Source organism: Prinia subflava, chromosome 1, assembly GCF_021018805.1.
Source record: "Prinia subflava isolate CZ2003 ecotype Zambia chromosome 1, Cam_Psub_1.2, whole genome shotgun sequence".
In the NCBI taxonomy this organism is placed as follows: Eukaryota; Metazoa; Chordata; class Aves; order Passeriformes; family Cisticolidae; genus Prinia; species Prinia subflava.
In genome coordinates this window covers 105,912,634-105,983,890 of record NC_086247.1, presented here as the reverse complement: position 1 = coordinate 105,983,890, position 71,257 = coordinate 105,912,634, and the positions used below count along the sequence as shown (strand labels likewise).

Sequence of the window (71,257 nt, the reverse complement as noted above, 5' to 3'; positions counted from 1 at the left end):
TTTAAAGTCTCACAGAGCAATCTCCAGGTGGTAGCCAAATCTGCAGCCACCTTGTCCCCTTTAGATACCACATCCCATAGTCCCTCCCCAACTTCCTTTCATGCTCTAACATTAAAGGCAGTACTTGCATCAGTCTCAAAAGTCTTGTGACTTTGAATTTTGATCCAATGATACAAAAGTTAATGATGTTTTAGTATAGCTACCTCTTACAAATCTTCCTCAAACTTAGTTTGTCTTAACATCTTGCAGGTGGGGCAGGTCACTTGTGTACCTACTGTAATTTTGTACCTTCCTCTGCAGAAGTTGGTTGAAAATCCAGATAAAATGGCCTTTTGAGAGTTCCCTGGGCAGAAGATCGAGTCTTAAACATATCTATTTTGCTGTTAACACCTAGAAGAACTGCCCATAGGCTCGGATTCCTGAAGCTGAATCTGACACATCTGTGAGAGACATAAAATCAGATTGGTGTTTTGTGAGGAAAACTCTGCTTGTTTTACCAGAAGATGAAACTCTCTGACTCTCTGCGCTCAGCTTGACTGGAACCTGCCTTTTTTTTTTCCCCTCGGTATTTTAAAAGGTGTTTTTACACTGGTGTTTATACTTACAGAAGAATCTCTTTCAGCTACGATGGTTTGCATTTTTCCATGGTGCCTGTGAATTGTTTGAGAAAACTTAGTAAGTGAAGAATCATTAATTCCTGAGTGCTAAAACATGATACAGCAGAAATCTTAGGTTTAGATTTCATTTTAATTTAGGAGGAAAATGCACTGACAGCTTGCACAGGGTTCCTGATGGATGAAATAACATGATGTTCTGTACATTTTGTTAAGCACTGAATTATGTACAGATTCTTTTTCATACAGATATGAAGCCTTATTGTTAAACTACAACTACTTTGGAATGAGGGTAAAAGTCAAGCATTTGATTTCAGACAGTTACATGGAGCAGGTGTTTCTAATCAAGAGAATACTTTGATATATGTAAATGTGAAGATAGTTTTTGTTATTAGAAAATTGTATTGCTTCCTCATGAACTGAGACCAATTCACAAGACGGCCATTCATATGTAAAATTACTAAGTTAGAAATTAATCATTTTGTTTCTATTTGATAAACTTTGTTCATTTACGGCAACAGGTTCTCACTCTTTTCACTGTGTCCAAAGGATGGAAAATGCTACAGCATTATGATACAACCCATTGTTGACTGATGAAGGATGAAGCTGGTACAGGACTTTCTTAGTGATATTGAGGGTGAAATACATCCTTGGAAAATGGATACATTTTTCATGATTTCAGTTTGTCTCCTCTGATTAGAGTTAGTGATTTCTCTACTTTTAGCAGCCTTCTATCTTTGACTCATTAATAGCAATGAGTCTTGCTTTTGCTAATGCAGCTGTGTTTCTTCAATGTGCCTGTCTCCAGTCTGAGGGGATGCCCAGTGGATATTACAAATGGGGAAAATGCACTGATTGTATTACTGCTGTGTGCTTCGGGTTGAGCTTGTGATCTTAAACCAGCATTGCTTTATTCTGTTCTCTATTCATCATCCAGGGATAATTGCTTTGCTTCTAATTGATTTATGATAAAGTCCTGTGTTTCTCTAAATAACCAATATTTTCATGTCCTGTTACTTGAGTTCTTTCTCCAGATTTTCTCTACAATATGAAGAGAATCATGATTGCTAGGCTGTGCTCCCTTGTAATAGCTTTTGTAGTGCTCACACTAATCTCTAAAGCAACTGGATTCCTGAAGCATCCTAATTGCCATCTCTGGAGGTGAAGTAGAGCTTGTTGTTCTGTTATGCCGTGCTAACATTTGAGTGTGTTAACATGACACTCCTGTGGGTCCTGAGAAATGTCCTTCTCCAACGTTCAGCCGCACATTCCAGCGCTGGCCAGAAGTCACCTCACGCTGTGTGCTCAGCCCCCTCTGCCTCCACCGTTCACACTGCCCACGCTCTGCCCTTCACACACTGCTTCTGTGTGTTCTGAGAGGGCTACCTAGCCTCACACACTGTTTTGGCGCTGTGGTTCTTCATATGTGGAAAAGGGAACACAGCCACAACTGAGCCTTGCCTTGCTTCTGCTGAGCTGCTCTGGGAGTTCAGAATGGTGTCTGGTCTAGCTGGTCCGTCTGTCTGTCTCTCGCAATGTGTTGAACAGTTTTCTACTGTGGTACTAAAATGTGGCTTAACCAGGGAATGGCTCAGAGGGTTGGGTAGGAGGGTTGGTAGGCGGGGAGGGAGCTGCACATGGTTTTTATCGTGCATGTCTTTTGAGCACTGCTAAGTTTGGTTACTGAATAGGAGAACCTATGCAATCATGATATCTTTGGTGTAATATTTAACTCTGGGTGTTTTCCAACCAGCTTTTCAGATGCAAGGCTCTTAAATTCTGTAGTTATTTTGCAGTGATCACAGCTGCATTGTACAACAGGTTAATACAGCCACAGAAGTATTTCTACTAAGAAGAGAGAAGTTTGCCTAAGTCCTTCATTTTTAAGACTGAGCTATATTGCTTCTTTCCCAAGTCACTGATCTATCACCAGAGTGGCAGTTTTACAGCCATATTTGTTAGGAAATTTGCTTACTGCACTGTCTACAAATATTCAAAAACTGCTATGCTATGCAGCTGAGGACATACATTTTTAAAGAACCTAATCACATGCACAAGATAAATGTCACAGATGTACAGTAGTGGATCCAATAAACTACCACTTTCCATACTGTGGATATCAAAAGTCAGAGAAACAGTAATTAACGTGTCCCTCCCCTTCCCACCCCAACAATCTGTATTCCTGTAGCATTAGCCAGATGGACCCATTACTGAGAAGTAATGGGGACACCTTTTTGTGGATCGATCTAAAAGCTGAAAGGCACAAGCATTAAGAAAATCCTGGTGCTCCAGAGCTGGTACTAGAAGATTTTGCTTGTAATTTCCCACTGATGCAAGTTGCTAATTTAGGCAAGGGCTAGCATTTCAAGCACTGCCTGGCCTAAATTTGATTTGAACAAGATTTAATCGGCAGTGTTTGTGATTGTGGGCAAGTTTCAGCAGACCTTTTTAGCACTGGCCTTGAAGTCCTAGAGGTGTTTCTTTTGGAGAACAAGTGTCTGTTCAACACTGTAGTACTTGAGCATTTCACTTTTCTTGCACTGATCCCATAAAGGTGCCTCATCACTTTTTGCATCTGTCTTATGAACACACAGAAGTTTGGTTTTCCCCTTTTCTGTGTAAAATGCAAAAAATTTGCTTTTTTTTTGGTTTAGTACCTCATCCTGGGAAGTGCATGTCACAAACCAACTCCACCTTCACCTTCACCACCTGCCGCATTCTGCACCCCTCCGATGAGCTCACACGAGTCACACCAAGGTAAGGGATCCTCATGATGGCAAAGCCTTCAGCTCTGTCACAGTTTTCCCTCTAAGCAAATGCTAAATAATAGCATAAGCAGAGGCATTGACTGCATTCGTGAATTATCCACCCACCAGTTACTCCTCCCATTTTGAGTAACAGCCAGAATTTGGGAGGCATGTGTGATGTTTTAAAAAAACAATCAAAGTTTCTTAAATTTTGATGTCTCTAGTTAAGATATTGCAAGATCAGACATAACTATATTGGCTTCGATATCCAAACCTGGCTACTCCTTAGACTAGTTATAACGCTCATAGGTGAATGCACAGGACAATCTCTTGAGAAAAAGATGAGAAGGGAGGAAGTCTAAATATTTCCTTTCAGAAGAAAAAGGGACATGCAGATAAAGAAATCCAGGAACTACATGAGGAATGAAGGAGGACATATGCTTTAATGGGAAACAGGGAGGTATCTAGTTTGTTTCTTGATGTAATTTTTGGAAATTAATTCATAGTTGCCAGACTGAAAGCAATGAGCTGGTGATGCAATAGCAATTGGTATAGACACTGCAGGCCAACAGAAGGCAGTCCTGTGGCCTTATGGAAGGTGAGAACCAGAGTGGGGATATGAATTTCATACCTAAAGAGAGAGCTTTCCTCCCTTAGCAAATCAGGATTTACAGAATGTTCTTTTCTGATTATAAGGACAATGTCTCATTGCTTTCTCTGCCCCTTCCAGCTCCTTTGTGGGAGTGTACCACTGTGTAGGTCCCCATACAAAGGTGTTGTATCTACACTTGTTTAGACGTGAGAAAGGCACTGACTACCTCTGACAAAGTAAGAAAATGAAAAGTAAGATACTGAATATGAAAATCTGTCAAGCAGAAATTAAATACATGATGTTTAAATGTAACTTTTTTGCTTCCCTTTCTGAACTAAGTTAGTTTTTAGTGGCCTGGCTGGTTTTTCTTTACTCTTTTCTGTCTTTCCTCTCAACACAATTACTGAAGAGATGCTCTTATATGGCTGCAGTTCTATTTTAATTTTCTTGTTATTGTCGAATTGCCATCAGTTGTGATCATAATAAACTCTCTGGGTACTAAATCTAACAAATCAGTCAGAAAAGAGCTAAATTCAGTGCACTTTCAACTGCCTTAGTTAAATGCAAGTTCATCATTCGTTCAGGAGAGCAAAATAAATAAAACAGTGTTTCCAGCAGATGTTTAAGGAGCTCCTCCTTACCAACTACCAATGATTCTTCACAGGTCATGTGAGGAGGACGAGAAACTGCGTTATGTGTCGTTGTGATGGGAGGAGGTGTAGGGCAGACACTGACCCAGCGTGGTCGGGGGTGAGCAGCACTGCCAGCAGCCTCTGTGTTGGCAGGGTGGTGTACAAGGAATGCTCGTGTGTGCGGCACCAGCTAACCCAAAGAGGTTTGGTGTTTACCTGCCTGGCTGCATTTTAACCTGTGCTGCCCCAGGTGTTGCTCTAACCTGACTAAATTTCCTCCAGCTAAATGAAGTGCTCCTTTATTTGTTTCCTTTCTCAGTCTAACTCTGAGACTGTCACTGGGCTGAGTTGCTGAGGCCACTTTGAGTCTGTTTCTGCGGTTGTGTCCAGGGTGCCCTGTGGTGTTGATCAGTTTGATGGGAAAAATATTTCCCAGTAAAAGCAATGCCAAAATGATCAAATGGAAAAAACTGCAACACCTGCAACTGCTTTCTTGCAGGGATGGCTTGTTTTTTTAATTGCACTGTAATGTATAACTGTGCTGAAAAATTAGTAGAAATACTAATCTACATGTCTGTGCATCTGAAATCCATACCTGGGAAGAGTGAAGGTGTTGGAGTTAATGAACCATTGGAGTGCTGTAGTTTTCATCTTGTGCCTAGGATATCTTGGAAGCCTGACAACTAACACCATATGTCTGCATTTCTGAAATGTATATGGTCATACCTTGCAAAAAGTCAGTTCATGCAGTAACTTCTTTTTCTCTTCTCTCCCTCATGCTTTTCAAGACTTCTGTATTCTGTATTTAGCTGTATGGGAAATGCACCACAGTGGCTGTCACTGCTCTTTAGTTCCACTGGAATCAGAACTATGAGGGTCCAGCTTTAATCAGTGCTTAAGAGAAGAATTGTGAACTAACTTCTTTCCACCCAGCCTTGCCTTCAGACTGTGTGTGCTGCTGCAGTGGGTGTGCATCACCTCCTTAGCTCTGCTGGGAGAGATCCCTCTGCCCTGCTGCTGCCTCAGCCCAGGCAGGAGGGACAGGACACGAGGATGTGCCTGAGCACATCTGCCACATGCACTGACAGCCACAGCACACACGGGGGTGCAAGGAGACTGAGTCCAGAGCCACTGAGCAAGGCTGTGTTTCTAATTACATCTGCCAGTTTCCTCAAAGACGTGTTTCACTACGGTATACCAGGAGGAACAGATGGGATTCCTCTTGTCAAATTGCAGCTGCAATTCAGCTTCCTCAGTTTCACCTGCTTATGGTAGAGGTTGGTACAGTTCCAAATCACTGTTAGAGATCAAGTCGGTCAGATCCTATTTAGCCTTGGAAAAAATACATGACTTGAGATTTCATAGCATCAGGCTAATATTTTCTTAATTAAGAAGTGCCTTAAAAATATGATTTTTAGACCACGGCACTAGAGTTTGCAGTGTTACATGAATTCACATCACCTGCTCACTGTAAAGCAAGGATCTAGATGATGTTCTAAGCTCATCAGAAGCTGCAGCTCAAAGCACTCCAGGATGTCCAACCGGATATGCACAGTAGTGTTGGCCACGTGGAGTTCATTAATGTAAGGTGAAATGAGACAGAAAATTTCAGACAAGACACCATCTCAGCCCTTTTTGTCCAGATGGGCAAAAAAGATGCAGTTCAGTCATTGGCCAGAGTCTTGTCTTGGAAATCCAACCAGATTGTCTCAAAGGGGCTCTTTGAGATACTTTTCTTGGTGCAGAGAACCCCACTTAAGTTAAAGTCGCACGTTATGGCTGAACCAATCCAGCAGCATGGCTCTGCTGGAAAGGGAAGATCCCACTCTCTCTCCTGTTCCTTCCCTTCCCAGCTGCTTAGTTTTCCCACTGTCTTGCACTGGCTTTACTTTCTGTCTGACTCTTTGCTGAGTGTCTTCTACTTGCTAAGCTGGCAAGGTGAGGGAGTAGATTTCCTTGTTTGAACAGTGGTGAGCTCACGTCAGTGAATCCTTTGTTAGCATCAAGTGCTGCATTGCTCAAGACCCTGTAAATGCCATTAGAGGCCATGAACCCATGCTTAGGAGACATTACTCTGGTTGTTTTTTTTTTTTTTTTTTAAATTTATCTTTGTACCTGTGGCAAAGACCATAATTTGTGCAAGGTTAGAAAAAGTTCAAACTTTTTTTTTTTTTTCTGAAGGTGCATGGAGCTCTTGGGATTCTTTCAAACAGACTTGAACTTTGAGTGTCATAGATATCCCACATGCCTTGTTTCTGGAATAACTAAGTACACCATGCCTCAGTAAATGAGTGTTCAGTTCTGTGCGCTCAGAAGTGACACTAAAAAGTAAATGTCTTGCTTATACCATTGGTCCAGTCTCCCACATTTTCTTGTCTCTTAGAAGCAACTGGGAGTTGTGGCAGCCAGTAGATCAGGAAGAAAAAGTGAAGGTGTTGATCAGAGAGCTGTCAGTGGTTTATCAGGAGAAATGTGGTGCTGGATGTTGGCAGTGGCATTAATCCTGTGAGACTGGGCTCTGAAGTGTGCAAAGTGGAGATGTGTTTTGTAAGATCTGGTGGTTTTGCACTTGTAATCACATTTATGGGGAGCTGGGAACTGTCAGTGTCCTGTGCACTCTCCAAACAGATAAAAGGCCCTGCACAGGGTTAAAAATCTTGCCTGTAGTAAATTTTAATTTTCTAGTGGAGAGAATAATTTGACTACTCCTTTGCTTTCAGCCTTAACGCAGCACCTACTCCAGCTTGTGGCAGCATAAGCAATTTAAAAGGCACGCCGGTGGCAGAATGATGAAATTTAACTTTTCCTTCATTAATATCAATACATTAACAGAAAAGTTGCACTGTTGCGTGTTATTCAACTTTTTCCTGTTCTTTTAAGGTGATAAATCTTCCACCTTGATCCCTTGCTCTCATCTCTTAGCTAAAGCAAAGTAAGAGGCCATCCTTTGTTTTTTAAAAATTCTTAGACACAGAACTGGTTGAAAAGTTTTCAGATTTTAAGTTTGCTGAAATCAGTGAAACTTGAATCAGAAGGAAAAAAGAGAAGTAAATGTGCTTTTCAATTTTTTGTTTGAATTGTGAGAATGCAGAATTGGATGTTGTATGGTTTCTGTATTTTGTGGAGTTTGCACTCTCCTGCTTCATACAGTGCAAAACCTGTAGTAACAAAATGTGAAAGTACAGAATAAGGAGGAAACATCCTGTGTTTTTTAAAAGAGCTAGGACTGAGGTCTGCTGTTAGCCAATGTCTTCGTTACTGAGGGAGGGAATATTACAGTGATGAAACATCAGGTAGTGAGGAGCTCAAAAATCCTTCACATGTGGCGAAAGCTAAGAAATGGAAAAAGGTCCCTGGAGGAGGGAATCATCAGGCAGTAACTCATAGAAAGATTAGACAGCCTCATTGAGGATAAGGGTGTGTGGGTGTGTATATGAGGTGGAGTGGGAAATAATAGCATTTGTATCACATACGTGCTACAGAGAGAAAATGGGGCAGCAGTAATGCCAAAATAAACTCATGGAGGGCTTGCGTTAGTGTGACGCAGTGCCCTGTGCCAGCTGCAAGAGAGGCTTATGCCATGGGCAGAGCCAGGGACTGTCAATGAGTACAGACACTCATCCTTCCTCTCTGCACAGCTCTGAGCCTGAGGGAAGCTCGTGGTTGGAAAGTTAATGATTAATGGGGGGGATCCTGTGCATCCCGCCCTCCTTGCCTGGGAACAGGATGAGTTAAACAAGTGCCAAGCCAGGGAAGGTGAGAGCAGATTCTGAGATCCGCAGAAGAGAGGGCATTGAAATTGTTCTCCACCCTTGCAATATTCAAGTATGTCAAACTTTTCTGGATGCATCTTTGCTTCTGGAAGTCCTCCTCTGAAAGCTGTGTTGGAGGGGAGAGGAAGATGAGGTGCTGAGGATTGTGTCTAAGACTGGGCTGTAGATGGGTCCTGGAACACAGGATGTTCTTTGGAGAGCTGATACTGCCTAAAAATGCCTTTTGAGACTCTTCCCCTCTTCCTTTTACCTGTATCCTAAGCACTGGATGGCACCACAACATACTGCTATTGTGCACAGAGGTCTGAGAGTTCCTCCCACTCCCTGAACACATTTACTGGCAGCTCTCTACACTGAATTGAAAGTCCAGCAGTGCCAGTGAGATGTGTCCTGCCTGCCTGTGGCTTGTATCCATGGTGAAGAATTAGCCTCGTTCAGCTGTGCCTACCACATCCCACTGGGTGCTCTTCAGACCTGCTTTAATTCATTTAACAAGCCAACTGAACCACAGAATGGTAAGGAAAAGAAAAGGCCTGGAAGTTACTGGTGCTAAGCAATATCCTTGGCTATAATGTAGGCAGTGGGCTTTCATGTGAGAACTGCATACACTTGAGAAGCCAGTAATGTTTGTATTTAAGAGATGACAGAGATTTTTGTCCTGCTGAAATAGGTTTCAAGCTGTGCTGAATCCAATTGCTGTTCAATTGACACAGGTATTTAGAAATGATTAAAGCTTTAACAAGCACAAAGCCAGTTTTTCCTTTCTTTAAGGGAATTTTAATGAACTTAAGGGAAACAAAAATTGAACACACAGAGAAGCCTTTCACTGCTCTGCTGGGACATTGAAACATTCATCTTGTTTGACTTGCAAATTCCTCTGCTCAGGCCTCGGAGAGGGGAGTGCCTGGTCTGCTGTCAGGCTTGCTGAAATGTGCACAGCTGGGCTGCAGCTGGGAACATCTGGCTGGGGCATGTTGCCAGCCCACACGCAGCAAGGATGGAGCAGCTGGGGATGCATCAAAGCCGGGGAGAGGAGAGCAGGATCCACAGGCGTTCCTGTATGAAGTACCAGGGGAGATGAGGCTGTGCAGGGTCAGGGGCACTGGTGCAGCTGAGGCTTCCCTCACACTGCCCAGCTCCCAGGGAGAGCTGCACCCTCGCCAGGCATGGGTGCTCCCTCTCTTGCCTGGGTTTCCCTTCATTCCCACAAGGAGCACTTGCTGTTTGCACCCTTTCCACAGCTGTTGTACACACAACTCTTGAAAAGGATAACCACAAGCTTTTCCCAAATAATTTATGTGGAGTTTGCAGCAAGCTACTCCATTCATGGAGATTTGCCCAGCACCTGTTTTGAAACAAAGCTAGTAAATGTGGCACAGAACTAATTGAATCAAGCTCAGGGGGAAAATACACTGCAATTAAACACAAAAAGGTATTGATTTGCTATTTCGCCAATGTAAATTTAGCATCTATGCACATGCTTTCATAAAGATAAATTTGGATAAAGCTAAATTAAATGTCAAGAGATTTGGCAGTGCCAGAAATCTCACGTCCCAGACAGCACCAGGAGGTTGTGTCAATGCACTGCTGTGTGTGCTGGAATCTGTGGACACTTCTCAGCCCAAAGCCCTCGCTGGATGCAAGGGGCTCTTACTGCAGAACCTCCACCCCTGGGGCTGCTGTTTCCCTTGGGCTAAAACAGGGCAGCCTGGAGAGCAGCTGCACTAATGGCATGGGAGAAGGGTTGCAGGTACCAGGGCTGTGTGACCTTCCCAGGTTTGCTGGCTCCCCTGTTGAGCTCAAATTAGCACCTCCAGGTCACCTGGGAGCTGCATGGTGTCTCAGCAGCTTTGACAACTGCTATAAATGTCAATACGATATTCCAATTAAAATAATAATTTGGTTTATTAATAACAGATCAAATCACAGAATTTCGATAATCCACCAACAGCGGAGAAACTTGACAGAGATTTCCCAGGAAGTGTCAAGGGTGAACCGTGAGATACAGGGTCTGGCAGCCTGCTATCTCCCCCAATGGTTCACAAATTTGCCCGGTTCGGGGCTTGGTTCTTATACACTTTATTCTGCCCTCGGCAATATTTCCCCAAATTTCCCATTGTTTCCCGACTAACTATACAAATCCAGGAGTTTCCCCGACCAAGCAGAAAAGATTTCCTTTCTCAGTTCAAATGTTAATGTCCAATTTCTATGGATCTTTATGGCTGATAAATGATCGAGATATGGATGATGTTGTTTGATGGTCTGTGAAGGTGACAACTAAGGTGTGAGTTGCTGGTGCCGGCTTGTCTCGGGAGGTCCCCTCTCAGTACTTGAGAAGGCTGCAAGTTTTCCTGGAAAAGTCCTTTGTTCCTCTCTGAATGGAGGCGTCTGCTTTTTTGGGGTTGATTGTTTTCACCATCTGCTGCAAGGTCTCCTAAAATATAGACTTATACCTAATATAACTTTATACAGTTTTATAATTTTCCAATTTACTATAAGAACATGAATTAATCATTTCACGTTTATAACAACAACCCTTTCCCGTCTGGGGAATCTCTTCTGCTCCCAGAGGAGCAGGTGATGGATATTTTTATGATAATGAGGATAATGTTGCTGAACTGCCAGTAGCCAGCTGCTAGCAGCCTTGCCCCAAGGAACAGCACTGTGTCCTACAGTCACAGTCCCTCTCCATAACTACTACAGTTGCCCCTCTAATCCTTTATTCTTAATGCTCACTTGCGCCAGTCGGGTGCTGAAACCATCTTTGTGTGTCAGGCAGAGATGCCCCTGTCCTGGGGGAGCGACATGTGAAAGCTGCCAAATCCATCACCTGGCTGCACTGAGGGCTGTGCACTGTCACAGACACCTTCAGAGGCCTCCAGAGGAGAGGAATGGGACAGAATAGTCTTTGTCTCTCCATCCATCTGCCTGTAGGAGATGAAACGAAGGAGAAAAAGAAAATGTTTGTATTTTTCCTACGGACAACATTCTGCAGTAGTAAGGTGTTATAAATGCCAGGACAAATTTATTGCCAAATTCAATAATTTGGTTTATTAAAATTCAAATCACAAAATTTGGAATCAAATTATAACAATTTTAAGCAATAAAAACAAAATAATACGAACCCCACAAACAGCGAAACTTACTTGACTGAAGTTCTCCCGGGAAAAGTTGAGCCAAGGGTGACCCCAGATACACAGGACCTGGCAGTTGGTGTATCTAACCGGGTTCACAAATTTGCTCACCTAAAGGCCCAACTTAAATACCCTTAACTTCCCCCTCGGCAACCTTCCTCCCATTGTTTCTCTAATCATCGGCCATTAACTTTGTTTACACTAAATCCCGAAAGGGTCCCCGGGCACATTCAAATGTTAATGTCCAGAGTTAGTCCTTGCTTTGAGTAACTGTCGTAGAGGTGTGTGATGATCCTGTTGGCACGTCCTTGCTGGCATGTAACATTTGATCATTGCAAGTCTTTGCTGGCACGTAGCATTTGATCGTTGCAAGTCCCGATGAGTTTAGCTGCACTTAGGCAGGGGTAAGTCATCAGTGCCTCTTGTTCTCACCTTCTATTTTTGGAACCCGGAAGATCAAGAGAGGTGCTTTACAGAAGTTCGTGAAACATGCGGGTTGAGCAGACACACATACCTTTATACAATATATATTACAGTAATATAATTATTTATAGAACATGAATTAAATGACCATATTTCCCACAAAGGCTTGATTTGTAACATCACCCACTCCCAGCCCCCCTGAAATATTACAGTATTACATCCTTCATCAATATAAGCCAGGAATGCAAACATCTAAAAATATTGCTTGAATGTTCCTGACATTAATTTAAAAGATAGCAAAGCAGAAACTGAGTTTTCTCCCAAGTTGCTTTTAAAGAAACATCATTTCAGTGGCAAATGTATAAATATATGCATTTTTAGATTTATTTGTATTTTCCTCAGTTAAAAAATAGATTAATTGGTTTTAATCTCTTGTTTGAAAGTTTTGGAAAAAACGGACACTTTGCATTATTTTGCTGTGAGCAATAACCAAAACTAAGAAGAGAATTCAGGTGGTTTAGGACTCATTGTGCTTGGGAAGAAACCTAAAAAAGCCAGGCTAGGTGGCTTGGAAACTGGTTGACTGGGAGGAGCTTGAGAGGAAGAAACACAGAAAAGCATTTCCATGTTTACAGGATGAGATCCACAAAATAATTAAAAAGGTATTTAGTGTTACTAGAGAAGAGAACTCCCTGTTAATGTTTGCTGAACTCTCCCTTTCACTGCAGATTCTGCAGCACTGTTTGCTCTCCCAGCTGCTGCTGGGAACAGCTCCTCAAAGTGTTTTTGCGCTCCTTGGCACAACCATTTTGGTTTCCCAATGTTGGCTTTAGTAGAATTTGGTTTAGTGCAAGTACTTTCTATGTATTGTTTTCTACACTTTGTGTTTGCCTATCAACTGCTGCAGAAATTGCTGCCTCTTTCCTTTGGCAAGCACCTGCTTTCCTGTGTGTGACAAATATTTTCCTTTTTTATTAGATGTGAGATCCAGCTGCTGAAGGAGACCCAGGAGCTGCAGGGAGGTTGGTTACCTGTAGTGAAGGAGGAGTGTGCAGGTAAAACACTTGTTTTGCAGCCTGCCCACAGGCAGATGGGAGTGACTGCAGGAACTGCAGGGTTCTGGTTTTGCACAAGCTAGGATCACAGCCCAGCTCTGAACTTGGGGCCCTCTGCTCTTCTCTGAACCACGTAAGAGCTGGGCAGAACATCCCTCTTCCTCTCCACATCAGAGGGCAGTAGCCAGCTCAGCCTCTGTGATACTTGGGAGCCACCTCTTTCCTGTAAGGATACTGGGACTGGACTGCTCCAGCACCTCTCCCTCTCTGGATCACCTGCTCTGCTCAGGAGCCTGTCTTCTCCCCCTCCCAAATGAATGCTTGGCTCACCACACAGCAGGGAATGCTGTTTATTCTGTGATTTGCAGCCATCAGCAGAACTTTCACATTGAATCCACAACATAAAACAAATAAACCAGGACGATGAAACACGTTGGTGTCATTCCTCTTTTTCACTGTTTTAGCACTGTTGGCTGTTCACTGCAAACGTGTGGGCTCAGTCTATAACTCAGTCCTTTGCAAACAGGGTCACCATGAAAATAGCTGGTCTTTTCTGGCAGTGTTGTGCTGCTGTGTTTATATTTGGACCAGCTCCCTAGAGTTCAAAGCTATTGGGACTGACACAAGATTTCTCTGAAAAGTGGATAATCTGACTATTCAACCCATGGAATATATTTACAGTGCCAAATGAAGGCATTATGCTGCCTCTTTATAGTAAGACACCCAGCAACATGTAGTGACAGAACAAGGAGGAATAAGTGAAATATTTTAATATAGTATCAATGTATGAGAAACCACAAAAGAAAGAAAATGTTTTCTGGAAAACTCTGGATATGTATATATTGCATTGTATAGTCTTACAGATAAACATATGTCAAATGTATGATTTTAAATATTTTAAAACACTGACTTAAAGAGGACAACAAATTGATTTATCTCTTTTTGTACAGACATGGGAGTGTGATTTTTTTCTCGTTGCTATAGTTTGGTGTTCTTCAGGAAGAATACTTGTACTCTTCAGCACTGCGGCGTCCAAAATCCATCCAGCCCATGTAGTCTCTGTCATTTATCCTGTGAGTAGGATCAATGCTCTGTACCCTGTTTCCCATTACTGAGAATCTTCCAGTGGAACCTAAGGAAAAGCATTTGGGAGAGCACAGAGTAAGAGGACACATTTTCCAGGTTCACCTGCATTCTGATCTGGCTTTCTGATTCTGATTTGGAACAGCCAACAGTGCTCATTGGCAGATGTCTGCAACAGTTGAAATGGACCTCATACAGGCCATGTAACACCCCTGTCATGTCACTGGGGAAAACATCAGTAGAAACCTTACAGGCAGTGTCCTGGAAGTGGCTTGGATTTTTTCAGTGCAAAATAAACAGATCCTTTTCTACCTCCAGCTGCAGGGACATGGTGCTCCTGTCTGACAGGAAGGAATATAGACAGATTTTTCCTTTTCCCTTCCTAATTTACTAGAGAGACAGTGTCCAAACTATTTCTCTCTATTCCTATAAAGCCCCACTTTGCTTCCTCATATTGGGAGAGCTGCTCTACATGCCAAATAACTCTTCTTGAGAACAGGCTCAAGCCTGAGACACCACAGCCCTGTGCTGCTTAAAAAGACATAAACCTCAGTACAGGAGCTCTAACAGTGCAAATTTGGTAACAAGCAGGGTAGAGTTATGAATCCTAGGTTTTGTGGAAAAGTGGGAATAGTCCTGAAATGGAGAAAGCTGTGCCTGGATTTCACAGTAAGAGATATATATTGCTGGAATTAGACAGGACTTTTTACAATGTCAGGATTTTTTTCAATGCTTATCCAAAGGCTTCATAATTCTTTTAACAGCAGGGCTGGATGCTGGTTTCTGATCTTGTCTTATCCTTTCTGTATGCCTTGCTTAAGGCATCAAAGAGACACAAACTATTTGCAAGAAGAATTTCTGCTTTAAAAAAATGGGCTGCAATCCTCTGTTTTCACAGCATCACATGATGTAACTAAAAATTACAGGGAAAGGTAAATTGCTTTTCTCAGTACTGCCTGAAAACAGATAAAATTGATATATAACAATAATTAGATGGACTTAGGCTTTGAGTGATGAAGGGACAGATTTAATATATTAGTATTCAATGCAGACTGAGGCTTGAGGAATACTTGAATTGATCAAAAAGGAAAAGAAGCCCAAATTAAATCCCATATATCCAAATCTACACAATTGCTTTGCTTTCATGTGTTTTGAAGAAACCTCTGTTGACTCTGTGCTTTTATGTTTCAAGGTCTGCCTTATATAATGCTTTATAATGAACATGACCCAGTAAAACAAAAAGCAACTGCATTGCTTTGTTAGTGGCTGCAGGGAATTGAAGATACACACACATAAAAAAAGCCATATTTAGGACATTTACCTAGACCAAAATGACAAAAAAAAAAATCAATTTTCCCTAGAATAGAATGTCTATCATTAAATGTTCAAACCCCATGAAGTTCACATTCATAATTCAAAAAGTGTAGTTAAGGTGATGACAATGGCTCCTTAGCTCAATGACCAGGCAGGGCTCAGGCAGCACAGAACCATCACTCAGACTTTGGTGCCTAGGAGACCTCTGAGCCTGCCCTGGCCTGAGGGCTGCAAAGGCTCCCCTGGTGCCACTTCCCTCTGGCCAGTCAAGGGCTCCTTAGAGGACATTAAATGTGCCTGTCACTGGCTGGAGAGCTACATCTCCTCTACACGGTGCCAGATTCAAGCTGAAAGTCTGCAGATGAACACAATTGAAAGCCTGGATCACAAATTTCCTAACAGCACCTTAATTACCTTTCCTCAGCCCACTAGAGATTGTCATGTGGGTATCATAGAATCAGTGTATGACAAATGTTATAAACGCCAGGACAAATTTATTGCCAAATTCAATAATTTGGTTTATTAAAATTCAAATCACAAAATTTGGAATCAAACTATAACAATTTTAAACAATAAAAACAAAACAATACGAACCCCACAAAGAGCGACACTTACTTGACAGAATTTCTCCCGGGAAAAGTTGAGCCAAGGGTGACCCCAGAGACACAGAACCTGGCAGTCGGTGTCTCTAGCTGGGATCACGAATTTGCCATGTTCGAGGCTTGGTTTTTATACTCTTTATTCTGCCTCTGGCAATATTTCCCCATACTTCCCTTTGTTTCTTGGTTAGCTATTCAAACCCAAATTCGTCTCCGGTCGGATTGAAAAAGAGCTCCCCTCCCAAGTCCATGTGTTAATATTCAGTTTTTATGGATCCTTATAGTTGATGAATGTTCGAGATATGGGTGATATTGCTTGATGGTCTGTGAAGGTGGCTCCCGAGGTGTGAGTTGCTGATACCGGCTCATCTCAACATGTCCCCTCCCAATACTTGAGAATGCTGCAAAGTCTTTTGTTCCCTTCTGAATGGAGACGCCTGATTTTCAGGGTGGTCAGTTTCACTATCTGCTGCAGAAACCTCCTGAAACATAGACTTCTACCTGATATAAATTTATACAGCTTTATAATTTTCCAGTTTATCATAAGAACATGAATTAATCATCTCACGTTTTTCACACAAACATATTCAAAATTGTAGCAGTTCAGCTTCATGCCATCAACCCCTAAGCCCTTGAGGGAACTTGGCTCTCTCACTTTTTAAACTAGAAATTCTTTACAAAACCAGCCTTTCTATTAATCATGAGGGCTAGAGCCACTACTGGTGACTGCTAACACTAAAAAAAGCCCAGACTCTCTTTCCCCTTAGATGGAATTTTCTAGTGATTTTTATAGACACGTGATAGTGTCTATAGATAGATAGATATAGACAAGTGACTAATACAGTAGATGTGAGTAGATGTGAGTGTTCTGCAGAGATTTCTGAAGTACTACCCAGAGTTTTCACATTAAATGAGAATAGAATGTTTTGACAGGAACACTGTATGTATAAACTAAGTAAATACTGTCTTTCCTGTGAATTTTCTCTCCTGTAGCCAGCAGCTACATCTACAAACTACAGTCCAACTAGCCTGGTCACATCACAAGAATCTCATCATCTGCTTCCAGACCCTTTTTAGAGTTAATTATATATGTCAATAACACATATGAAAGAAATTATCCCTCATATTAATATTTAAAGAAAAAGACTTTTTTCTTTAATCCAAATCTTTTTTTCTTTTGAATCCAAAGGGGTTTTTGCTTTGTCTGGCTAATCTATTTGGAAATGTCAGCCACATATTTCAGAGAATATAATGGATACATAAACTAGCATGAGGAGTTCAGTTTCCATGTGGGTGGGCAACAGTGACTATGCTGGGGAAAGGTAATGAGGATTCTGCTTTGCAGACTCCTGCAGTAACATTCTTATTCAATAAGAGCCTTAAGTGTAGCACTGAATAGTGGAATTTTATAACTGAATTATCTTTCCATTAAATTCCATGAACAGTTAGCAGAATTTCCATAATGGATATTGCGCAAATTGCTAACATGAGATGAAATCTTTCAGGCACTACTGAAAGTGATTCATTTTTTTGTTGTTTCTAATTTGGCTGTGTTCTGAGTACACAGAGGAGTGTGTATGGCTGCATGCACAAAACCAGATGTGGCATCTCCTAATTGCAGACCACCATCACAGATAAGGAGTTTGCCTAGCACAGAGGTCAGTAGGGAAGTTGTCAAGAGGGGAGGGTTAAACAATCTGCATTACGTGGAGAAAGCTCTTACTTATATGAAGTGAACTTTATCCTAAGGACAGTCTGGGGCTGGGTGTGAATTAATTTTTCAATGCCTGTATGTCCAGGTAATCCTACTTACAGGCTTTTCTTGAAACTCTTTTTCCTTCTTAGATGTCTTTTCTGTGTGGAACAGGGCAAAGGCTTGACTGAAGTTTTCATGAGTGAACAAAATTTCTCTAGTGTCTCTTGCAGAGGTTGGCAGCCAAAAGGGCACAGCAATTAGGCTGCCCATGATGTTACTCTATTGAGACACAGAGCAGGACAGAGATGAGACAGCTCAAAAGGAAAAATGTTTTCTTGGAGAGGTTTCAGTGGTCAATGATTTTGCACCATCATTTTTACTGGTAGCACTGACAGCATGCTTTTCTGCCTATGTAAAATATATTCTGTAAGGTGTCAAGAGGGATAGCTTTCCTCTTTCTCTTATGCAATACAATTGTTTCCTCAAGTGACTAATAAAACTCATTGTAAGAATGCCCTGTAATCCCATTGCTCTACTGAGTCTTCATGTCTTTGTTACACAGTGCCATGGAGGTTTTAGATAAGTGCATGATTGTGTTCTCAGGCTGCCTGAGACCAAAAACCTACCAGGAATCAACATGTGTTGAAGCAAATATGCTTTTACTTCTCATTGCTTTTAATTATTGCACTAATAAACATAAATTCTGTGTTTTGAAAGCTTTCATGCTATTGTAATTTCCTCTGGGAACAAATATATGAAAAATCCAATACTTAGAATATTTCTCTCGTACAGGCGTTTCTGACTGAGGTGAGGCTAGCCACTAGGTTTGCATTTATCCTCAGAAAAGTTTTCCTGTTCTTCTAACATTAAAAGAGAGAGGGAAGGAGAGGGGATTTTAACTAAATTAAATCCTTTAGAGAAAATGTAGTTGCTTTATCTGGGATACAATATACTGAAAATATCACCAAAATAATATGGCAATGAAAACTGCTAAAAATAAAAGCTGGACTATAACCTAAGAGGTGGGTGACGTTTTCTCCAGTTATCTTTACATAACTGTCAGCCAGAGGCTGCTACAAAGAAACCCTTTTTTGGGGGAGAGAGCATTTGGGATGCTGTCTACTTCAGGGATAACCAGACAAGATCTAAATCCTCTCTTCTCTAGGGATTCCTGTTAGATGATGACAGGGTTCCCTCAGCTCCTGTGGATCCCTGCAGCAATCCCAGCGGCACGGAAGCAGGCTGTACGCAGTACCTTTTCTGGCTTGCTGGAGATACCTGGCCAGCAGGGCGCCGATGTTGGCTCTTTGGTCGCTGCCGGCCTCCAGCCGCGGCAGGGGTTTCAGGGGCCCGGCAGAGGGAGCGCGGGAGTGCCGCTGCTGCTGCGCCGGGCTCCGCTCCAGCTCGGCGGGCAGAGCGCACCCATCGTGCGAGCCCCGAGCCTGCTGCCCGAAGGAGCTCACCGAGAGCACGGCAAGCAGCACGCAGATGCACAGCCCGCTGTACATGGCTGGGGAGAGAAGGACAGCGGGCTGTTACACGACCAGATTGGCTACATTGTGCAGCCCCTAACCCCATCTTCCACTGGGGATGCTGGCTTCTGAGCAAACCAGGCTTGTGCTGGGGTTTTTAAATGTAGGTAACTGCGGGATCTGTCTTAAGTTGGAAAACGTGTATGTGGAATAGCTAAATATCCTTGCTAAAGAGGAAGATACAGGTAACTAATTTTGTTTCTTCCAGCCTAGAATGTGCTGCATCTCCCTGATCTACTCAATTTTTATTTGTTTTTCTTTCTTTGGAAGCTGCATTTCATAAAAAAGGCACTTGAATCCATCTCTGTGAAAAAACTCATGATTCAAACATTTCAGTATTTTGCTATTGCATTAAAACCTGGCTGTTATTACAGATACTCAGTTTTGACAAGTTCTATGAAGAGCCCTTATTCTACCAACCTTCATTGATTGAAAATTAGTGTTCAAGAGGTTTCATATCATCATACATAAAAAGAAATAAACAAAACCTTGCCCCAGTGAAAGAAAAACCAAAATCTAATACTCCTGTCCCGAAGCATTTGCTCTAATAGCTGGAGTGGTAAAAGTTGTATAGTTAAAAGCTGTAAGAAGTAAAGTGCAATTTAATAATCTTCTCCACATTAAACAGGGAATTTAGATTTCTACTTCTTCCTTAAATGTGTACTAAGCAAAACACTGTTGGTTTACTAAATCGTTTTATCACATAAGCTGAAATGGTATTTTTTCCTGGAAAAGGAGAAACTGGTCTCTGTGAGACACTCTGCCTTTAGACCTCCTCTCTGCCAAGGGTAAGGGATCGTGCTGAAACAACCACCCACATTTCAGTGCTAGCACAGTTTAGGAAGCTCTATAACACAACCCATCCACCGGAAAAGACAAGTGACAAGAATGTCTTCTTGCTCCTTCCCAAACTCTCCTCCACAGGTACTGCAGACTGACACATCCTCTTCCTAAAGAACAGCATTAATTAGTTTTCAGGCACATTTGCCTCCACTTGACATCTGTCTTGCCCTACTCCTGCCACAGTAGGAGGCTGAAGAGTCTTTAGAAAGTAATTTACATCATGTTGCTTTACAAGATTTTACTTATTATCTGTCGAGTACCAATAGCGTTTTTGAATAGGAAATTACATTTCCTTCAGTCTCAAAGACGTATTCATCTTCAAGATGAACCCTGATGGTCTGTCTCCAGAAAGAAAGAATATAAACTTGACAATAAGCATATTCAGAACAACGTTGAAGTATCAACCTGTACTGGTTGCTAGTTACTTGTTCTGCCAAAGAACTATTATTGACACACAGTTTTACAGAGGCATCTGAGCTAAAGGCTGAAAAATACTGACTTAAATATAAGCAGAGGAAAACCAAATGAGGAAGGCTTTAGGATGTAAATTATGAGTACAGTTACTGTGCTTCTTTTTACATTTTTCTTGCTCCAGAAGATTACAGGCAGTCTTTCCTTAATGCCCTGTAATAGGCACACGTGAACACAGTCCAAGGTAACAATTTAAGCGGAATGTTGTCCGAAACCTAGGCACAACCTGCTCCACTCCTTTAGAAGGTGGAGCAAGCACTCCACTACCTGCACATGAAACTCAGTTGCTCACATTCAAACTTCAGCATCAGGACAGAGACATGCCTGTGCTGGGAAAGCAGTTGTGTTGGTTTTGGCTGGGATAAATATTTTCTTAGGAGCTGTGGTTTGGATTCAGTATGACAATAATTTGACAACAGACTGATGTTTTGGTTGTTGCCAAGCAGTACTTACCCTGAGTCAAGGACTTTTCAGTATCTCATGTGCACAAGAAATTAAGGGGGGAGCATGGCCAAGACAGATGACCTGAACTGGCCAAAGGAATATTCCATTCTTTAGAAAATCATGGTCAATATTTAAACTCAGGGGAGTTGGCTGGGAGCTGCCAGCTGTCGGAGTCCAGAACATCCCTCTGGCCCCCTGGAGGGTTTGGAGACCGGACAGAGGGGTCTGGGATCTGTACAAGGGGGTCAGCCAGCCTCACACAGAGCCCAGGAGGACACTGCCTCTGATCCCTGGCCATGGGAGTGAATGCCCACATTGCATGAAGAATCACAAGCTGGGAGAATTCAAAATAAGTAGTATTTAGTTTATCATAGAATGTAAATGTAGAATCTAGGATTTTTAGTATATGGGGCTGAAGAGACAAGATGGAGGAATTGGGGAGTGGCCCCTGTGCTCCTTGTTCTTGTTCTCGTCCCCCATCTTTTGCTGAGTTGGATTTTAGAGATTGGTTTAGAGTAGAAATGACATGTTAGCATAGGTAGTAGGTATTGGTACAATTTTGTAAATAAAAAGTACGTTGTGGATGGTGGTTGGGTCAGGGGTACTGTACATAAAGTGCGGGGCTCTCTGATCCGCCCAGTCCGCCGCGTGTCCTGCTCTGCTGGGGATGCCTTGGAGAGCTGAGAAAGAACTAAGATAAGGTACCCTGCCAGGGAGGCCTGGCAGAGCCGAGAAAGAACTGAGAGATAATGAAGAATAAACAACCTTGGAAACGTGCACTGGTGGACTCAGCTTGTCGTCTCTACCTCTGGTGTGAAACACTTAGGGCAAAGAGAAGACGGAAAACCTTATTACCTTGGGGAACAGCAACCCCAAGGAGAATCTCAGGGAAAGTTAACCTTGAGAGCCAGCTGCTGCTTGATGATGGGCTGGGCATTGGTCAGCAGCTGGTGAGTAATTGAATTGAGCATCAGTTTTTTCTCTAGTTTTTTCCTTTTCCTTTTTCCTTTTTCCTTTTATTATTGAACTGTCCTTATCTCAGCCCATAGGTTTTGCATTTTTCCAGTTCTCCCCCCCATCCCACTGGTTTGGAGGGGCTAGTGAAGAAGCAGCTGTGTGGTACACAGTTGCCAGCTGGAGCTAAATCACAAAAGCAGTATTGAAGAAATTGCAGAGTCCTTCTTTACATGACCTAACCTGTCTGGCCTTCCCTGTGTTCAGATCCACTGACAGTTAGGGAAATAAGAAATACTTCTGCACATTCTGGAAAAGATAGTCCATTCGTCCATGCTCAGCTCATTTTTTTCAAGTCTGCACTGCTAAATGTCCTCTCTATGGACAGCACAGCAAACACAAGTTCATCTGTGCAAATTTCTTCAGAAGTGCTTTCAAAGACAACTTCTACATAATTTAATCTGTCTGAAGTCATGTCCTGAGTTGTTACTGAATGTCAATCCCAAATATCTCAATTCTCTGTCCAAAGCAGAAGATTATCAGCTCCCAAAATTAAGTTGTTCTTTAAGTCACTAATATGATCTGAAATTAGGGCATCCAGCAATAATACTCTGTGTAACACACAATGATACATTTTGACTCTCAAAGTTCTCATTAGATTAGAAAACATAGCCTTAGCATATTGTGCTAAGCACTTTAATTACTGACTGGGTTTAGTACAGTTTAATAAAGCCTTCTCAGCAAACCCTGCTTGAATTTCCTTGATTAATGCAAGATGTGATACCGTTGCAGTAGGAACTGAAACAGATCTTCACCCATCAGGATCCCCTCCATACACCCTGTAGAACAGGAAAAGCAGAACAAACACTTTTGTTTTCTACCCAGTGAGATTCTGTCAGGCAGTATTTTGAAAAAGCTAGTAGAGGAGAGGAGATAGATCACCCAGAAGGAGTCAGGGACTCAAACATTAATCTGATAGGTCTTAAAATATCAGTTCTTTATCTGAAGACAGATATTTCTCATCTCTGTTAGATTTGATCCAGGATCCCTTTTCCCTACCCTTCCATAGTTTTGTCATGCCTTTCCCTTAAAGCCGATGGCTCCTTTCCCTAACTTTCTACCTCTCAGTAGCTTAAACTCTCCCAGATCTCACCAGTATTCCAGAAAGGCTGTCAAGAGGTCAAGAAGATTGAGGAGAGAGTCAAGTTGCTCTAGCAGACACAAATTATTTTAAAAGGTGTTTTTTCTATTGATTTCAGTGGTACTTTACTTCTGATGTTGAAAATCTTATACTATTTGAAAGTAGCAAAGTACTTGCTTGACATAAGTAGCTAGAATTGTTATGCTTGAATAGAACTTTAGCTAAACCCTATGGCTATGTTGTATATGTCACAGATGTACTATAGTGAAACCTGGAGCTAACAATCTGAATATTAATAATAGTTAGAACAGACAAAGCTGGCAGCTTAATTATTATTTAAAAATTAGTAGCCAAAATGGACAGCCCCTAAATTGTGGCACATGAACTGCAACAACACTCTTACAACATGAACTACAGAGCTGGCTGGAACCCCTACCGAAACCAACCTAAGAGGATGTAAAAACGACCACATAGCAATCACTCTGTAAAAAACAATGAAGGGTGAAAATACTACAGCCCCTAACACGGCTCCTGCCCCAGACTGGCACATGATGGATGGGGAGATTACATTGTAAGGGTATATTTGCCCAGAGATTTCTTTTTCCATGGTCCCTCTTTTTCAGCACTTGGCTGAAAAAGAGCTACCAGGTATCATAACTGATTGGTGCCAATAAACCTATTTAATGGACATGAGAGCCCGATGTCAATTTTTTTTATAACACTCACATTTTAAGGAAATTAGGTTTGGGGATTTTTTGCTCTTCTTGTGTCTATTGTAGCATAACTACAAAATGGAAGAGCTACAATCTAATTGCCTTTTCTTATAATCAGATCTGCCTTTTCCCACTAACCAGCAAGCTGACTAGTTCTGTCAGAATATATGGCTATCACATCTGATAGCCACATTTTATTGAGATCTGAGCCTCAGCTAGTTATAACTATCAAATATGTAATATTTTTAAATTGGATTATAACAAATCAGTCAGGAATATGCAGGAATACTGAGGGTTCTGATTTTGTCTTGATGTTAATGGTTACACACAACCTGAACAGGCTTTAGTTATTGGAAATCCAGCCTCTATTTATTGGCTGTATTTTCAAGACATAAAACTCATCTTTTCATATAATTTCAGAACTACAGATGAGGCCTGAATAACAGTGGCTGTTCACGTGTTATCACAAATTATGCTCCTAATCTGTTCAGCTAAATTTCAGCCACATTTACCAAGCTATATTTATTTCAAAACATGCTGTGACAAAGGATTGCTGCCTTTGGTTTGCAATGTGTTAAACATCTAGTATCCAACCTATTTGGTGACAGGTAATTAAAATACAGACTGAGATCCAAGACTTTCTCTTTGCATTTGCATGAAAAATAACAGTAATTCATAAAAACAGCTACCTCACTGAAAGCCTGAGGTGATCTTTAGTACAACTGCAAAAAGCACAACAAAACAAACATAGATAATCAAAATAAACAAACATGAGTAAAAGTATCAAGGTGCATAAAGTGCACATTTGTATTTACAAAATTAGATTAAGAAAAAATTATTATCAAAAAAAAAAATAAAAGAGATCTTGCAGCTTGCAAGGTATTCCTCACACCTACAGAATGCCTCTTCCTTCCCATTAATGAGAGGTAATGTTGAAGAGGACATTTTATTGTGAGTTCTGAGTTTATGGAACAAATATTAAGCAATTCACCTCAGCTATCATTTACCATAATGTCTTTTATAATAATAAATTCTTAGAGTACTTGTTTCCAGCAATGTTCTAACTCCAGGCTGATCACCCCAGCACCACCTTGCTGCAGCTGCTCTGCACGGATATCCCTGAAGACGCTGGGCGCTAGTAGAGTGAGCAAGGCAGGGTGGAGCGAGTGACTTTTGATATTTCCTGGATCTGTCTTTTCACCTTTTTTCCTCTATTTTCCTGCTACACCCATTTCTTGTTAAAAGAGGTGGATGTAGCCTGCAGCACTGAACTGCAGACAAACCTTAGGACGTATGTAAGCGTTTGACAACCTCTGGGCTTCAGTAAGGTTGGAGACCATGACTCCCAAAGGAATGGATGGCGTCCTACAGTGGCTGGTTGACTGATTTTCTGTTGTATTTTCACAATGACAGCAATCCTGCCTAGATCCCTTCTGTGTGGTGACCACTGGCAAGACCCACGGGAATGACCTGAAGTTGTTACAGGAGGTTTAGGTTGGATATAAGAAAAAGGCTCATTATCCAGAGTGTGGGGTTTGGGCACTGGAACAGGCTCCCCAGGGCAGTGGTCACAGCACCAGCCTGGCAGAGTTCAAGATGCATTTGGCAATGCTCCTGGGTACACGGTGTGACTCTTGGGGTATCCTGTGCAGGGCCAGGAGCTGGACTCGATCCTTGAGGGTCCCTTCCAATTTATAATTCTCGGTGATTTTGTGGTTTTCTGGTGCTGATCCCTGCATAGATAAGGACTGTGCTATGAAAAGATACACGTGGAATCCGGGCGAACGACAGCCATCCAGTCCCTCTGCTCGTTCGACGGCTCCACTACAGCTTGTGGCTGGTGACGCCCAAAGATAAGAGCCTTATCTATGGGCCGGCCCCGCTGCCTCCGCCGGGGCTCACCCCCAGCGCCGCCTGTCCCCCGAGCCCTGGCACCGGGGGCGGGCAGGGTGGCGGTGCCGGCGGCTCCCGCCGCATCCCGCGCTCCGTGAGGGAGCGGAGGCCGCGCCGGGCCCGCCCCCGCCGCCGCGCCCCGCCCCGCCCGTCCCCGCGGCCTGCGGCGCTGCCCGGTGCGGCGGGGCCGTCTCTGCGGGCCGGAGCGGCGCGCCGGGGTGAGCTCGCTGCGCCCTGGCCCGGAGCGGGGGCAGAGGGAACGCGGGGGGGAATAGGCTGAGAGGGATGCGGGGCGTGTTGCTGGCAGAGGGGCGGCGGGGCCGCCAGTGCGGCCCAGCCCGGCCCTCCCTCCCTTCCTTCCTTTCCCTTCCCTCCCTTCCCTTTCCCCACTTCCTCCCGTGCCGATGCCGTCGCTTTCTCCGGGGAGGGCGCGGGTCTGTCCCCCTCGGTACGCAGCCCCCTGCCCTGCTGGAGCGGGGAGGGGGGAGGGCAGGGAGAGGAAGAGGAAGAGGAAGAGGAAGAGGAAGAGGAAGAGGAGGAAGGAGGAGGAAGGCGATCATGTGCCGGGAGGCGGGCGGAGCGGGGCGGGGGCCGGTTCTGGGAAGGGGATCTGTCTCCGGGAAGGGGATCTCTCTCAGGAAGGGAGTGCCTGCGGCGCTCGGGGGATGCTCAGCGGGCAGGCCCGCCTTTCCCGCATGCCCGGCACCTCTTCTGCTTGCGGGCCCGGAGGAGGTTTGCTTTTCCTCTCTCCTTGCGATCCTAGCCCAGAAAATCCCTCCTCATGAAGGTACGGCGACCTGTTTGTCGTGCTGGTAACAGTGAGAGAGAGCCGGGCCCTGCAAGCCCCCGGCTTCCACCGCGGGAAAATGCCCTGCGGGTTGATTTTAGCGTCGGGCTGAATTTAGGCAGCTTCGGAGAGGCACTGCCTGCGTTCAGCATCCGAGTTTAAAGTGGGTCATTCATTGCTGAGGTGCAGCGTTTTTAATCTCTGTTGAGGGTGACGCTGTCTGCAGAGAGCTGGTGAAACCCTCGGCGTTTGGTGTCCAGCAGCAGTTCGGGTTACTCATTGATGGAGCGCTGACACTCAGCACTTCCCAATTCGCTGTAGTCGGGTGTGAGTAGACACAGTGGTCGACTTTAACCTGGAAAATGTTCACCCCAAATACTAAACTTGTTTAAAGAGGTTGTTTGTGTGTTTTTAAATCGTGTTAGTGTGCTTAAAGGCGTAAGATCATCACTGTATTTGTGCACAAGGTTGTCAATACTTTTTACTGTGCGCATTTGTCATCTTGGTTTATATAATATCTACAGATGTATATTGTATTGAATTTTAATTGCTATGAAAGTTGTCATTTTGTGCTGGAAATCGTAGTGGTTTGGGACATTGTTAGTGAACCCAACATTGTGAGAAGGCTCATTTCTATTTATAAGTCCGTAGTGGTGCTACTATTTTTAGTAGATGTTTTTCGTCAGCTTTGCAGTTTTAAGTAGGCCAGATGCAGAGCGATTTGATGTTTGTTTGTTTGTTTATGGTGTTCATGGCCAGCTGCTTTGCATAAAATGCACCAGTGATCCTCTTGTTGTGGCACAAATCCGTAATTTTAAGGGTTTTTTTGTTAATGTTTTTTCGTTATTCATGTGTTAGACTTTTTCAGGATGAATGTTGCTTTCTATAGACTTGGTATGTTGAGAAAGAAATATATGATCTTTTAACAGCGCTGAAATTTGTACACTCAGTTCAGATGGATTAGGCATTCTTTTTGGTACATTTGGGCTTGAGTGTGGTTGTCTTGATGTAATGTGGTCTGATTTTCATAAATTCTCAAATGTTTAGCCATGATTCTTTTCAAAGTGAGTTTAGCACAATTGTTCTAGGCCTTCATTCATGAGAAAGAATTTATTTAAACTTTAACATTTTTAACTTTATCAGAGCATCATAGCTAAACATACAGGTATTAAAACATCTTAAACATGTTAAAATGTTTTGCAGGGCCAAATCTAGTTTCTAGTAAGCACGACTAATGGATTTCACTCAGTGAATTAAGTCAGCATGCACAATATTATCAGTGATTTTGCAGAAGGTATTGATGACATGGTAATGGTAAATCACACTTGTGACAGCAGGGACTGTGATTTCTCATGATTAGGCAACAGCATCCAGCAACTCAGATGAGTCATTTTGAAAGATCACAGATTTGTTGCATGTTAAACATTCTGTATTTAATTTAACTGTATCTGCCAAATATCTGTTCTCAATTTGGCATCATTAGCAACTGTGTTAAAAGACAACTTGTACATTACCTCTAAGCCTCGCTGTCTTAAATTCAGCTAGAAGTAGAGCAAAAAAGGAAAAGTTGAAAAAACTAATCTTAGAACCAAAAAGAGCCAACTGAATATTTTCTAATGATGCTATGCTTTTTTTATTAAGTTCAGCTACTCAGTTATCAGCTGAAGTCCTAAAATAGCATCACTTCAGACATCAGGAGTTAATTTCTATTTTGCACTGACAGAAAAAATAGATAAATGATGTGGAGGTGTGTTAAAATAAGTATTTTCTTCTGAAGGTTCATATCTAGGTCTTTGCTAGAACTTGTTGCTGCTTGGACTACATAATTTCCTTGCAGTGTCCTCGAAGAAGAAAAATAGAGCTAGAATGTAAAACCTGAAACTTCCTTTTGTTTTGAAGCACCTTCAAGAGCTGTAAAAGAGGAGTTAAGGGTGAAAAAAATCTTAGAAAAGATTTATCCCATTTAGAAATGTTTATCCCATTCTGAAATGGATGTCAGTTTCTTGAAATGCTGTTTTCCTTAAGAACTCTGAAGAATTTTCAGGGGTTGTTTGCCTGGAATAAACCTCTGCACCATTTTGTGGAATAGTTTGTGAGGAAGTGACAGAATTCTGAATGTTCGCACTAATACATAAAATGCCTGAGCTATTTCAGGAAGAGTCCCACAATTCTGTGCTAGCAAAAGAATAGCTTTTCTTGTCCAAGCAGGATCTGGCTAGCAGCCTTTGGACATAGTTTTGTTGTTGATTTGGGAAAAAAACCCCAAATAAATGTGTAGGAGTAGTCAGTGTTATAAACCAGTGTCATGCTTGATGTTTGAGGCAATCAGGGAGGTGTTTGGCATCTTTAAAATATTGTGTTTTGTACTTAGGGAAATGCAGATGTGATAAAATGGATATGCTTTTGATATCTAAATGGGTTTTTTTGGCCCAGAGTTAACTTTGAGAAACTGAATGGATATTAAGCCCTTATTGCTTATTTGGTGTTTAATGGAGAAAGTTTGCCATGAAATCTTAATTTCTGTGAGCTGATGTTGGGTGGGCTACAAAATCAGTTTCAGAGAGCAAGTAAGAGATGTGAAGAAGAGATAATACCAGATTCGTTGGAGGTTTTTAAATTGTCTTTCCCTTATTTTTGTATCACTTCCCCTTTATGCCCACCTTCCCTCCCTGCTTTTGCAAGAAATCATTAGCATTTTTTCTTTATATTTTTTATTGTATGCAGGCATTGCTCGTGAATGGAATATGTACATAAAACATACAAAAATACCATATACATGTGTTAATATAATGTGGGGACCTGACTGTATTAAACCTTAAAATCCTGATGTAGTTTCAGGTCTTTGGCAAGATTAGTCCAGAACATTTAAACCAAAAGAAAGGGTTGTGTTATTTTTAAGACATCTATAGTTTTGGTTTGATAATTAATTAAATAAGAGTTGGGACTGGATAGTCTTCAAGGTCCATTCCAATCCATAGCATTTTCTGGTTCTATGAGGTGATTACTATCAGTTGGAATGTGTGGGTTGTAAATGGGATATGTTCTATAACTGGGATACTTTCTCTGTGTTCTAAGGACCTGACAGTGATAACACACACAGAATCCAGTTTTGTGGTTTGCAATGCTTAAGTATGTTGAGTGCAACTGAGATCTGAGGCAGACCTTTGGAACATGTTATGGTGTATCCTTTTTGTTAGTTTTTAGTATTTTCTTAAAATAGAATATAGTTGCATATTAGCTCGGTTGTTTAGGGCATGGTACTAATAATGCCAGGGCTCAGGTTTGATCCCTGTATGGGCCATTCATTCTGGTTTGAGCTCATTTTAAAAGTAAAGGTCTGGAATATGCTGTTAAGGAAGAGTCCAGAGGGGAAGAGATGGTGGAGATGAAAGGAAGGACAATGCTGATGCCAAATTCACAAGCTGTTTCCTCTGCCATTTTTCTCAACTCTTGTAGAATAAGAAATTAGGTGTGTGGAAAAGAACGATAGTGTTTTGCTGGCCATGGCTCAGTGATTCTTCTGCTGCAGGGAAAACTAGTCCAAGGTTGGAGCACTTTGATTTGACTTTCTGAATCTATGAGTCTCACTCTTGGGATGGAGAAAGGTGATACTGCTGTTTCCTCAGATGCTCTACTAATACTAAAAATTGTATTTCCTATTTTTTTTTATTTCAGTGGTCTGAGAAAAATATTATTCAGTATAAATGTGTGCAATTGCCCTGGTACTTTTGCTAGGTCACTTTCCTAGGAGCATAGGAAATTGGGGAAACATTTTTCTCAAGGAAACTGGTGGTTTGTTGTTTCGGTTTTGCTTTTACAGGGCCAAGTTTCCTATGGTAAGAGCTGCTACTTCAGGATGAAGCAGAGCAACTCTAGTTGTCACTAGAACACTCAGATAGAGCCAAACTCTTTGTAAGGAACTCTCTCCTATATGCTGGTAAATCTTGCCCTTCCCCTCCAGTGGGAAACTTTCCCAGTCTTTAAATGTGTTACATACTTGTAACTTGTAATTCCTGCTGTGTTGCCTAATTGAAAATCTCGAGTATTGCCAAAGCACTCTACAGTATCTTCTGCTTATATTTGGGGAATTTTGTGGGTGTGCATCAGTTTGAATTTTTCGGTCTTAGTTTGATTAAAGTGTCTGGCCCAGGTTTGGGGTTGTTTTGTTGGTGGTGTTTTGTTGGGGTTTGTTTGTTTGTTTTAATATCCCTTCATGTTCACCAAGGAACATTTGTTTTGAACAGAACAGTGCTGCAGACGGTGTTTTTAAAGGCATTGAAACATTAAAATGTTTCTGAGGCAATGATGTGTTACAGCTAGAGACAGAATGAGTGCAGCTTGGAAGGGATTTCAGTGCCCTTCAGGAACAGGAGCAGTGACTATCAGGAGGTCGCTAGTAATGGATCCGCTGCAAGCGGATTTCAGGAAAATTAGTTCTTCTAGTTATATAAACAGAAGAGAGGCAGAGTATGTCAGCACAGTGGGTTTTGTTCATTTATAGTGAAAAACTGAAAAAAATGTGTCCAGGTAAGCTTTGGAGGCAATCTCCAGCTCTTTGGGATTTTTTCCCCCCCCTCAATTTATAATTAGCATTACATCATCTTCATTAGAATTGGTTTTATCTGTATTGACTCCTAATCAGGGTATGTGCTGGTACTGTCAGAGAACACATTGAGAGAATTCTGCTAACACTCCTGCAGGTTAAAACAGCTTCATACCAGAAACTCTCAGTTTCTTGGACTTCCTGTATGGAGTCTTTACAGATAATTGTATATTCTGTCCAAGGTGTTTTTACTTATGCCTAGGTAAAAAATGAAGTTGGGCTTCATGATAGTGAGAGACCAAACAATGGTTCAAGGCCATTTTCTTTAGGTATGTTAAAATTGTCTGAAATTGTCTTTAAGTATAACTTAAATATTTGAATGTTAGTGTTACAATACCAGTTACTGTGTTAAGCTCTTTTCTTGTGAGAACAGTTGTGTGCTCTTACAAAACAGCAGGTAGTGTAAGTAGCAATGTGTGCCCTTTTATCAGAAAATAACTCCTTTGGTAAAGAACTGTAATGTTTTATTTGTCTTCCTATGAGGAAAGTTTTTAGCAAGGAAATGCTTTTGTTTTGTTTTTTATTATGAGTGAAAATCGCTGTTCTTTCAGTGTCAGCTTTTCTACTACCTTGTAGTTTGCACAGTCTTTGAGCATCTTGGCTGCTATATTGGCCATGTCATCCAATTTTACTCATTGGAAAGAAGAAATATTTTCAGATGATTTTTTTAACATTCACAGAAAAGCTGTTTGTGGTGGGAATTTTTGGGCCATATTTAGTGTTGTCAGGACACATATAATAAGTACTTTAGGTGTTCAGTATGTTGTGATACAATGTTATATCGTGTATGTAGTTACTTTATGCAGAGGTGACTTCTCTGATACTTTAACCTAAGTTAGCATTGCCTTTTCCAAATTCCCTCCATGTGACACTTTAAGTTTTGATTTTGCTGAGCTGCTGTTAGCCTTTGAATAAGATTTTTTTTTCTTTTTTAATCGCGTCTCTATCTCTTCTCATTCTAATGTGTGATATTTTTTCTTGGAAAGAAAAGCGTATCATGTATGGTGCTGTTGCTCATGTATGATACAGTAATATAGTAAACAAGGACAATAAACTGTAAGAATAGGGATAGAATAATGAGAAAAAAAAGAAGTAATGTTCTGATGCTGCATCTCTAAGATATGTGTAAAATTGACACATGCAGTGTGTGCCGTCTGCTTCTGTCAGTATGAATGAAAATAATGATGTTAATTGTAAATGTAGCTTGAAACCATGGGCAAGCTCTCATCATGTATTGCTGAAGTCTTTATTAGACTTGAGGGCAGGGGAGGACTGCAGTCCTAAGCTTGATATAATTTTAATTCCTTTACTTTTCACTTATTATACTAGTTAATACTATTAATAAATGTAAAATCTTTATTTCACTAGAAACTTTAAGAATTTAATTCTCTTTTTGGAAGCTTGAGTTATGGCTATAATGATTAAGTGTTTAAAAAAAACAAAAACAAAAACAAAAACCAAACCAAAACAAAACCCAAAAAAAACCCCACACCTTTAATTTAAATAAATACAAACACTGGGGGCTTTCTTTCTTTTCAGGAAGAGTATGCTGCCTTTGTCTATGACTTTGCATAGGTCAGCATAGAAAACATAAATAGCTAAATATTTTAGTGGTAGTTGAGTGAATATATGCAGTTATGAAGAAAACTAAAAAAAAAAACCCATTAAAATCTTACATCTTTTGAAATGAGGGGAAGTGAGAAGAAGGTCTGTCACAAATATACTAATGTGGATTCTTATTTCAGAAGTTTTATTTCCCTCTTAAATGTTTTGACACTTCAATAAGCTTGTGGATTCTGTCATTTCACCTGCCTAGCAGATGAAGGGAAGGTGGTGAATGTTGTTTTCCTGGGTTTTATGAAGGTGTTTGATACTGGGAGGTTCCCAGCATCCTTCTGGACTTGTCTGACGGCGAAGTGAGCAGGCAGATGGTGTGCTGGAAGAACTGGCTGAAGGGCAGGGCTCAAAGGGCTGTTGAGAATGGGGCTGCATCTGGCTGGAGACCAGGCACCAGTGGGGTTCCTCAGGCCTGTTCTGTTTAAAGCTTTTACCAGTGGTCTGGAGGCAGGAGTCAAATGCACTGTTAGCAAGTTTGCTGATGGTGCCTAAGTGGGAAGTGCTGTTGACACTCTCAAGGATCAAGAGGCCTTGCAGAGGGATGTGGATGGATTGGAGAGCGGAACAATCGTCAGTAGCATGAAACTGAACAAGAACAAATGTCGGACTCTGTATCTGGGATAGAGCAGTACCTTCCACAAGTACAAACTTCAGGAGGAGTAGCTGGGGAGCAGCACCACAGAAGTGGGTCTGGGGATGCTGGCTGACAGCTCAAAGTCAGCACTGCCAAGCCTGCAAATACAGCACAACCAGCTGGTCAAAAGGAGTGATCATCCCACTCCATTTAGCACTATTGCAACTTCATTTTGAGTACTCTGTGAACTTCTGGGTGCCAAAATTTAAAAGGGACATGAAGAGCCTTCAATGTATGCAAGAGGAGGGCACTGAAGCTGGTTGAAGAGCTAGAAGTAATGCCCTGTGAGAAGCAGCTGAAGACACAGGGTTCATCAGTTTGGGGAGATGGAGGCTGAGGGGTGACCGCACTGTTCTTTGCAGCTTCCTGAGGTGGTGGAGAGGGAGGTTGCTGATCTCTTCTCAGGAATGCCCAGTACCAGGGCATGTGGGAATGGCTAAAAGCTGCATCCATCAGGGCAGGTTCAGACTTGACATGAGAAAACTTTTCTTTACCATGAGTGTTGTCAAAGAATTTTCTTTGAGAAGGGGTCGATGCCCTAAGACTGTCAGTGTTTAAGAGGCATTTGGGCATTGCCCTAATGCCATACTTAAACTTTTGGTCAGCTCTGAAGTGGTCAGGCAGCTGGATAAGGTGACTGTTTTCTGTCCCTTTCAACTGAATACTCCATTCTATTCTGCACTCAGAATGAATCAAATAACAATAAGACTGTTATTTGCCTGAAATGCCAGGGATTTTTTTTTTTTAGTTTTCAAAACACTTTCAAAAACACGTAACACGAGAGATATGCTGGAAACAAGATTTTATTTTTCTGACTTTTTCAGAACAAATGTTCACAAGCATTATCACAATGTGCAGGTGTAGGCAGGAGCAGGTTAATGGAATCCTCGGTTTAGCTTGAGAAACCATCACTTGAAGTCTGGCAAAGGGAAGTCAGAGAGTTTACCCATAGAGTTTCTTGGGATATTCTGAATTATGGGCTTTTTATCTTTCTGATGTGTGTCCTGCATCCAGGCTCTGCAGAAAATGAACATGCTGGTCTCTAAACATCACTTCTTGATTGGATGTGTTTGTTTTGACCACACATCCTTCCTGAACCCTGCCATGTAGAATAACCCAAACAATGGGACTGCCTGGAGCCAAAAGAGGGGGTGCCAAGTGAACCCAGTCTCCTTCAAATCAGAGGCTGTCTGACTGTGGGTCAAGACAGAGATGGTACAGCAGTCTTGAAAATACGTTACTGATACTATAAAAACACCCTGAAAATTATCTAAAAAGTATTAACCTTTTCCAGAAACAGGAAATTTGATAATTGACTGATTAATTGACAAAGAAGGCTTTTTCTGGAAAAAACCTCAGAAGTTGTAAGAATGTGACTTTCTCTCTTTATTTGATAATGAATTTTTTTCCTGGCTGAATTTGCATTTTGGTTTTCAAAAACCTAAACCCCAAACATTCTCACATCTGGTTTATAATTATTTTTTCTCTCATTCTGAGTTATTTTGGTTTTTAGAAAGAACAATAACTATGTCAATAGAACATATTGACAAATAACAATGTCACTTTGGATGCAAAAACTCGAGTAATGTGGCAGCATGAGTTCAGGCCAAGCAGTCCCTGCTTCCTGAATAGCGAGAATAAGGATCAGTAACAGTCACATGCAAAAGAATTTCGTGGTATTTTCAGAAGTGTGACACATACCAATGACAAACACACCTGTTTTGCCTTCCTAAACTTGTTCCACTACTGAGTTTCTTGCCCAGAGATGCATGAAAAGCACCCCTGTGCCTGCCTGTTGCTTGTGTTGCCCACATGGTTTGCTGAAAAGCGGCAGCTCCTCATGGGGCTGCAAGCCTGGAGCCCTTCCAAGCACAGGCTGTTTTGCACAAGCAAGAACCCCTGGAGAAATGGAGCCAAGGGGAGAGCAGAGCTCAATCCCGTTGCAAACTTGTAATAGACGAGATAGCCAGGGCATGATCAGTGCTTTGGAAGTGCAAGGGAGGAGAAATGTTGCTGGTAATGCTAAGATGGATATGAAAATGTCTGGCCAAGTCACCATCCAACACTAAAAGGGAAGTGCTGCTTTTTGGTAGTCCCCATGTGCCTGTAAGACAGCTGCCAGAAGGATTTAAGATTTTTTTGTGCAGCCACCTGAAACCATCTGAGAATGTTGGTATGATGAAATGGCTGATAATGTCATTCAGGTATGAAGGAACTTTTTATTTTAATTAATGAAAGAAACTTTGGGAAACAATCCTCTGGCACACACTTGGTGATTAATTCAGTTTGCAAAGCTGTTGCAATGAGTGCAGAAAGCTGCCAAGCTGTGTCTGTTCAGTTGAAGAATCACAATATTTTGATGCTAGCGTAGTGTGACAAGAGAGGCCCTGCCATGTGTCCAAACATGGATCTGATGGTCATCAGGCAGAGCAAGACCAGGGACAAATTCCCTTACTGTAAGTATCCCCTATCTAGGGGGCCTTGAGGCATGAAACAGTCTGGCAGTAGCAAGGATTGCAGAGTACATGGAATTTATAAGCTGGATCTGATGTTTTGAGCCATACTTGAAAACAACCTGGCAGCCAGTGCATTTTAATACCATGCTTTTCTCTTTGCATAGGGCTCCATAATGCAAGTGGATGCTGAACTAGCACATTCTGAAACAATTCACTCTGGCTGTAGTAATTGTATTCCCATACTGAGCGGTATCTAGCAATAATCCAGAATGGAAGTAGCAACTTCCTGTATAATTGGCACTGTGGCCACATCAAAATAAAATAAATATTTCAACCAATGTAGATGGAAATTCCTTTGGAGGTTCACGTGTTGTCTTTTTTGTTTGTTTTTAACTATGGCTGTTGATGGCCTGATCTAAGGTTTATGGCTCATCCCAAACATTTTCCTATGGGCTGCTGTTACGCAGCAGGGCACTTTAGCTTGAAGGTTTTCAGTACAAAGCAAGAGCTGTTTACAGCACTGGAGTGCAGCAGTTCTGCTCACGCCCTCGGATTCAGGTGGCCCAAAGTTCACTGCAGTGCTCAAGACACCTGACCAAACACACACCACCTATGTCTCCCTTCTCTACAGCCCTTTGCCAGCCATGTTTCAGGCAGCTGCTGTGGAAATAAAGGAGGAAGATTTAAGGATGCATTATGCTTGTCCATCCTTGTCTGGTGCTTTGAATTTCCCAATGGCTGTTCTGTGTGACTTGATCTAGACATTGATTATCCCTGGCTGGCCTGTGTCTTCCTCAGCTGTGATGTGTGTGCTCTGGCAGCTCCCAGCACCACCTTTACTTTTCCCCTGTGTCTTTGTATCCTCCCTTGTGTTGGCTTAGTGGTGTGTTACAGATCCCCTGTTGGGCTTTGACTGACTGTGTTCTTCCAGCCTTGGAGTTGAAATGCTGTTGAAAGGCAGGACTGGGAAGAATTTCTCTAGCTCTTGCCATTTACTCAAAGACAATCCACGCAGGAGGAGGCAAAGTTTTGTTCTTGAATTTCAAAAAGCTGTTCCCCTAGTGTTACAAAAACTTACCTGATGTGGTTTGTACTGCAAGATGTATAGCTTAATCATCTGAGCATTTGCATAAAATTAAATTTTCTGTGTGTTTCCATGAAACTTTTGTGACCTCCTAAGTCCACCTCTTCTAGAACCTTTAATTGGACAAATGTTCTCATGGAGGATTTGAGTGAATCATGCATCAAACTGCTACAGTTTTATAGGAAATTCAGCCTGAAAATTCTTTTAAAAGCCTTGTAGTCAGAAGAGACTTAGGGTAATTGCGTTACCTTTAACCACTAGTTACACACACATTTTTCATGGAGAAACTGCCTGGCAATGTAAGTTCCTATAGCACATGAATTTACAGAGCAAATAGCAGTGTATATGCTTTATGGAATGACTACTACACTATTCAGGGATTTTAATGGGCTTTTAATCTTTTGCTTGTGTTAGCTCTGGATGTGCTATTATCTAACACTGCTATTTTTCAGGAATTTTATGTGGAAGTTCCTTTACGTTGTCTTCCTATTTATTGAGAGCATTTAAATCAGTATTGAAAACCTTAAAGGATGCACAGCATCATGCTTTTTATTCATTCTATTCAATGATCTCACTCCAACAGCATGGAGAAATGACCCTTCTAAATCTAGACAGTGCTCCCTTATTTCAAATGGCCTAATTTAACATTAATTCTCTTGCTTCACAAATCCTCTGAGAAATGAAGAACTCGATACTGTGTTAGAAACAATTTCTAGGGCCTACTTGTCTAATTCTCTTAATTATCAGTTTAGCAAAAAGAGAACTGACACTGTAAGATGAAAACTTCTCTTGGAATTATGGGGGTTTGGTGACTAATGTGGTTTGGTTTTGTTTGTTTGTTTAGAAATTCTTCCTGTATGGATCAGCCTTCTAGTGATGGTGAAACTGGCAGAAGAGCACTCTAAGCAAACGCAGGATGAATCGCATCCCCGCTGATGCAGAAAATGCTCACAGTAGCAGTGTGGAATCTTGTCCTTCCTTGCGGGATGTCCACTCCATCAACCCAACACAGCTGATGGCAAGGATTGAGTCATATGAAGGCAGGGAGAAGAAGGGCATATCAGACGTCAGAAGGACTTTCTGTTTGTTTGTTACATTTGATCTCTTATTCATAACCTTACTGTGGATAATAGAATTAAATGTGAGTTGTCTTTTCAGTACCTACCCTTAGATGTTAATATTAAGTATTTATTCACTTCAGACATGGTTAATAAGTTGCTCCTTTCTATCCAATATGATAAGCAGTTTATTACTTTAAGCTTCTATGAACACAGTGCCTACTCAACTGCATCTACTTTTATTCATTAGGATATGCGTTTATCCTCTTATGAAACCTTTGAATGTTCCTGTGAACCATGCTAAAAAAACATTGGAAATCCAGTGTAGTCTTCAGGCATCAAATAAACAAAAATGTTACTGTATGTCTTTGAATTTGGCAAGAGATGTGAGTTTTAAGAGGATTCAAGACTTTGCCTTCCAAGTAACTTTAAGTCAGTGATATTTCACTGAGGTGTTAGTCCCTGAAAAGACTTCTAATGGCCAAAACTTTTCTTTTGCTGTGATGTATTTTCTTTGATGTAAACTTGGTGTGTTATGCATTATGGGTAGCACAGTGCATTTAAACAATATAAACTCCCACAGTTGCCACCTTTTAACTCCAGCATTTGTAATCTGGAAAATGAGGCTGTTCTAAAATTTACAGAAACCAACAGGGTAGCTCATTTGTTGTTAATTCATTAGTAGCATCCTAGTTTTTGAGCTGGGTTTTAAACTATAATCTAGTTTGCATTTAAGAAAGGACACACTAGGGTGGAATTCCTTTTCTGGAAAGAAGGATCTTGAGTAAATATTTCTTATCAGCATTTCTTTACTAGATAAATAACCTTGGTTATTAATTTACATTTTGAAGCTTCAGGAGCTGACTGTTCAGTGGTTCATTGGTACAGTGAAAAGGACTCATTCTGATTTAGTTTGAGAAAGCAGATTTTGCTTGCCTGAATGATGTAATTTTGGGACTAGACTTTCTGTTTTCTCTCTGGGTGGAAAAATGGTTGTAGCATAGTGTTCTTACGCAGTTCTTTTTTTAGGCCAATGTCTCAACAGCTTGCACGGCTAAGAGGAACAGAGTGGGTTTTTATCTCTTTTTGAGGTTTCAGAATACAGGTTTTTATATGAGTGCTCTCAGAATATTGAAGACTCTGGAGAGAAAATCCTACCAACTCATGTCATCATGATGTTTCATTTTGAATGCTACAGCATCAAGGGACCTCAAGATCACAGCAGTTTTCTTTGTAAAAACCCTGTATTTTCAGGACAACATACTACAAACCGGTGTCGTATACTGCCACATCAGCAAGAATAAAAATCAGGTTTTTGTCATTAGAAGTCAATGATATTAGAAGCTAAAATTTGGTATCTGGGATCTGACATGTACTTATGTTTTTTGTTCTGTTTTTCTTTGAATTGCTTTGTTTGCTGGGAAGTCAAATAGCATTGTGTTAGAACTGTGTGTTATTGGTGCTGACATAATGGGTCAGAATTGCTATGAAAGTTCCTGTAAACATTGTTTTCACTTTGTTGCCATTATCCAGTTTCCTTAGGTGTAGTGTAGTTTATTATTAAATGCTTCAGGGAGTAGCTCCATGGCATTTTGAGCAAAAATCAAGGCTTCCATGGTTCCCTGTTTATCCTTATGTTAACATGGTGCTCACACAGCCACACAGTGATGAACAGCTTGGAGTGGGGGAAGCTGGTCTTCCTTATTTATGCTGGAAACAGATAATCACACTTGATGCAGTAGAGCAACCAAGGAAAACTGTATTTACAAAGTAGTTTGTTAGGTACCCATAGAGGGAAGGGAGAGGAGAAGAAATAGAAGAAATTCAGAGTTGGAGTGACTAGTTTCAGGAAAACACTGTCCAGCAGTATAGTTGGAAAAGTGTGGATGTGTGTAGACTGCTCTGCTTTGAGATAATAAGCATATGTTGTTGGTGTGCTTTGGTAGCCCCTGTCCTTAAAAAGATGTCAGTAACTGAACTCAATATTAAAGCCTTCTGTTGGTATTGTTTTACATAACTATTTCATGTAGTACTTAATTATGGAATTACATATGAAAAACAATAGGACATGGACACTGAAGTTTTTCATTTTCAACTGAGATAGATACTCCTCTCATTCTCTGAGCCAATACGCCCTAAATTATTTTCTTACAAGGCCAGTTTGAACAGTAGAAACCTTCCACTGGAAAGAAACATGGTGGCTAAGGAAGATGTAATTTTGAATCTCATCAGCAAATGGAAGAATTAAACTTGAATGTTAGTTTAATTGTGTGAGATTAGTCTAATAGTTGCAGCTTCTGCTTTTTGACTGTGGATTTTTTGGCTTAGCTTTCTTAACAAATTGTGTGAAGGCTGATAAGGAAGAGATCTGAAATATGAATTCAGTTTCTGTTCTGTTTGCTATTTGGTAGCATGTGACTAACTAGAACTGGGTTGTGGTTGGCTTTGATCAGCTGTTTTGATCCTCCTTATAAGAGGTAAAATGTTTTGTGAGTTTGTGTAATAGACTTTAACATATAATCATTTATTCCTCCCTCAATAACTTGTTTGCTTTTATTTTGGGACAGCCAGCCTAAAATGTAGCTTGCCTAGGCCAGATAATAATCCTAAATGTTTTCGCTTTGAAAAGTCTATGTAATCTTGAAAAACAGATAACAACACTAGTCTTTATCAACATTATCATTCATGGCAGATAGCTCTTCTGTATTTAGTTCAATAATCTTTTTGTATATCAGCAGGGAATTATTAGTTTTACTCTTCATATTTGTGTGTACTTTGTCTTCTGAAGCTGTATGTGTTGTTATTCCTTTGTAGGTAAAAGGAGGCATTGAGACTACCTTAGAGAAAGAAGTCCTACATTATGACTACTCTTCTTCATATTTTGATATATTTGTAAGTGTTCTTAAAAAAAGAAAAAGGAGCAGCAAAAGAATAGTTTTCCCATTCCTCCTTCCACAGATGTTTCCTAGTTTGAGTTTTGTGAAAGGCTTGATCTTTTCTTGCTAATTTAAACCAGAGGGGCCAAGTTTCACCCATTTGGGGATTGCCCAGTGCTGCTCTGGCAGCAGGCTCATGGAGGCTGTGGATAGAAATGCTTAGGGCAAATTGATTTGCATCATTAGCTTTGGGGTTCATAGAAAAGCAGATGGAAAACCCAGTCAAGAATATGACTTGGATGTGACAAAAGGTAATTCATTAAGAGGACAAGACCTATAGCTTTCCAGCTCTAAAATCATTTTGCTTAAAATTCTATTTTTGTCCTTTCTTGGGCATAAAGTGGCTGCAGTGAGGAAAGACTTGTTCCCAGGGTGGCCTGCACAGGGCAGGTTTTTCAGAGTTCTGTGTTTTAACTCAAACAGTAAAAAAAACTGATGTGAAGTATGGTTCTCCTTTGCTATGTGTAAGTACCTTAGCCATATAAGAGGAATTCTATTGCATTAGAAAATTTCTTTAAACAAAGCTATAGCTCTGTAGTTGCAATGCATTTTGCACTGCATGGTCCAAAAGCTGTTTCTTTGCAGTTCTTCTAAAGGTCAAGACTGTTAATTCTACCAGATCTTGTTTGCCTTGCAGAGATGACTTGGTTTGGTATCAGTCACTTTATACTGATGACCATATCCAGAATCTCTCTTTGAAACTGGTGTAAAAACCCATCCTTACTTCTGCATTGGACATTTGCTGTGTCAAATGAACTTACGTGCTAGATTCAAAAATCTTGTAAGCTAGCAAACCATGGTCCTTTTCCCTTTCTCATTGTTTTACTGGCAGGTTCTCCATGATACCATACTGTAGAAGGCAAAAAATGTTATCTGTAAATGTTGATGCTCTGGAAATTACTTCATTCTGTAGGTGAACCAAGGGTTAAGAATATGTAATGCAAAATAATAGACTTTTTACCCTGGGAAGGGACTAGAACTTTAAATTCTGCAAAATTATTTGTGGGTTTTTACAGGATTTCCTGTGTTTCAACTACACATTTGCATAAGATTAAATGGGTTTATCATACCTCTGGCCATGGCTGTCTTTGATTTCTCTTAATTTTTAAGCATTTTTTTCACAATTTTTAGATTCTAAACAATCTTTTAAAACTAATTGGAGGCAATCTACTATCGAAACATAAACAGGGAAATTGAAGCTCGGGGTCCCTGGTTCAGAGATCTCATCTGTCTGCTACTGATTTATTTTTCTGGCCTACACATACCATAACTTACCTTTCTCTACTACCAAATAGAATGACTTGCTATTGTGGGCAGCAACATAATAATTGATTGTTGCAATGTTAACATTTCACAAAATATTAGAAGTAGCACACTGCTAAGATCAGTGAGATGCACAGTGATGCGCACAGTGTTTGCTGGATTAACTGCGTTCAGATTTAACTGTTTAGATTCCAGTCAGGTAAAATGATCATGAACACACTTTGTATAGCTTTCTTATGTTTCTAACTTATTTGTGGAATGGCACATGCTTGCATATTTGAGCCTGTGTAGGTGTGTGGATGTTACCATTTGCTTTACAAATGGAAAATTACCTTCTCTTTCTGTTTCATAAAGACACATTCAAATTTGTTTCAAGGTAACAGAACTTAGACTGTCCTGTTTTAAGTTTCTTTGTAAGTAGCTAGTATTTTCAGTGAGCTGAGAATGTCGTGGTTCTTCTGTGTTCTGAATTAACCAACCAATATTTTTTCCTCTCTCTATAGCTACTGGCAGTCTTTCGGTTTAAGGTGTTAATACTTGCATATGCAATGTGCAGACTGCGCCATTGGTGGGCAATAGCTGTGAGTAGTAGCCAAGCATAATGGAGTTTTTCCTAGAATGGATCAAGCAGACAAAATTTTAGATGCCTCTTAACGCTTGCATGTTAAGGATCATCTTGATGGTGTACATATAAAAATTTGTTGTACAGTAACAAATTGGAAACTTGTTTTCTGAAAGATTTTCAGCCTAAAGGCAAGAATTTAATAGCACGGTGGGTGTGGTTCTTATTAGGTATCATGCTAAACCGAATTGAAGATAGATTTTTCCAGTACGGATGGCTAATCATAACTGCTTGTTACCTCTGAGACTTGTTAATTAATGTTGGAAATATATTTGCATTTGTAATAGTGAACCTTCTTCAGAAACAAGAATTGGCATTATTGTGCCAGAGATCCAGGTGTCCATTAAGTCCCACATTCTTACTTTAAACAGTTTTAAGTGTCACTCATTGAACACTAGCAGCTTTATTGCTTCATGCTCCAATACAAAAGGTTGAATATGCATCCCTTCTTTAAAAGGAAGTTCTTAGTAACTTTAGGCAACCACAGTGAATTGGAGCCAATATCTTTAATGCAGCTGTACGGTGTGGATGACAAAGAATGCAAAATTTGGTGAAAAATTCATGCTTCCACCAGTTAGTACTATAGGCTGTAATACAAGGTGTCTTGCTGGCTTAGTGCTTTGTAAATCAGACTTTTTCTTTTTTTCCTTACACTGTGGTAGGTGCATGTAGAACATGTTCATGTGTAACTTTCTTCAAGCGAGTAGCATGCAGATTGCTCAGTACTGAGACAAAATGCCTTGATTTTTACAGATTGTGTTACTAGCATGGCACAAACCTAATGGTAGCCACTGCTCTGATTGTGCCTACATTTAAATGCATGCCTCTTAAAAGTCCTTGCTCTTAGTTGTGTAGCTTTAGAGTATTTCTTAATCCTCCAACTTGATGCCTTTGTTTATGAGGTGGTGAGAGTGAACCCATCATGGTAGCAAGTAATTAGATACATAAAGCTTTACTGAAGGCTTTGCCAAAGCCTTGAATCTTAACATCCTACCTGTGATTGACAGAAGTTGGTTCTGCTGTTATTTAAAGAATTTCTGGACCCAAATGCACTAGAAGATATAGAGGCCTTGCTTATGTGAGCAGTACTTGTTCACTGCTTTTTCAGATTTTGGGATATTTTGGATATTTTATCCAGCATGCCAATCCTTTAAAATATATCAAGGAGTATCAAGTCTTCAAAAAAATCAATTTTTCAAAATACCACTTCATGAATTAAAATATTTATTCCAGTTTCCTTCCACAAAGATGTTTTGTTGTTTGAAATGGATATTTTGATTTGGATGGTAGTGAAAAGCATTTGGAACAACTGTTGTTTGCTTTTCTCCCAAATACATAAATAGTTGGGGTTTTTTTAAGGGACTTGATGAATAAAGTATGCTCAAGTTCATTATACAGTCAGATCACAGTTTACATAAATCAGGGAGTTTAGATTCTACACAAATGCTATCTGATATGTGTAAATCAATGTTTGGAGGTGTTTGTATTAAAAATTATCTTTTATAAAGTTAGTTTAATAACACTTTAAGTTAATTGTATCATGCGTGCTGCATATTATTAATCTATGTGATCTTGCTGTTGTCAGTAAATATTTAAAGTTGCAACTAATAGATAGTGGCAGAAATAAAAAACTAAATCCATTTATTGGTTTATCTGTTCTGTCTCTTTCAGTTTACAACAGCAGTGACCAGTGCCTTTTTATTAGCAAAAGTAATTATTTCACAGGTATATATTCTAATCAAATGTTTGTTTTACTTTGTTTTCTTAAAAGCAAGATTCTTCAGACTAATTTTGGTAATGTTTTCTTTTTTTCTAGCTGTTCTCACAGGGTGCTTTTGGCTATGTGCTGCCCATCATATCCTTCATACTTGCCTGGATTGAAACTTGGTTCCTGGACTTCAAAGTGTTACCACAAGAAGCTGAAGAAGAAAATAGTAAGCTTGTGATATTTCCTGTCAATCACTGCAGTTGGCAACATTTGATCCCATGTTAACTGGCAGAAGAATGCTTCTTTCAGTTTCTCAAAATTTGAAGAGCTGTGGAAAAAATTAAATCAAATGGCATGATTTTTCCTCTTTGGGAAAGGAACATATGCCTTCAAAGAAGTGAGGTTTTAATTAATTTAGGGAGGCAAAGTTAAAAGTTAGAAGGGCCAGATCAGCAATTTGTCAAGCACTTGGGAACGTGTTTAATTTTGTATGCATGAGATATGAAAATTTAACTGGCTTGGGCTTGTAAAACTTTATTTTGTGAATAGTGCATAAAGTGTCTGGCTCCTCTTTTACAATGAGTAGACACAATAACTAATTCAGTGTCACTAACTCTTCTTTTGAGGTGGAAAGGGGAAAGCAAAGAATTGTTGTGGAGAGTGTTTCATGCACAGGGAGAATGAGACCAGAACAAGTATGAATTTCAACCTTTGAGATGAGGCACCAGGTCATCTGACACTCAATATATTCAACTAAATGGAGGAAACCCACTGTTTCAGTTGAAAGAGAATACTGCTTGAGTGGTGAGGGAAAGAAAATTTACAGATGCTTGTAATTTCAACAGCAGGAGAGTAATTATACAGCCAACCTGTTATTTATGCATTATTACCTGGAGTACAGTCTGAAACTCTGTTGGAAGGGCATGTTTATCTGTTAGATAAATCAAAAAAAGTTTACATGGGCATGTATGCCTCCATTTTTATGTACTCTGAATGTGGTCTTTCTACTTTGATCCCTTCCCTCTTCTTTTTCAGTGGTCTGAGAAAGAATTTGGTTAAATGAGAGCAGTGGGGTTTCCTAGAGAAAAGGAAACTTAGAGTAACTTTTTTATCTTATGAAGGGGTGAGGAAATACATCTGCATCACAGTGTTATCTAAGTAGATGAGAAATCTAACCAGTTCAGAGACTTCTGCGTTTTTTCACATTGAATATTCATAGACAAAATATTCTATACATACACATGCAAATAATTTAAGAAAGTTGCAGAAACTGAGTATGTTGAGATAGATAGGTAAAAGCCAGCCATTAGTGCAGGGTCTTAGTGGCAAAGGGAGAAAATAATTTATTTGGTTATGCATCGCACCATACTGATCATTAAAAATATGTTTCAGAAGTTTTAGTTAACCAGTGAATATTGATGAATCTACATATGGCAAGCTCGCATATGATCACACACAGTAGAAGGAAAGATTCCTTAACTCATATGTGCAATATCTCTGTTTTGCTAGTGTGTGTCACCTTAGCTGCCAGCATTTAAATAGAAGACATAAGTGTTACATTAATTGTTGATGCTTTTTAAAAAGATTTATTTAAAGAAGTAACTGGTTAGGAATGCTAATATAATACATCAGTCTTCAAGAGTCTTCATCAGTATTTGATTGTTAAGATTTTATGTGTTAGCATTGAGGAATTATTTTCTGGTATTTTTTTTTCTTTTAGGATTTTTGATAGCACAGGATGCTTCAGAACGAGCAGCTCTTCTTCACCCAGGAGTCCTCTCTGACGGGCAGTTCTATTCTCCTCCTGAATCTGTAGCAGGTAATTAAGTTTGCTTAGTGAAAGATTCTTCATATTCACTTTACACTCCTGCATATTTCACGCCCTTCAGGAGGGGAAGGGGGAAGGGAAAAAATATACTTTTGTTTTTTAAATGAAAACTGTATTTATCATCCTAAAATGCAAGGTTCTTTTTTGTTCAGTAGTTCCGTTTACTTACTACCTACCAGATGAGTTACCATACATGTGATTGGTGTATTTTAAGTCATGTTCTGACTAAAAGCAGGGTAAATCTGAAATAAAATGGCACCACAACTGAAAGGTGGCAGTTATGGTTTCCTTCTGCCATCAGTGATCCTTACCCCTCCCTTCCAACTTGAGATGCTCTGTGATCTCTTATCTCCCAGCAATAGCTTTCATGCAGCAATGCAATATTTAATCCAGCCTAAACCTGGAGCTTTATACTGTCTTAGGATAGACAATGAGCCTGAAACTGCTATAATGCAATCTGAAATTTCAGTCAGAGCTTCTTTTCTTTTCTCAATACAAAAAGAAAAAGCTTGCTCTCTATAAAAAGGCTGTCACCTGTCTGGGTAGATAAATCAGTGGGTAATGTTAAGCGCATCTTAACTCTGCGTATCATATGCTTTGCTCTAGTTGAGATATGAGCTGATTAAAACAAAATTAAATGTAAATACTGAAAGATTTAAGAACGTGTCTCAAGTATTTCAAGAAAATAAGTGATTTCTTAATGGATTGAATCAATTTGAGTTACCTGAGAATGCAGTGGAAGTCCCCAAATCCTGTATCAGTCTTTTTCCCCTAAAATGTAAACCTCCTCTGCAAAGCTGTGCTGTGTACTGCAATATAATTAAAATAATATCTGCTAATTGCTACAGGTAAGTTTGCCTATCTTGCCTATCTATTATAGAGTTGTACATGTTGGGGGTATTTTTCATTTTAATGTCTCTGGTTTCTCTATGCTGAGTATCCTGGCTTAGTGAATGACTTGGAGCTCCATCTAGGGGTCACAGAGCATTAGTGTCGAGTGTAACCAATGATTCAAAGGGAAATGGCTTTTAGCTAAAATTGTGGGTCTGCTTTGAGGAATAATGGAAGTATTGTACTGGACTCAGCTGTTCAGCCTGGGTTTTGTGGGGGTTTTTTAGCAACAGAATACAGAATGTGAGAGGAAGTGTAAGTGGAGCTAACATGTTTTTCTAGACATTGTGGCTGGGTCAGTGTTGCCTGTGGGGTGAGGTGTTGTGTCTCAGCATGCATGTGTTGACTATAGGTGTGCCATTACTTTCAGCTTGTCCAATGGGATTCACTAATAGCTCAGGTGCTTTCTCCAGGTCTGCCTGGACTGCCAAATACATTTTAAGCACGTTTTATGGATATGAGATGCAAAAGAACAGTCAGATTAATATATTTGAACTAACACATGTTGGTAGTCAGTCACAAAGTGAAACTTCTGGATAATGTAGGGTAAAAATAGCTCATAATTAAAATTTTTCTTTAAAAATCTGCATTTCTTTCTGAGAAGACAAACTATGGATTGTTCTAAAAGAGCGATTTTTGGTCACTTTTCCATACATACTGATTTGACAAATATTTAGAGATTAACTACCCCTGTGATCATGCAGCAGGGAATAAACCTCTCTGCTGATATGGCAACATTTCTTAAAACAAATATTTGCTTTTAGGAGGTGATGTTTAAAACGAACTGTGTTGGAATTTTCTGCGTATTTGTCTCTTTTTGTCTTTCCTACATGAAGCTACATGTGTCCAGGGACATACCCTGGAGCCACTTCTTTATATGGGGTGATCCTTCATCTTCAGCATTGGTTCCTTGGTAACCAAGTCTATTCTGGAGGTAGCAAGTGGAAAATCAGCCTGGAAAGAGTAAATTTGTTCAGTTTCTGTACAATTTAGGTTTCAAAACGCAGCAGATATGCTATTCCTAGAAATGAAAGCCATTCAGACTAATTTGTCCCAAAAAAAAAGCTTAACACTTTTGTGTCTTTTAACTTCTCTCGACTGATCTACAGCATTCTGGTCTTCCATTTCAGGTTCTGATGAAGACTCTGAAGAAAAACAAGACAGTGAAAAACCAATTGTATAGCAAATAAGAAAAAGCAGGTAAGTTCCTTTGTGTAGAACCTGAATATTGTTTTTTCTTCCTCGTTCCTTTCCAAACAAATTAAATGGTGTATTAACTCTTACAAATTCACAAGTTTTGAACTCAGTCTGTCTCTCATAGCAGCCTTCAAGAAGGAAATCCTGCCAAGCCTTGTTGAGAGCCTGGAGTTGGGCTCCTCTGCATTTATTTTTTGGCTCTCCTGGAAGGGACAGTGGTGGACCAGATGTGTAAAAGCTCCTCTTTTTTGCCAGCAAAGAGATGTACTTCTCTGGACATGAAAGCACAAGAATGCTAGGAAGAGATTTTCTTTGTTTTAAATCTAGGACAAGTATGCCTGAAGATTTCATGGACAAATCTTTGGTATTTCCCCTCCTCAGTCTGTTTAATACTACAAATGGGTTGTGCTGGAGCAGCCTCATCTTAGGATTTTTGTAGTGTATTTTGTTTAAATATGAGATTGCTTCCTTATTTTGGAAATGACTTAATTTACTTCTGGAATTATTGTGCCTCATGCTTTCACTTCACCATTCACAGCAAAGCTCAAGCTAGGGGGAGGTATTAGATGTTCTTGAGAAGCTGAAACTTCTGATTTGAAGCCTTCTAGTGCTCACTTGGAAGAGTGGATGACCTTTTATTTTCAGCCTCCCTGTTTACAATATATGTCTTCTTCACTCCCATCTTCATTCATGCTGACTTGTGTGATTTGTTGCAGAAAGAAAATCTCTGCAGGAAGTTGTTGGGGTTTGGAAACTGGCAACAGAGTCCGTGGCTGACTTGCTGGTGGAGCTGCTGACAGAAGAATTTACTCATTAGAAAGAAAAGGGAATGGTTCCCATGTACTGTAATACCTCATGAAGATGTACCTTGTTGACATATGTATATTAGGTTGCCTCCCAGGTGGTATGAAAGTATTTGTCCACAATGTATTTTATTATTCAGTGATTCCTGAAGTTGATCTTCTAATGACTAGGTAATTACTGGAAAGTGTTGTCCTGTGTACCTAATCAAGAGACTGGTAATATAATGAAGTAAAACTTCTCTGTGGTGGAAGTATATTTAATAATTGTTGGGTCTCGCTAGATAAAATTATTTTATGTTATTGCAATTTGTCATTAGTTTATGTTTACTTTTTTTTAACTCCATGCATTTCCTTTTTTTTAATGGATATGTTCACTTTCTAAAATAAAAACATTAAAACATGAGTAATGCATTATGATATTTCTTTGCTTTGTCACTAGAAAAATCTGCATTTACCACTCCTTTATATATGGGGCAATAAGGACTCCTGTTTGCATAGATTCTGTGCAAAATGTGTTACAGTACTGTTTGTCTGTAGGGAGGCCATGTAGTAGTGGCACGTGACTTCTTCATTGCATTTGCTTCAGTATGCTCTTCCTAAAGTTCTCTTCTGTAACTGTTGAATGAAAATATAAGCCAGGACCAAGTTTATCCCTGACGTTGCTTCAGAATAGCCAAGATCTGTTTCAGAGGACGCAGGTAAGAATAAATGATTAGAAAAAAGAGTAATTCAAACCCTGTCACTTAACAATGTTGGAACATTCCTAACCAAGGATCTGGAGTATCTCTTATGAGGGAAGACTGCAGGAGCTGGGCGTGTTTAGGGAGAAGAGGACTGAGAGGGGCTCTCATGAATGCAGATAAATATCTCTCAGGCAGAAGAGGATGGTGCCAGACTCTTTTTGGTGGTGCCCAGTGACAGGACAAGGAGCACTGACTGTAAACTAAAACACGAGAAGTTTCACCTCAACAGGAGGAAGAACTTCTTTCCATTGAGGGTGGCAGAGCACTGAACAGGCTGCCCAGGGAGTTCATGGAGTCTCCCTCTCTGGAGATATTCCAGCCCCAGCTGGGTGTGTTCCTGGATCACTTGCTGTAGGTGACCCTGCCTTGGTAGGGAGGTTGGACCAGAAGATCTCCAGATGTCCAATCCAACCCTTATGATTCTTCTGTGATTAAATTCAGTGAGAAAAACACATCTGGGATAGGAGGTCAAAAGTTCCATTAGACCTATGGACTTCATCTAGGTGCACAACTCATGACTTTATTTGAACATCTTCAATCTGCAAAATGAAATTCCTCTGCGTATCTAAGAAATTCAACCTATTCTCAGTGCCTGCAGTTCAGTACTTGGAAAAAAGGGAATTGATACAAAAACTGCAAAGCAGAACAAGCCATATGCACTGGTGACAGAAAATCCTTGGGGTGGGGGGTATTTTGCTACATCAGACATGAATAGTTATATTTGGCAGATGTCAAAATATTTGGTAAAGATTTTGCAAGCCTCTCCTAAACAAGCATCTTTCTTCCTGTGGGGTATGGCTTGGATGCTCTGCACAGTGAGTTAATTGAGGTGCCATGTTTTCGTACATGGGTAGTTTGCCAAGGAAGTTACTCCCTTTGCTGCATCCCCAAACAGTTTTGGTTGCTGCCATGGAGAAGCTGTATCTCCTGTAAATCTGAAATGCATGTTATAGTACAGAAAGGAAATAAAACACTCAATCTTCAATCTGGAACAATTTTGTACACTCCTCTCAAATCTACCTGTAAAACCTGCAAAGTTGTGACAAAAACCAGTGTTCAATCCTGCCTTCCCCTGGGATATTTCTGCTCTCCTTGGGTACCTGAAGGAGAGTTTCCGTCAGGGTAGAACCGGCGACAAAGTATCTCTATAAGCAATGTGCAGGGGTATCACGTGGTTTATTGTGAAGGCTTTGCTTGTAGCTGCTGGGCACAGCTAAAGCAGGCCAGGAGAGCAGGAACAGCGAACCGAGCCGAGAGAGAGCTACAAATCCCGTACATTAAATATCTTTCTAAGCTGAAGAGTATGAGTTGGACCAACCAATCTAATACAAGATGACAACATATACAGCCAATAGAAATGTCCCACCACCCAAGGCAAGCAGAAGGGGATTGTTTAATCAAACGATCTGGCCCTCAGCTTAGCAGAAGTATATTGTTTAATCAAGGGGGCTGGCCCTCAGCTTAGCAGGTCATTGTTCACAAGCTGATGGCCCTGCACCCCACACCCTAAATCTCAAAGCATGCTTTCATTTCTATCTCGCTTGTTGAACTCAGACTCCCAGAATCTAAACCACCATATTTGCAAGGTCTTTCTACTTCATCTTTCCCAACAGGTACCCCCAGCTACATCTCCAGAATGTTCCACCAGCCTTTCCCTAAAGAAGCTGTTTGCTTTTGATTCTAATAGAGGTGAGACGATGGTTCATGTGAAGGCCTGTGGTAATGGACTGGATTGCTTGGCATGACTGTGACAGCAGTGTGGCTTTGTGCTCTTTGTAATGTGTTGGGTTTTCTTTTTGTTGGGCTTGAAAATGAGATTTAAGAAGTTTTATTTCAAGAAGCTGATTTGAATCAAGGATTTAAAAGAAAAAATAACCCAAGCAAGCTGTTAACCAAAGTAATACCATTACCTCCTTGTCATGTATCTCTGACAGAAATGTTTTGATTGATGGTTTATTGCAATCTTAACTTCAGAATATACTTTGCAAGAAAGACTTCCTGCATTTTTATTCAAAGGAAGTCAGTTAAGCAGTAGCAGATTGCTTAAAGCTCTGACATATATACAGATTAGAAGAAAAAACTATTTGCCCTTTATTATGAGTGTTTTTCATTTTGTGACAGAAACTTGGCACTATGTAATCAGGTTTCCATTAAATACCAAAAGGAGAAAAAAACAGCAAAACCAGAAACAAATGGGCATAACTTAGAATATACTTATGATTTTGAGAGTTACTTGTTTTGTGGGGGTTCAGGAACTCACACAGCAGTGTGATGAGGAGCTGATATTTGTTACTTGGAATGAGAGTGCACATCAGACTGCTGGCACACAACATATAATGTAAGTATGCCTGTGGTGATTTAGAGACATTTCTCACATGTATGTGTCAGAGTCCAGTTCTTTTGGATGTTCCACAGAGGGAGCTTTTCATGTTCAATATCAAATTTACTTACTTGATATATTAGGCTTTACATGTGAAGAGTGATACAGCACTATGCTGAAATCACAAGACAAGCATGCTAGCAAGGGCAAGATACAATGGAATCACAATACAATTTCCATTCGTGGTTCCTACATTCTCCACAATTTCCATGCCCCCTCATTGCCAGAAATAATATGTAGGCTGAGACCAGCTGAAGCCAGTTGCACACTTCGTATTTCATTTGCTCAGGAACACGATTCTCCAATAGTTACCCATTGCCAGGATTGTCATCAAAGAGGGGGACAGAAAGAAGATGATGCTTTCTGGAACTGTGTGGTTTTCTACTATTGAGAGCTCTCACTCTTTTGAAGCTGGCACATCACAGGTGAGAAATTCAGCATCTGCACTTGGCACCCCTGAAATATATGAAGTTACACAGCACCCTGTGTTATACTTTACTTGAGGCCAGCAAATGCCCATCTGAGAGGACTTGTCTTTTTGGACTGGTATCAAACTGCTGCCCTTCATGAGTATTTCTCAACATAAGGCAGGGTTTGGGACATCAGCAATCCAAGATTAATGCTTCTGCTTGTACCAGTTGCTTTCAAACGGAACAGAAATCTTTACAGTGCAAAAATGAAGCTTGCTTTCCTTTTTGGTTTGGATGCTAGATGCCTCTTGGACTTGGAAAATTTTTTTCCTTGTTGGGACACAGCCTTGAAAGTAGCAGATCTCCCAAGCCCTACTCATTAAATTGGAGACAATTAATATTATGTGTGCATCTCAATTTACTATCTGCCAGAACATTCCCATTTCTTTTTTCTGACTCTTTGATTAAAAGGGAAGGGATTTGCCTCATTTCAGCAAGGGCCCTGAAATATTACAAACACTAACTCCTGAAGTAGCAGATGATTTTAAGTGCTTTGCATGTACACTCACATTGCAGGTACTGTCAGAAAACCGTTAGGCTTAAAACAAAAGAATGCAGGTAACCTAGTTTGATTTCCAGAGGCAAGCGAAGCTAAAACATTCACATTTCAACTAAACTAAGCTCTATCTTCTTCCACAATCACTTAACCCAGTGCATTTTCTTCAGCAGAAGTGTATTCTGTTAGCAGATTGGTTAATAGGGAAACTCAGATTGTAAGGGGAGATTTTATTTTAGGGATTTTTGTTGGGTTTAGACACAGCAAAAATGATTTCTTTTTACACTTTGATCAACAGAAGGAAAAGAGACATTTTACTGTCGTATTAGCAGTTTAGCAGGGTACTACATCCCCTCTTTCCTCCATCAAGATTCCAGCTTTACCTTCTACTAGATAAAACTGCAGGTAACATGGTGTCTATCTAAAAAAAACAGTCTTTAATAACTACTTGCTCAACATCTTTCAAAAACTTTATACAGGTCAGGCAGGTTAGCAAGCTGCAAAATGTTGCCATCCTCTGCAAAGTGTTTAGGAGGTAAAAGATGAGTCCTAAAAGCTTTGTAAAGCACATGTTCCACAGTCCATTTCCATGTTGTAGAACCAGAATCAGAATCTTCATTCTGAAATACAGGAAAACAAGGACAAACAAACTGAGGTTCTGTTTAACTTGAGGAAAGCACACCTTAAAAACTTTACTATGTAAGACTACAGCATTTATAAAATTCTGCTGGTATTATAAAAGTTCATTCTATAAAGTCAATTCTAAGCTCTGTGAAGTCACTTGCAGAATGGGTGAGCTTAACTGATTGATTAGGCAGATATTTAGACACAATCAAGTTGTACTTTTACTTTATATACAATCTTATTCTTCTATAGAAATACAGTATAAAAAAATACAGTCCCAACTCAGTGGCCAAGGAGGCTTGTAATAATATCAAATACACTGCAATGCCCAAAGTTATAAGGTTTCCTCAATACCTATAATACTTCAGAACATTTAAGCCACATTCCTTCAGAATTTTGCCACACTGCTACTGGATTCAGTTCACTGAAAGATCTGGGATTAGAAGTCTATATTTGAAAGAGTAGAAGTTTCCTGTATATTGTTAGTTATTTGCTCAAAGGACTAGTTACAGTATTCTGGTACCTCAGAGTTTGTTGGGTTGGATTCTTCTGTTATGTATTGCTTTCTGATGGAGTAGAACATGGCTAGTTCTTTACTCAGGCTTTCGAAACACTCCTTTTCTTCATCCCAATTTACCTGTTACCAAAAAAAAAAAAGTTATTTTATAGAATCTGGGTAGCAGTCAGAGACTTGATAGAGATTCTTAATATAGAAAATTTATATTAATGTATTGGCCATTTTTGTCCTGGTAAGGCAAAGGTATAGAATGAAAAAAGAGGGTAGGAATGCAGGCTTTTAGATCAAAATAGAAGCTCAGTCAGTCAGTAGTTATGAATACAGAGGCAAAGCATAACTAATCAGTAACCACAGAACAGCATCTGGAACACGTGACAGTACATTTAAGCTGCACCAGAAACTGCAAAGGCAGCCTGGAATTGCTTGAAGTAAAAAAAGTAATTGTGCATTAATAAAATCATTGAGAGAATATACCTCTGTGGCCAAGCGCAGGATAAACATAGGCAGTCCTTCCAATGGTGGGACATAGTTGTCTATCAGAAGTGGTAACCCAGTAAGATTTCCTTCCTGCAAGACAACACTGCTGGTTCAGTAATAAAAAATAAAAAATGTTCTTTCTTGCAGTAAATGCAAGACTCTTACCAAACTCAGTGAGCCTTACAAGTTTTCAAAGCCCGATACCAGGCAGACACTGCATGAAGAGAGTTATTGGTGATGGTTAATTTCACAAAGCATGGATTAAGCCACTTGGCTCAGGGAGTGGCTGAATTCAACCCTCTCCTCTAGCTCTAGGTTACACAAATACCACTTCCCAGGCAAATATCCAAATGAAGTGCCTGGGCTTGATGAAGCTGTTCACTTTTGTATAAAGTAAGGGATGCCCTAAAGACACAAAAAAGACACACTGAGAGCCACAGTGGTTCTGCAGCCCTGTCTGATTTGAGCTGGTTAAGATGCACACCTTGTTGGTTAAGAGATCTGCATTCTAGTTACAGAAGCAATGACTAAATTATGGACTGCCCAGAGAGGCTGTGGAGTCTCCCTCACTGGAGATACTCAAGAACCATCCGGACACAATCCTGTGCCATGTGCTCCAGGGTGACCCTGCCTGAACAAGCAGGCTGGAACAGATGAACCACTGTGGTCCCTGATTACCCAACCCATTCTGTGACGTGGTAACTAATCAAACAGAAACTTTGTGTACCACCCTTCTTAAAGGCAGCATAAGTCCGGAGCATTTTAAATGAAATAGTTATGCCACCTAAAATCTTACTGGATCTAGTTCTTAGTGATGGTAAGCACTGCAAGCAAACTACTGCAGTTATCTGTCACCAAATGTACAATTATGGAATCATTTAGGTTGGAAGAGACCTTTAAGATCTAATCCAACCATAAACCTAAGTGCCAAGTCCACCATTCATTTACTGTCAGAAGTAATAGCTGCAGTCACCTCATCAATTTCAAGAGAGAAATAATCTTTCAACATTTCAGTCTTCTGTTTCAAAAACTCTACAATGTACTCAGCAAGCCCTTCTTTTGGGCCATCTTCTTCTGTCCAGCCACTTTCAGGATCCTCTAAAGCAAGCATTGAAAGCTCATATAAAGGAGCTGGCTCCTAAAAATGAAGAAGGCAAAACTTTGGTTAATGATCAGCACACGCTATTGGAAATCTGTAACTCCTTTCTTCACATACCAATTAATTGTAATACATCATTTCTGGCCTGCAGAACGAACAGTTCTGTTTATCATAACCAGGATAAAAAGGTATGAATTTCTTTCTTCTTTCTCTGCAGTCCACAATCCCACTGAGCACTCTGATATTTTACAGGATAAACAGTGGCAACCAACACTGTATTTCTGCAGACTGCAAATTCAAATTTATTATTTGTCCCAAGGTAATGTGCAACAGCAAAACTTGGTGCATAAGTACAACTGACAATAACAACAACCAGCCAGGATGACAATTTAACAGTAGCAGCTACAAATTACTATGTTTTTTACAGACTTTTCTTACTGAAAAACAAAACAACATTCCTGTAGTGGACAGAAGCCAACCTGACTGTGCAAGCAAAACTATGCATATGTCTGAAAGGACAGCCACATTGTAAATACATTTTTTAAAAATTCTTTTCTATAGGATATAATGTAAAATTATACTTACAGACAACCTTAAGACTCCAAAGTTTGCAAAGTCATAAATAAGTATCTGGTAGAAGAGTTCTTGGCTAAATTGAAACACAAATGTTAATTATATGGACAGGATTGCATTATCTCCAAATCAGTATAATGAAGAAGGGAAAGTAAGGATCATGCTGGAAACATCAGATACACATATACAGTCCTATTAATAAAGATCTTATTTTACAGGATAAACAGTGAAGCGTTTAAGGGTTCACCTGCATTATCTAGATGTTTATAATTAAATCTGTTTCTTGGTTTCTGACATCATCAGCCACAATAGTGCAGAAAGGTTACATACTCAAGTACCCAACTGCTATCAATTCCCTGATAATTTATATTTCAACTTCTTTACTCCTTTACTGCACTGTAAGAAATGCAAAGGAACTGGGAAATGAATAAACATATCTATCTCAAGTCCATTCTCTGATTTTTTGCAAAAATTTATGCAGCTGGCCCTGTAAGGCTGCACAGGCAAAATTACAAATTTGGTGTTACAATCATGTCCTGCAGATACTCTTAACCCAACTGGATACAATGTTTTCAAGGACTTTTTTGAAGCCTCTGCTTTATACAGTGTGCTGCAGATGATCCTGAGTGAATCATGATGATCATCTAGATCATCATGAAGCAGGAAGAAGTCTTTCCCTTCCCACTGTCTGTGAGCACACAGTACAGCAGTTGGCATTTTAATAACACTGATTCCCTGCAACTTTTCCCAAGAGTGCCAGACTTCTTCCCAGTGTTCTGAATGGACTGCTTAATCTTTAGCCAGCAACAAGAGAACAATGCTATTTTCCCTATAATTTCCTTCCTTCTTCTAATTAGCTTCACAATTGGTACTTATTTCAGCTGCCAACAGGTCTATCAACCCTTTTACCTGAGTTTTGTTGTATTGAGGAGGTAGAGTTTTGTCTGGTACTGGGCCAGAGCCCACTGAGGACTGACACAACCAACAAATGAGTGCTCGTGTAGCATCTCCTGAAGTTCTGAAACAACAGAGAGGTGGGAAAGAAACAAAAGAATGTCATTTAATAGTTGCAACCCTGCCCTCATGTATTTAGTTGAGTGGTTTGTGTCCTTCTGGCATAAAAGTCTCAGATTACTGTTCAGTCACTCCTAACACCTCCGCTTCTTCTTATATCCTTGTACGACCAATTATTCACAAGTTTTGAAATATTAATAACTTTTGTGCACAAACTATTAAAGCGTAACAGAGAATAGTTATTTAACATTTCAACTACAAATGCAAATCAGAAAAAATAAAACTAAAGTCCCTGTGTTTGAAAAGCCTTCCAAAATTAATTTCCAGCCACAGGAGATTGGTGAGGAGCACATACATACTTCAAAAACTGCAGCTGTAAACAGCTGTGCAACACAATCTAGGGATTATCAAACTAAATTGTAGACGTGTAATAGAAGAGGTCCGTAATTTTATTTTCATAATTTATTTTTCTCTCACAAAGTAACTTTTAAAAAAAATATATAGATGAGTGAGAAGGCTGGGAAAGGTATGAGAAGTCAGATTTCATAGGAGAGTTCACTTTAGTTCACAAAAAAACTTCACTAGTTGCCATGCCTGGGAGCTGCAGTCACAGCATGTACAAAGCACTATGCTAATTCCACTTTTAATGTTTTCTAAAGGAATGTATCAGACTGAGAAAAGATTTCTCTTTCCAAAGTCTCTTTTAGGTACCTCTAGAGATGTGAAGATGAGACTCAACCTCAGGCAGCTTCGCAAGTATTATCATGCATTTTGAGACATTTTTGGGTATTTTAAGGTTCAGGGACAACTCCTTGATTTCAGTATTTAAACAGTGACAGTCAGATACGGAATTACTGGGTCAGAACTACCAGTCATCTGCAAAACATTTACCGAAGCACAAGTCGAGTAAAAGTTCATGCTTTCTAAAGTTTGAGATTCTTATCAATTTATAGAAAAGTTATTTATTACAGGTATCTTTGTGGAGTGTCTCCAATTCTTACAACCAAAAAAGTCAAAACAAATCCAACAAAACCCTCAGCACGTGAGATTCCTAGCATTTAGACATATGAATAATAAGGGTGTGAGTCAGTGTAAGTTGCCTTCAGAGGCAACTGAGATAAGAGGGAAACACCCCAGAAAGAATTGCAAACCTGTTCCCTTTGTCTAAAACAACTCTTAACAAAAGAGAGTATTTTACAAGCCTCATCAATTCATATAAGTGGGACAGATACAAATAAAAACGAAAAGCAAAAGCTTTTGTTAAAAACTTGCTTAGCAGCACATTAAGTTCATTTGGGCTCCTTTTAAATACCTTTTCCATTTCAAGCAGTCATATTTACTTGGTGGAATAACAGTAATTTTGAGAGCAAGGTCTTGCTTACTTGCATGTGCCTGGTCACTGATTTCCTCCTGGAGAGTCAAGACACTGGTCAAGTTGATAATTCTCCTTCTAGGGGTGCAGGCAGCAGTCATGTCCTTTCTGGTGTCATCTTTCTCCAATTCTTCCAATTCCATGTCTTCCCGTGGTCTCTTCCTGCAATACCAAAACTAAAGGAATTATGTTCAATTCTCCTATCGCTTAGGCCAAACACTGCAACAGATGAGATGCTCAATTCACCTGCTCTATATTAACACAGGAAACGCAGACAGTTTCCCAGAAAGATAGTTTTATTTTGCTTCTGAGGAATAACTTGTAGGAAAAGGCAGTTCAGAATTTTAAGAGAATTTGTGACACTCCAATACCAATCACATCAGGCAACTGTTACTTAAGCACCAAGCAAATTGGGCTCTAAAGGGCACATCAAAAACGCTGATATTTCTAACGATTTTCTTTTTCATGTCCATTTTTCTGCAATACTGGGGAGAGAGCATCAGATTCCCTCAGAAGACTTTGGCTTTTTACAGTAGCTCCTGTAGGATCTATAAAGTTTATAGCACTGTAGCCATTACTAGGGTAATGCCTGTCAAATTCAGTGATGTAATTTCTATCCCTCACAAAAGGGAGGCTTCCAGAAAGAGACAGATCAATATGATCTCCCTAAACTAATGCCATTGTTTGTACTACTTCCTGCCTTTCAGTATGAATAGAAACCCTATTCCAGTCACAAAATTTACGAAATTTACACAGATTAGGTTTAATTTCTCAATAAAATGTCACGAAAAGTTATTTAGAGAATTTTTCCCTTCTAGAAAAGCAGAAGTCCAAAGAGATCACAAAAATCTATGGTTTCAGGGCTGTGCCATGAAATAAATAGGTAGCCTTGCACCAGTTCAGAAAAGGTGGGACTTACCGAGAAGTCTCAGGAGACAAATGTCCACTCTTGCTCAGGCCCCCAGGCTTCACTGTATGCTCCTGAACATCAGCCATCTCAACCAGGTCACTGACTTCTTCCATTTCAGCATCCTGGGGCCTGTCTGCACCCTCTGGAGGTCCTGCATTAACCTCTGTTGTCACTTCAGTGGGGCCTGCACTTCGGGGGTTGTTCACTGGCTGAAGAAAAGCATCCAATTTCTGCTCTCGGGAATCAGTGCGGACCATCTGATGTGCATAAACTTTATCACCGGTTCCCTTGGTAACCACAGAAGAGTTTGCTGCTGATTTTACAACCTCACTGGAAGTGCAGTCAGCCCCTGGAAGCAATGTCTTAATTCAGACATGAGGAAGCAAAGAGAAGAGATAGAACAAGGAGAAAAAAAGAAAGATTAGTCACTCTTCTCACAGTATCTGACTGCTCAGAGGCAATTTGAAACCCCAAGCAACACGACCTCCACTGCTTAAAAGGCCACCAGCTTTGCACTTGCTATCCACCTAGAGTGAATGTCATCATCTTGGCATTAAAATCATTAGTTACCATTCCTTTGTCTTTAGGAAAAGATCTTTAAGGTAAAAAAAAAACCACAAGGTAAAATTATACTAATTCTTATGCAATGTTTTACATAAAGAGAGAGTAGAGTGTCTTCCTGACTTTTTTTCTGGTAAGATTAAATCCAAAGTGTTATCAAATACACAAAACAGTTACTTCAATCACATCTTCTTCACATAAACCAGGGCAGAATAAAAAAACAATATAGCACATGTGAAGGCTAACATAAAATCAAGACAACTAATCAGGTACTTGACAGAAACGTACTTTAAAATGTTCTCATACTTTTTTTTCTCTCTTTTGCCTTATTGTTAATACTGGTGTATTAAAGTAACTTGAAAACAGTGCAAAGATCTAAAGATACCAGTACAACACTGGTAAGTGCCATATTTGCAAAGATTTTACTACTGAACAGAGTAAATCATTCCTAACCATTAAAATAATGCAGAACTTCCATCACTCCACAGATGTTCTCACCTGTGTGAAGTACATCCTTGAGGAATTAGAGCCCAGTAACTTGCTCTCTACATGTTGTTGCACACGCTCCAGAATACTGTCTTCATGAAGAAAATGGACCTCGTGTTTTGTAGGATGCACATTCACATCTACATTCTGGGGGGCTATTTCCAGGCTGGAAAACATTTTAAAAGAAGTTAACCTAAAATATCCCATGGATGGCAGAGAAAGCAAAAACTGGTTCAAATTTGACAAAATTTGTCAAGCTTGATGACATTATTCCATACAAAGAAGTCAAAAAGATCCTGAACTCTGCTGAAGTTATATTACAGTCAGACTTGTTTAGATAATTAAAAAAATCACTCACCAAAATAGCTTACACAGGTCAGCTTAAACCAACCTCTCCATTGTACAGCTACAAAATCCCACTTTTAGAAATATCTTTTACTTGCAGTGTCTCAAGAATTAATAGGAAAGGACTTCAGCTGAAATAACAGAGATTCACTACTTCTAAAAACAAGGTCTGTCTTCCTAAGATTTCCTTAATGTTATGTAATTATCTCCTGCCTGGCGATTAATTACCTCAGTGCAATGCTTAACACCATTATGAGGAACAGAAATATCCTTCTAAACTACTCAGCCTAGTTATATCCTACAAGACAGTACTAAAAGGCTACTTCTTCCTATTACTTTACCTTAAGTATAGGAATGGGTGTGTGCTTTTTGGCAAATAAGCAGCGTACACCGTTTCTATGGCTTTGCGCATAGCGGCTGACTCTACCAACCGATCTGAAACACAGAACACAGCGCTGTTTCCACAGAGCCCAGATGGAACACACTGCACAGTGCCCAGCTGCTCCCTCAGACAAACATCTCCATGCTTTGTGTCTTCAAAGGGAATCTGTTACACCCATTTCCCCCAAGACCTAGTTATTCTTCATATAAAACCAGGAATAGACAGTATTTTCTCAGCATGTTTTACACTTGGAAATATTTTTTCCCACAAATACTGAAATAAGACGACTACCTTTTCATTATTGCATACAGTCAAGGTTTGTTGCAACCCATGCCAGTGTTGCTACAGAATGGCGAGCTCAATCTGTGTAAGCTGGCAGGACACAGCCATAACCTTGATACTCCAAAGTTTCTTTAGGTCCAGTCTTAGCTATTTTCCACTAAATAAACTGCCAAGTGTGATGCACATTACAAATCGAAAAAAATTTTTAGGATTTACAATTCATTATATTTATTCTTAAAAATGTTTTTAAGAACACTCATGCACTTTGTAGGTCTTCAAAAAGTTTTGTTCTTCTGATTATGTAGGCAACATATGACTGCACAAAATGTTGCCTTTTTTTAAACTTACGGTTTATGAAGAGTAAAAATATACACTTCTTCACAGAGTAGTTTGCATTCGTGATGTAACCTTTCATTTTAAAGGCCAGATTTGCATCTTCACAGCCCACTTCTATGAGTTCCCTATTAAGTTTGACAGAAACACAAACAAAACATTAATTCTTCTGTCCATGTAAATTTTGAGCAGTACTCACAAGCAGTGATATTCTGTTTTGCCAACTGGCAGGGTCAGCACAAAAGACACAGACACCAACTTTAAGGGTGGAGTGTAATTAACTACAGTTCAAAACAGCAAAGAATTACAAAAGGGTAATATAAGTAATGCACCTAATCATTACAACAAAACATTGCCTACAGTGATTAAGAAAATACATCACCAGTCACCCTAACACTTTACAACCATCCAGATCCACACATCAGCTGGGGTGCCCCTGTCACAGCAAAGGACTGGAGAACCACTCCTGGTAACTGGGAAATCCTACACAGTGTGTCCACACATAGGTGAAGACTCCACCTTCACTGGGAGAGGGTCCAGCTTTTATATTGTTGAATAATAAAGCTCATCTAACTCTAATGAGGAAACATCTGGTTTCATTCTCCTCTTGGGTTCCACCCAAAGCCTGGCCAGGGCTCAAGGAGGAACCAAGGGAGTTAGCTTTGACCATATACCTCCAAACAAGGTCAGATGTCTGATATCACAGCCTCGTCCATCCTCTAAATATGGAAAGATAAGTATGTTCTTATCATACCACATACTTTGCTAATGATCATGTGTATTTTGCTAATGAGCAGATACAAATATCATATAACATATGGTTGGAAGGTTCATCTAAAGGTCAACTTTGGCTCAGGCCCTATTGCTCAAGTCTCACTACTTCACATACTGATCTATCAGTTAATGAAAACACTAGAATTATTTGAGAGCTCAAACACTGATTGTTGGGACACAGTAATTATTTAACCAGAACTGCATCATTTCCTCTTCTTAAGCGTAAACTGGTAATGTTGTATGGTTGGAATCTGTAAAATTACCCCCATTATCTTTTTAATACTGCAACATATCACAGCATCCGCAGCATTGTAATCTATTGATAATTCTAATATGCATTTAAGTCATTGATGGTGATTGACAAGAACACTTCAAAATTGTCTGCAGCCAGGAAAGAGCAAATAAATTTTTTCTTGGACTACTTTGTCCATTTTTGTCAGTCGAATATGGTCAGTCTTGGTGGTCTGTTAAGAAGTCACTAAAATGTCAAAACATCTCTCTTGCTCATGTACATAGATCCTAATGTTAACTATTTTCGTAAGAGTTTTAATTATTTTCATAACTCATTAGTCAAGAAAAATCCACTTTGGTAGTTTGTGAACACAGCTCTCTAGGAAGGTGTTATGCCAACTTATGAAGTTAACACAGAACAGACTTAAAGGATACTTATTTCCAATTCAACCTCAATATATACCAATATATATTGCCATTTTTATTTGTTTTCAGTTTTTAACACCATCTTGAACTAGGTAAATTTTTGTTTGAAAAGAAATTATCAAAACATTTACTTTAAAATGGACAATTTCTCCTGAACTGTACAAAGGAAAAACTCTTATCAAACAAGCATCCATAGTAGGAATAAACGAATGCACAGCAAGGAAAAACATAGAACACTACTCAATACGTAGTAGCCTCTCTATTTTGCTGTGCTTCCTAAAGGTGTTTACATGAATTAGAAGTTAGATTCATTAAATGTGAAGCTTGACTTCAGTCAGTAACAGAACAGAATCAAAGTGACACCCAGCTATTCATGGGACAAATTCATACAATTAATTCTTCACCGCTAAAAGTCTCATAAAGAGAATTTTTCCTAAAATAGCAGATACATCTTCAAATATGATATTTTGGTTTTTTAATTTTTTATCTGATTTACACTGATTCAGCTAATGTAGCTTTTGTCAAAATAAGAAACCATAATATTTTAGAAAAAAACACTATGAGTAGCTTCAAAATTTAGCAGGTAGCAGACAGAAGAGGCAAGATTTTCATGGTATAGGAAGAGGCTAGACACTTGTAGAGAACAAAGGTTCAGCTTGCTGTTTTTATATGAGCACAAAGAAAGTTACAAGCAGATGGTTCCTTTTCAGTGCATTAATGAAACAACTTTGTAACTTTCCTCTTCACTTTGGTGCACAAAAAAAGTCACACATTCTGAAAAAAAGAGAGAGCTCTCTAATTGCAGCAGTGCCTCTTCTCCAAAATTAACTGTGAAGGAAGGAAGAAAAGTTATCGCAGCCCACAGTCTTTAAAGAGAAAAGGGAGAGTGATCCACTGGAACGCTTCATATCAAAAGGAAATTTGACATCAATGGTACCTGCTAACAGCATTTCCAAAGATGGCCCTAATGTTGTCCACTGTTGAGGCGTTGGATAAGGTTCTAACATCTGACACGGTATCACCTTGCTAAAGAGAGCAGGAAGGAGCATCAATCAATTCACCTTTCAGGAGGAAGTTTTAGAAATACTTTAAATTAAACAATAACATTTCTAAAAAAATACTCAGAGAATAACATAACATCATTATATTGTTTTGTATCCTTATTTACTTATTTATGCTCAAAAAAAGCAATGGATGGTAAATGGCACACGTTTACAGGATCAGCTAGAGCACATTCGAACCACTGAGGCTAGTAAGGAACACCCTCAGTTCAGTAAATAATTATCAAAAATGGCACAGAACAAAGATAATCTACCCTAGCTTCTTTCATACAGCACTTAGTAACCAGGCTCTCCAGAGAAGTTGAAACAACACATAAAGCTAAACCAAATACAGCACTGACACACAGAAACCTCAAAGTTCCTGAAAAATGTATTTTTGTCTTGTTCACTTCTAACTGGTGTGCTTTCTACCCAAACTGCACCAACATACCCTTCAACATTTCAGTATAAGGGAAGGCTCTCTGTGCTGTTCCAGTTGCAAAAGATGAAGCGCAAATTTTCTGGCATTTTCAGATATGCACATTATGTATATATACACAGGCACATACAGACACACAGCGAAATTACAGAGACTTTATCTACACACCTTTTTAACTGAAAAGCTGATGCCTGAGTTGTGGATGGCATACCTGAAAAATAGATAAATAAAAGTCTGCAGTATGCAGTGAAAAGGTAATTGTTTCCCTTGATTGCTGAAAAGCAGGTAGGAATGGGGGAAAGCAGTTCCTGTTAGACAGTAGTGCAATTTGAGCCAAGCTGAGCATTTGCAGTCTGAATAGCTAAAAAAAAAAAAGTGTGTCCTATTTATAACTCAACTGTAACCAAAAGAAATTCAAGGATCAGCTTAGCTTTTTTCACAGAAAAAAGGATCAGCTTCTACAGACTTGTTTTTTCAGTTTCACTGTACAGGTTTAACAAAAAACCTACCAAAACATCCTCAGTATACGAGAATCAAGTTTCAACTACTATGGAATAGCATCCAGATAATGACTGGCCCACCCTTCTAACTTCCCTCACCCAGATAGTTCAGGTATCTGTGATCCCACAGCTGAGATCTGATATGCTACAGCTGCATAATCTTGGCTCAAAATGCTAGGGAAATCACTGCATTGAGAGAAAAAGCACACCATAGAACCTTGCAAGATGAGAAATATAAAAATGCAGACAAAGATTAGACTACTGTGACTGTGAACTCAAAAATTCAAGGGGAAAAAAACCCAAAATCAAGTACCAGAAAAGTCCTAATGAAAAAGAACAGCCAGTGAACTGGAGGGCTGTAACTCAGCAAGACTTCAGATCATCCTGTTCAACAGAGCAGCAGGATCTGACCCTCCACATCCTGACTGAAGTCTGCCCAACACAGTAAAGACTCAAACAGTTTATTTGGGGAATAGGGTAAACCTTGGTATACAGTCTAGCTATACTTTGCAACCTTTTGTGTCTTCTGAAACTGTAAAGCAATTATTTTGCTTAAATTGTTCAGATCCTGCTTGCAAAACCTCTGCACACTATGTAAGACTACAGCAGTGGCAAAAGATGCAACCATGTGGCCCAAGAAGGGAACACCCAATAGCTAAAGTGATATTACTCCTTTTTGGAGATGTTAAGTTGCCATTCAACTTTTATATATTCAGCCAAATTTCAATACTCCTGAGCAATTTTTACGTGAATTCTATTCAGCCCAGGTACATTTAAAAGATCACTCGTACAAGTCCATCACCATTTCTCTGCTGGTGCTCTTACAAATAATTAACAGTCACAGACAGAACACACTACTTCCTATCTGGATTTTTCACACTAAAGTGGACGGACTGTTATCTGACACTACACACTAACAAATAGTTTAAAAAAATGCAACAAACAAAATCACCACCACCACAACCAAAATGATACCACCACACAGTTGTCAATTCCTCTGAAAAACCCCAGTACTCCCCATGGCAGTATAAAAAATTAGGAGCCTCCTATTTTAGTTTACCTGCTAACAACTTCTAGTATTTTTGCATATTCTTCATTTGGATTCTTTAAAGCCTTCCTCCTTGTACTTACATTGTAGAAGAGATCTTCAACCTACAGAGAAAAAGTTCACAATTAAAAATAATTTTTAAATTCTCTCTTACTATAGGATTAATCGAAATCCATCTTGTTAATTTTTATTTTAAGTATAAATTTTCTGAGAATACTTTGATTTATGGAAAATCAACATTCAATTTATTCCTTAACTCCCAGGTTCACCTAATAATCTGCAGCTTCAGAGGTGATACTGTAATGTACCTTACAATGTAACTGGTGCAAGGGGAACAAAAAAATAATGAGAGAGAACAGGCACAAAAACCTACTGTGATCTGAGTTCCTTGGTTTCCAGCACACGGCTTCGGAGGAGCTTTGATTTTTCCATCACTGTAAGTAGCTCTAGGCAGAAAATACAAAGTTGTCAGACATCCAGATTTACAGGAGGGCAGACATGGACAGATGAAAACAAGGGATGAAATCAAAGAAATCCCATCATTGTCACTCCTCCCAGCAAAGAATTTGGGACACTGAGAATTAGCTTCCTCCACCTTTCTGCTAGAGTAAAACTCTTCACTGACTGTAAGAGCCAGAAGGGCAATAGAGGAAAGGGAATAGTACCAGAGGAAAGGAGGCAGATTATGGCATATGTGTTTAGAAATTGTATTACTGAGACTTTTCCTCTAAGGCAGGATTACTGCATCTTTTTCTTTCTTTAATAGCTAGACACAGCCTAATGACAATTCTCCCATTAGAGTTTACGCTTCAGTTATGCTAACAATAAATTCTTTAGTGTAAGATCTGTTTCCTTTGACACTAACAGGATTTCGAGCATAAGAGATTTCTGACCCACACAGGTATTTCAGCAAGTTATAGAGATGCTTAAATTCAAAGGACAGACATTCTCTTTCTCTCTAACATACCCTGTGTATTTAATGCAAGTCACATAATCTTTTGAAAAACCAAGATTCAGAACATCTCTTTTTTCCCCACTCTCTTTTCTTAAAAGTAGTTAAGGAATTGATGGAAAAGCTTATAATTTAGATAAAGTTTTCAAAAGAATATTCAAAACTCTTTTTGGATATGATAAAGCACCTATTGTACCATAAAGATATGATAACAAACTAAGTTGTAAGTTCCTGTGTTGAGACTTGTGAAATTTGCTAGATATGATGCCCATAATATATATACAACTTTTTACCCTGAAATGGAGAAAAAGACAAATGTTTAACCTACATTAGCTACGGAAATAGAAGCTCTTTCCAGATTTCCTGACTCCCCACCCCACTTCCACAAATTTTAAAATACATTATTAAGATAAAGCTTACTTTTACAATTTGAAAAAATATATTTTCTCACATTCCAAGTCTTTTTGATACCTGCCCTAACCACACCTTCCTCTGCAATAAGAGCTCTGAAATTGATATATCTGTTTGTTATTGCATGCAGCAGAAGTCACCTGGATAATAGGTAGCATACCTGAATGCACACTTTGCATCAGCTGTTTTAGTTGTTACTGTAACATGGGCAACATGACTGATGCTAGCCAAGGCCTAGGAAAAGAGAAAGCTTATTTATAAACCTTGATCTGGAGAACGCTGAGGCATGTCCATACTTTAAACACCATCACTAAATTTCAATATACCACTTGGAAGTAATAAATAAAAATCCTTACAAGGAAATTGCAGGTCAGTAAAGCTTAAACAATTTTTAGTATCTATAATACTAAACTTCCAGTAATTTTATCCAGGAGATCCTTCTGGCTTCCCTAATATTTTATTATCTCTGATGATACACGTGGTTAACCATGTAGCATAACTAGAAGAAATTTGCAAAATTATTACAGTTGTGCGTTTTTCTTTTTTGTGTTAACTAGAAAGCAGCTGGAAGTTTTAGCTGTTACTCTCTAACTCTTGCCAAAGTCTTTCTCTTGACTATAAGTAATATTACAAAGTTAGGTTTTCCTGGAAAACTCAATGGACCTGCCTACACAGATGAAACCAGCTTTAGGACCAGACTCTGCTGGCTGTGGAGATGATTATGTTGAAAGTGTGTGAGGAGAGGACCCACACAGTGTACTCTCTGGAGCATGTGAGGATCTACGTATCTGAGCACAGGACACACACTCATATATCTTGTTCATCCAGAGGGGAAAGCTAAACTCATCCTTGACTGTTCTTCCAGAGTTTAGATACAGCCTATGAGAGTATGAAGAATCAGTGTATCTGAGGGGTCAGAGGTGCTAACTTTGTCTAACAGCAAAAACAAAGGAAGACCACTGTACATTTTGCACATTTAGTTTCAAGTGTGGTATTTAGACAAATGTCTGACATTGAAGATTTGCCTTCCACTCAAATCTTCCACTGTCTTTTTTACCTGTAGGTTCCTGGACCATCATTTGAGATGACAGGCTTTGCTTCAATTAAAAAAAAAAAAAATCTTATTCCAGAACGCAAAAAGAATGTATACCTCACTATAGGCATCCACCTAATCCTGAAAGACACTGGAACGTATTTTGAACTATATTTACACAGCAGACTTTCTCAGAAAACAAAAGCTTCTGTAAAGAGTACTGGGAATGTGACAACCCATTACAGCAATGAACAACAATGAACTGTTTCAAAACCTTGATGAAGAGCTTACCTCGCCCCTAAATCCATATGTAGAAATACTAGCCAAGTCTTCAAATTTTTGCAGTTTACTCGTAGTAAATCTCTCACACACAATGTCTAAATCTTCTTTCTATGTGAAAGGGACAAGCAACAGTTACTTTCTGAGTTTTTTCAAGATCAGAAACACTTATAAATTGAAATAATGTTTAGTACTAAACAGCAGCATACACCTGTCAACTTTGTTTACTTACTCTGATACCACAGCCATTATCTTGAACCTGGATGAACTTCAGACCACCTTCTTTAACTACTACCTGGATACTCGTAGATTTAGCATCCAAACTGCAGAAACCAAAAAAGCAAGAAAGCAATTTCAATCCCAGAGTTCTGTTTAATATCTTTATCCATGACCTGGATGAGGGGATTGAGTGTAGCCTTTTTCAGTTTGCAGATGACACCAAGTTGGGCAGAAGCATTGATCTGCTGGAGGGCAGGAAGGCTCCACAGAAGGATCTGGACAGTTATATTGATGGGCTGAGGTCAGTGGTATGAGGGTCAACAAGATGAAGAGCCAGGTCCTGCCCTTGGGTGACAACAACCCCATGCAGAGCTACAGGCTGAGGGAAGAGTGGCTGGAAAGCTGCCATGTGGGAAAGGATCTGGTGTGCCGCTCTAACAGCTGTCTAAACATGAGCCAGCGTGTGCCCAGGTGGCCAAAAAGGCCAATGGCATCCTGGCCTGTATCAGCAATGGTGTGACCAGCAGGACCAGGGCAGTGACTGCTCCCCTGCACTCTGCACTGGTGAGGCCACACCTCGAATCCTGTGCTCAGTTTTGGGCCCCTCTACAAGAGAGACATTGAGGGGCTGGAGCGTGTCCAGAGAAGGGCAAAGGAGCTGGTGAAGGGTCTGGAGCACAAGGCTGATCAGGAGTGGCTGAGGGAGCTGGGGAAAAGGAGGCTCAGGAGTGACCTTATTGCTCTCACCTCCCTGAAAGGAGGTTGTACCAAGGTGGGGGTCAGCCTCCTCTCCCAAGGAACAAGTGATGGGGCAAGAGGAAATGGCCTCGACTTGTGCCAGGAGAGCTCTCGGTTGCATATGAGGATATATATCTTCACAGAAAGGGCGGTGAAGCATAGAACAGACTGCCCAAGGAAGTGGTTAAATCGCTGACCCTGGAAGTATTTAAAATACCGGAAGGTGTGGTGCTTAGAGACATGGTTTAGCGGTAAATTTGGAGCGGTGGGTTAATGGTTGGACTTGACGATCATGGACGTCTTTTCCAACCTAAATGATTCTATGAATTATTAACCTGGCACCGAAAGCAAACAATTCATCAGTTTCTCAAACAACAACAAGGCAAGCCGGAGTACAAAGGCCAACAGGAACGCGGCTTTCCAGGCGGCGCTGCCTCCCGTGCGGTCCGCGCGAGCGCACGGCGGTACCGCCCCTCCTCGGGGCCCGGGCCGCGCTCGCCCCTCGCTGCTCGCCGGGGCCGGGACGCGGGGCCAGGACGCGCTGTCAGCCCCGGCAGAGCTCCCCCGCCCCACGCAGCGCGGCCGGGTCGCGGGAGGGGCGGGCCGCGCGTTACCAGTTCTCGATCATCTCCTTGATGGCGTTGGCCGGCCTCTGGATGACCTCGCCGGCGGCGATGCGGTTCACCACGGCCTCGTCCAGCCGCCGGATCACGCCGGCCATGGGCGCCGCTCGGCACGGGGCCCCCGCGCGCCGCGGCCGCGCGCGCGCGCGGCCGGGGACGGGCGCCCCCTGGCGGCGGGAGGCCGCGCTGCGGAGGTGCTGAGGGAGGGCGGGCCCGGAGCCGCCGGGGCCGCGGCACGAAAGGGGCCGTGTGTGCCCGGCCCGGGCGTCCCCGGCCTCAACAGGCTGTGCCTGAGCCGGCAGGGACCTTGAGGCCTAGAAGCCCAGTGATATCCTGGGGC

The 71,257-nt window shown here is 40.3% G+C and overlaps 3 protein-coding genes across 7 annotated transcripts; 1 reads left to right on the top strand and 2 right to left on the bottom strand.

Annotated features, from left to right (window-relative positions):
- Positions 1-13,965: 13,965 nt before the first annotated feature.
- LOC134562796 (cholecystokinin-like) lies at positions 13,966-19,170 on the bottom strand. Its single transcript, XM_063420309.1, has 2 exons — positions 18,918-19,170; positions 13,966-14,102 (listed from the first exon to the last, which is right to left on the bottom strand). Exons 1-2 carry the CDS (start codon positions 19,168-19,170, stop codon positions 13,966-13,968), a joined length of 390 nt encoding a protein of 129 aa, XP_063276379.1.
- Positions 19,171-25,753: 6,583 nt separating this feature from the next.
- On the top strand, positions 25,754-48,340 carry STARD3NL (STARD3 N-terminal like). Of its 5 annotated transcripts, none has more exons than XM_063406433.1 (8): positions 25,754-25,871; positions 37,679-37,975; positions 40,707-40,784; positions 42,595-42,672; positions 44,385-44,438; positions 44,530-44,647; positions 46,142-46,240; positions 48,271-48,340. In XM_063406433.1, exons 2-8 carry the CDS (start codon positions 37,751-37,753, stop codon positions 48,321-48,323), a joined length of 705 nt encoding a protein of 234 aa, XP_063262503.1. In that variant the 5' UTR covers positions 25,754-25,871; positions 37,679-37,750; the 3' UTR covers positions 48,324-48,340. The 5 variants fall into 5 exon arrangements, with proteins under 5 accessions (XP_063262503.1, XP_063262532.1, XP_063262525.1 ...); XM_063406447.1 differs by lacking the exon at positions 25,754-25,871 and adding an exon at positions 26,049-26,101; XM_063406441.1 differs by lacking the exon at positions 25,754-25,871 and adding an exon at positions 26,256-26,440.
- A 3,355-nt stretch (positions 48,341-51,695) lies between these two features.
- Positions 51,696-71,044, bottom strand: MLH1 (mutL homolog 1). The gene is made up of 19 exons (XM_063406422.1): positions 70,909-71,044; positions 69,570-69,660; positions 69,350-69,448; positions 68,186-68,259; positions 67,036-67,108; positions 66,675-66,766; positions 65,283-65,325; positions 64,573-64,661; positions 62,220-62,332; positions 61,549-61,642; positions 60,875-61,028; positions 59,825-60,177; positions 58,916-59,067; positions 57,429-57,537; positions 56,532-56,595; positions 55,821-55,985; positions 54,845-54,937; positions 54,377-54,490; positions 51,696-53,849 (listed from the first exon to the last, which is right to left on the bottom strand). Exons 1-19 carry the CDS (start codon positions 71,013-71,015, stop codon positions 53,682-53,684), a joined length of 2,247 nt encoding a protein of 748 aa, XP_063262492.1. The 5' UTR covers positions 71,016-71,044; the 3' UTR covers positions 51,696-53,681.
- Positions 71,045-71,257: the final 213 nt, after the last annotated feature.

Bases quoted from the DNA above. Each gene is read 5' to 3' on its own strand.
- LOC134562796 (XM_063420309.1), bottom strand. From the start codon at position 19,170: ATGTACAGCGGGCTGTGCATCTGCGTGCTGCTTGCCGTGCTCTCGGTG. The intron at 14,103-18,917 runs GTACTGCGTACA...GCTTTTCCTTAG, and splicing joins TCTCCAGCAAGCCAGAAAAG to GTTCCACTGGAAGATTCTCA.
- STARD3NL (XM_063406433.1), top strand. From the start codon at position 37,751: ATGAATCGCATCCCCGCTGATGCAGAAAATGCTCACAGTAGCAGTGTG. The intron at 40,785-42,594 runs GTAAGTGTTCTT...CTCTCTCTATAG, and splicing joins CTTCATATTTTGATATATTT to CTACTGGCAGTCTTTCGGTT. The intron at 44,439-44,529 runs GTATATATTCTA...CTTTTTTTCTAG, and splicing joins CAAAAGTAATTATTTCACAG to CTGTTCTCACAGGGTGCTTT.
- MLH1 (XM_063406422.1), bottom strand. From the start codon at position 71,015: ATGGCCGGCGTGATCCGGCGGCTGGACGAGGCCGTGGTGAACCGCATC. The intron at 64,662-65,282 runs GTGTGTAGATAA...TGCTCTCTTTAG, and splicing joins TCAGCTTTTCAGTTAAAAAG to CAAGGTGATACCGTGTCAGA. The intron at 57,538-58,915 runs GTAAGCAAGACC...CTGTTGTTTCAG, and splicing joins CAGTGACCAGGCACATGCAA to AACTTCAGGAGATGCTACAC.